The 71846-nt window shown below is 43.4% G+C and overlaps 8 protein-coding genes across 8 annotated transcripts; all 8 read left to right on the top strand.

The window, feature by feature from the left end:
• The first annotated feature begins 21207 nt into the window (after positions 1-21207).
• On the top strand, positions 21208-22542 carry LOC127316389 (uncharacterized). Its single transcript, XM_051346783.2, has one exon. The coding sequence runs from the start codon at positions 21683-21685 to the stop codon at positions 22391-22393; it is 711 nt and encodes a 236-aa protein (XP_051202743.1). The 5' UTR covers positions 21208-21682; the 3' UTR covers positions 22394-22542.
• An 872-nt stretch (positions 22543-23414) lies between these two features.
• LOC127316393 (uncharacterized) lies at positions 23415-24210 on the top strand. The gene has a single exon (XM_051346785.2). It carries the CDS (start codon positions 23454-23456, stop codon positions 24141-24143), a length of 690 nt encoding a protein of 229 aa, XP_051202745.1. The 5' UTR covers positions 23415-23453; the 3' UTR covers positions 24144-24210.
• A 6548-nt stretch (positions 24211-30758) lies between these two features.
• Positions 30759-31668, top strand: LOC127316390 (uncharacterized). The gene has a single exon (XM_071823498.1). It carries the CDS (start codon positions 30818-30820, stop codon positions 31508-31510), a length of 693 nt encoding a protein of 230 aa, XP_071679599.1. The 5' UTR covers positions 30759-30817; the 3' UTR covers positions 31511-31668.
• A 981-nt stretch (positions 31669-32649) lies between these two features.
• On the top strand, positions 32650-33300 carry LOC127316391 (uncharacterized). The gene has a single exon (XM_051346784.2). It carries the CDS (start codon positions 32650-32652, stop codon positions 33298-33300), a length of 651 nt encoding a protein of 216 aa, XP_051202744.2.
• Positions 33301-46913: 13613 nt separating this feature from the next.
• On the top strand, positions 46914-48248 carry LOC127312683 (uncharacterized). Its single transcript, XM_051343219.2, has one exon. The coding sequence runs from the start codon at positions 47389-47391 to the stop codon at positions 48097-48099; it is 711 nt and encodes a 236-aa protein (XP_051199179.1). The 5' UTR covers positions 46914-47388; the 3' UTR covers positions 48100-48248.
• An 878-nt stretch (positions 48249-49126) lies between these two features.
• Positions 49127-49969, top strand: LOC127312681 (uncharacterized). Its single transcript, XM_051343217.2, has one exon. The coding sequence runs from the start codon at positions 49160-49162 to the stop codon at positions 49847-49849; it is 690 nt and encodes a 229-aa protein (XP_051199177.1). The 5' UTR covers positions 49127-49159; the 3' UTR covers positions 49850-49969.
• Positions 49970-55657: 5688 nt separating this feature from the next.
• Positions 55658-56567, top strand: LOC127312680 (uncharacterized). Its single transcript, XM_051343216.2, has one exon. The coding sequence runs from the start codon at positions 55717-55719 to the stop codon at positions 56407-56409; it is 693 nt and encodes a 230-aa protein (XP_051199176.1). The 5' UTR covers positions 55658-55716; the 3' UTR covers positions 56410-56567.
• Positions 56568-57548: 981 nt separating this feature from the next.
• On the top strand, positions 57549-58241 carry LOC127312679 (uncharacterized). The gene has a single exon (XM_051343215.2). It carries the CDS (start codon positions 57549-57551, stop codon positions 58239-58241), a length of 693 nt encoding a protein of 230 aa, XP_051199175.1.
• The last annotated feature ends 13605 nt before the right edge of the window (positions 58242-71846 follow it).

Raw genomic sequence — 71846 nt, forward strand, 5'->3', positions numbered from 1 at the left:
TGGGTTTATTCTTTATTCAAATTTTGCTCTGCTGAATGTTTAGTAAAATTTGAATAGTTTGAATTCTGCCAAACCAAATCTAGCAAACCTTATACCGTTGGAAAGCCCATGAATTTATCTAACCAATGCCACTGGCCCCATCTCCATTTTCATTGTAGATTTAATTTGACAAAAAAGACAAGACAGAGACTTTTGCACATTCAAACTTTATTTAAAATTCAACCAGAATAGATTTTGAAGTAATTCCAATTCTAATAAATCACAAATGATGTCCTCTAATTGATCATGCAATAACATAGCCCTGTTGTTTGTATGATCATGGACTAGATCAAATAAAATGGCTATGTAGTCATTTCTAGAGCATTTTAAAGTGGAATTCAAACCCAACCCTAATATGAGAATTACCCCTCATTTAAATTTTGATCCTAAGTACTAATAACCAGGGGGAATGACTTAGGCTAATGAACCCTTGAGAATTATTACTTAGAGATTTTAATTCATTCAAATGTTAAGTTTTAAAACTATGTGAGGTGTAGCACTTCAATTAAATTGAACTCACATATAATAGATATGAAATGTTGACTTTGGGTCAACCTATATTTCATACCTTATTATTATATGAAGAGATTAAATCTTAATAAGAGGTAATGAAAAGAAATGAATTCTTTTAAAGACCTACATACCAAATTTAAGTTTTAGGAATAATGAGAGGAAATTATTTTTCTTTCAAATAAAGACAAATCCAATAATCCACCATGCCATGTTTGATTGATGATAGGACTAGTGTGTGAACTATTTTGAGTGCCTCTAGTTTAGTATGTGAGCTTGGTTTAGTATTTATACCTCGTATTCGTATATAGACGCTAGTAACGAGGAATACCAAGAGGAGGAGGGCTACTCTCAGGAAGAAGAAGAGAACTTCGATAACTACCCAGCTCAAGGCAAGCTAACCCTTGCTGAAAACAAGTGCTTAGCTCTACAAGAGCAAAGGCATCTTTACCCTTTACTTTTATATATTACCTATCCCATGTTTTTACTTACATTTGCTTTTGCTTATTTATTTCAAAGTACTTTTTGATTTATGATTCACTTGTCTGGAATAGAAAAAGAGCATCAAAATTTGCCTAAGCAAATAAAGCTAGATAGCACCCCCTCATGACTAGTTGCTATTGCTAAGAACTAAAATTGACTACTCTAGATGGGAACATTTGTGAAATGAACTGAAGTGAAAGATTTTTGAAGGTGAATATGACCTTGAGGAGATGGTGATTTTTGATAAAATAGATGATTGAGTTTGAATGCGATACCCTTCCAATTATACAAGTACCCCCACAATACCTGATTATGGGTAGGGCTTAACTAGAAACTTGTGTATTTTAGTATGGGTTCCCTCTGAACAAACATCATAGGGGTTACGCTGCGGCTGCCTCCGTTAAGTGTGGACTGATGTTGAAACGAGGTGAATATACGGCCCAAGCCCTGTGCAGTTCCCGGGTTGACTGCGGTTTCCACCGGGAGGCCAAGCTCATGGGGAGAGGTGCTCATACTAGCATATATAAGTAAAAGGTTTCGATTGATGATCCGCGTACTGTGTTACGATGATTCGGGGTTATCCTCGACGGATGAAATCAAAAGTTGTGGCACAAGAGTACAACCTCTGCAGAGTGTTAAACCTATTCGAATAGCCGTGTCCACGGTTACGGACGATTGGAAAGGCCATACTATCTCCGTTATCATTAAAATGTTTTGATTCTAGAAATGAAGGGTGGATTGAAAGGTGACATTATGGTGAACCATAATGAGTTGTGGAAATGACACTAATGTTCCCACTTGAGATAGTCTAGCACATGATATAGGCTTTTACCAAAGATTTATGAAACTAAAACTTGGCTTTATGCAAATAAACCTAGAGCTTAGCACTCCCTTACCCTTAATGAGTATTTATCTTGGAGTTAGTTTGCGAGTACTTTAAAAGTACTCATGGCTTTGCCCTGGCTATTCAAATGCCAGACTTTGAAGGAGAGCAACAGTATCAGGATGACGGACAACAGGACGTCTACGATAACTAGGATCGTCTTCTAACGTCAAGCGTTGCCTGTGGAATAGATCGTCCCCTACTACTTCGCTTCCGCTACTATTTGTGATGTTGAACAATATATTCGTGTAATATTGGATCATGTGATCTATGGTTGTAAGACAATATGTGTTGTAATAAATGATGACTCTATGCTACTTACTATTATGTCTCGCAAAAACATTATTCCTGGGATTGCGATGTATGGCATAATAGGCATCTGGACTTAAAAATCCGGGTGTTGACAAGTTGGTATCAGAGCCATTGTTTGACCTTAGGAGACCCTAGTTAGAATGGACGCTCAAAAACTTAGTTTCAAATTCCATGATTTGACTAGTTATGAAAACCCTATTCACCTTCTTACCTTGAAGAGTCTATTATAAACTTTAAATTCATGCCCTTCTTCTAAGAGAATTAAAATTTGGAACACTTGCACTTATCTAACTTAATCATCTCATCTCTCTACAGATGGATCACGTCGTGGACGCGCAGCCCTTTCTCCAGACTGAGTTCTATCAGTTGGGGAACGGTGGAGAGATCATCTTCGAGAGGGACCTCTTCTCCCTCTCAGAGTTCCTCGGGCGCCCACCACCGGAAGTCTTTGGCGGAATGGTTAATGACCAGCCCGGTGGTCAACTTCAGTGGGTGATCATGGTGGACCTTCGTGGGAGGTTCACGCTCCCAATGAGCGCAAGGATCCAGTTCTCCTTCAGGGAGAACAACTGGGCGGATGGTCTCGCAAGGGGACTTCAGGAAGGACTCGCACGTCTGTGCGGGCAAAACTTCATGGACTTCACCGACAGTCGCTTTGTGCACTATGCAAGGCACAACTCCCTCGGAGTGCCAATGAACCTGCCGTCACACCCACAGCTTCGCCACCATGTTGATCATCTTGACTTCATGTTGAGCGAGACCCGCATCGACCTCGACAACTCCCGCGAATACGCCAACCACACTCACATCCAGTTGGCGCAGCAGGCGGAGACCATCAAGGTCATCGCCGGAGAACGCAGGGCACTCCGCCATGCCAACCAGAAGAAGGATCACGCCATCAACCGCCTGAAGGCCAGGATCGCCACTCTGAAGGCGACCATCGCTGCCCAAGCTGAGCAGATCCAGGAGCTGGAAGGCGAAGGTGAAGGGGAGAACATCCAGGGGGACGGCTACTCCTACGTCAGCAACGACGACGACTACGAGGAGGAGGAAGATGACGACCTGGAGTTCCACCCTTACGAGGATGGCCACGAGCACCTCGATGCCGGGGTAGACAATGTCTACCCTATCAACGTTGATGGCGAGTAGTTCCGTCTGAGCACTTGCGTCCCGTGTTACGTATCGGTCCTTTGTACCGCCCCATGTATCGTAGTTTGTTGAAAGGGTTCTTAAAACCCTCCTGAACATTTGGCTTGTAATATGTGCTACCTCCATGACTATGTTTGTGTGTGTGTAATATTATTATTAATATGAATCAAGTTAAGTTGATATTATATCCCAAAATGAGCCATAGACATTTTCCTCGTATCTCATGATCCCTATCACTGTTCAGATGGCACCCCCAACTCGCAACATGACTCAGGAGGCAATGATGCAGATGTTGCAACAGATGTTAGCTGATAGAGAAGTTGAGAGAGCTGAACGGCAAGCCAACCTAGCTGCACTCCAACAACTTGCTCAGGGCAATCAAGGCCACGGAAACCACGACCACCCGGGGTCAAAGCTGAAAAACTTCCAGAACACTAACCCACCTGTGTTCAGCAAGACAGAGGAACCCCTCGATGCTGATGATTGGCTCCAGACTATGGAGAACAATCTCGAGGTTGCCGGAGTGGAGGACAACGAGAAGGTGTTGTTCGCCACCCACTATCTGGCTGGACCTGCACGTGCCTGGTGGACAAGTACCCGCGCCTTACATGCGGGGAACATGATGACTTGGGAAGACTTCAAACTCAAGTTTAGTAAGTATCATGTGCCCCCGGGTTTGATTAAGAAGATGAGGGATGAGTTCAGGGAACTGAAGCAAGGCAGAATGACCGTGGTGGAATACCGCGACAAGTTCCTCACTTTGTCAAGGTACGCCCCGGATGAGACGGACACCGTCGAGAAGAGGAAGGAGAGGTTTCTGAATGGACTGCATGATGAGATGCAGACGGTGCTGATCAACATTCCCTTTGCTGATCTAGAAGCCCTTGTTGACTCCGCCATTTAGATGGAGGGGAAGATACACCAAGCCAATGAGAACCGCAAGCGCCGTATGATGAACCAGAGTGGGCCCAGCAACAACCACAAGTATCGCCCCAACTCAGGTGGAGGGTTCGCCCCAAGAAACAACAAGCCCCCGATGCAGAATCCACGTCCGAGTTATCAGAACCGGAGTGGAGGAAACCCCAGGTCAGGAGGACACAACAACTACAACAACAACAACAGCAACTTCAACCGCGCTCCACCTCGCGCCCCCAACAGCAACTCCAACACTGCTCCAAGGACTGGGAGCAACGCTGTTCCCATCACCCCCAAGGACAAGTCAACCTACAACTGCTACGAGTGCGGAGTAGCTGGGCACTTCTCTTATGAGTGCCCCAAGAAGCTCGCCAAGACTGCCGCCAACACCTCAGGCCCTGCGCAGCAGCAGCGTCGTGTCACCACCAACAAGAAGTTCGCCCCCAACAACCCGAACAACCGCAACGGCCGCCTCTACCACATGAATGCAGAAGAAGCTCAGGAAGCCCCAGATGTTGTGCTGGGTATGTTCTCTGTTAACTCAATACCCGCAAGAGTGCTGTTTGATTCTGGAGCATCGCATTCATTCATTACCGAAGATTTTGCATGCACTAGTAAGAATCAACCCATCAGTTTGAAGCATGTCATGATAGTTCAAATACCTGGATCAACAACTAAAGCTAGAAAAATTTGCCAAGATGTGCCAATCAGAATACATGAAATAGAATTCTATGCAAATTTGATTGTTCTGGGAGCCAAAGGTTTGGAAGTAGTACTGGGAATGGACTGGATGGCGAAACATCATGGACTGATTGATTGTGCCAAGAAGGCCATCACCATGACTAGTAGCACCGGAATAATAGTCGAACACATCTCTGAAAAGATGCCCCGAAAATTCACCTGTAACCAAAGCCTAGCCAAACCCACCTTGGATCAGATCAGGGTCGTTTGTCGATATCCTGATGTGTTCCCAGATGATCTACCCGGTATGCCCCCAGATCGGGATATCGAGTTTATCATCGAGTTAATCCCTGGAACCGGACCTATAGCCCAGAGAGCCTACAGCATGAACCCGGCAGAATTAGTAGAACTGAAGAAGCAACTGGATGATATGCTATTCAAAGGTCTGATTCAACCAAGTGCGTCACCCTGGAGATCGCCAGTTTTGTTTGTGGATAAAAAGGACGGTGCCACTCGTTTGGTTACGGACTATCGTAAGCTTAACGATGTCACCATTAAGAACAAGTATCCATTGCCCAAGATAGAAGATCTGTTTGACCAGCTGACCGGAGCCCGAGTATTCTCAAAGATTGATCTGAGGACAGGATACCATCAGTTGAAGATTCGTGCCACCGACATTACCACCAGATATGGATTGTATGAGTACAATGTCATGTCATTTGGATTGACCAATGCCCCCACTTACTTCATGAATCTCATGAATAAGATCTTTATGAACTTCCTGGACAAGTTTGTCGTTGTCTTCATCGACGACATACTGATATACTCCAAGTCCGAGGAAGAACATGAGCAACATTTGGAAGTGGTCCTAGATACCCTTCGGGAACATCAGTTGTATGCCAAGTTCAGCAAGTGTGAATTCTGGTTGAAAGAAGTAGGATTCTTGGGTCACATCTTGTCAGCCGGAGGAATTGCCGTTGACCCCGTAAAAATCAAGACTGTTGAAGAATGGAAAGCCCCAACTACCCAGACTGAAGTCCGTGCATTTCTCGGATTGGCGGGATATTACCGCCGATTCGTTGAAGGATTCTCGAGCATAGCAAGACCGATGACCCAATTGTTGAAGAAGGACCGGAAGTTCGAATGGACCGATAAGTGTGAAGAGAGCTTTCAACAGCTCAAGTTAAGACTGACAACAGCCCCAATACTGGTTATGCCGGATATTACCAAGCCCTTCGATGTGTACTGTGACGCCTCCAAGATTGGTCTTGGATGTGTGCTGATGCAAGAAGGCAAAGTGATATCTTACCTATCCAGACAACTGAAGCAGCATGAACAGAACTACCCAACCCATGACTTAGAGCTAGCAGCGGTGGTGTTAGCACTGAAAGTATGGCGTCATTACCTCATGGGTAATCAATGCGAGGTTTACTCAGATCACAAGAGCCTGAAGTATATCTTCACGCAGAAGGAGCTGAATATGAGACAGCGCAGATGGATAGAGTTAATCAAGGATTACGACATGGAAATCCACTATCACCCCGGCAAGGCCAATGTGGTAGCGGATGCTCTGAGTAGACTGCCGTGTCAGTTGAACTCCATGTTGGCAATTGAGCAACCCAGCCTGTTTGAAGAGTTTGAGCAGTTTAGGCTTGAACTGGTTAGCGAAGGATACCTCGCCAGCATTGAACTCCAACCCACCCTGATTAGTCAGATCAAAGAAGCTCAGAAAGGAAATGCTAGCATTGACGGAATCAAGAACCAAATAGCCGCCGGAAAAGCACCAAGATTCACCGTAGATGAAGAAGGAGTGCTATGGTATAACAAGCGCCTTTGCGTGCCATCGGACTCAGAATTGAAGCAAGTTATCCTGAAAGAAGCTCACGACACCCTATACTCCATTCACCCCGGAGGAACCAAGATGTACCAGGATTTGAAGGAACAATTCTGGTGGCATGGAATGAAGAGAGAAATTGGAAGCTACATCGCCAAGTGTGACATCTGTCAAAGAGTCAAAGCAGAACACCAATGCCCCGCCGGACTGTTGCAACCCCTACAGATTCCCGAATGGAAGTGGGATTCCGTAGGAATGGACTTCATCACCGGACTGCCCAAGTCTAGTAAAGGAAATGATTCCATCTGGGTAGTGGTCGACAGACTGACCAAAGTCGCCCACTTCATCCCCGTCAAGACCACCTATCAAGGACCGAGACTCGCAGAGCTATATATCTCAAGGATAGTCAGCCTGCACGGAACCCCGAAGTCGATAGTATCCGACAGAGGATCCCAATTCACCTCCAGATTCTGGCAGAAAGTACATGAAGGACTCGGAACTCGTCTGAATTTCAGCACAGCCTATCATCCGCAGACAGATGGACAGACTGAAAGAGTCAACCAGATACTAAAAGATATGTTGAGAGCATGTGTGCTAGAGTATGGATCTAAGTGGGAAGACTGCTTGCCGTACGCAGAATTCTCATACAACAATAGCTACCAAGCCAGCTTGCAGATGGCCCCCTTCGAAGCACTGTACGGAAGGAAGTGCCGTACCCCTCTGAATTGGTCGGAAGTAGGAGAGAGTCAAATCTTTGGGCCAGATATTCTCCGAGAAGCCGAAGAGAAGGTTCACAAGATCCGCGAGTACCTCAAGACAGCCCAATCAAGACAGAAGAGCTACGCTGACAAAAGACGCCGAGAGATGACCTTCGAGATCGGAGATTTCGTATATCTCAAAGTGTCCCCCCTTAAAGGAATGCAGAGATTTCAGCTTAGAGGAAAGCTCGCACCCCGATATGTCGGACCCTTCAAGGTCCTGAGTCGCCGAGGAGAAGTATCCTATCAGCTGGAGTTACCGGAAGAAATGTCAGCGGTGCACAATGTGTTTCACATCTCGCTACTCCGGAAGTGTTTAGAAGTACCTGAGAAGACCGAGGTTTTCAAGAACATCGACCATCGAGCTGTGGATATCAACTCAGATCTGACATACCGCGAAGTACCTATTCGCATCCTGGAAGAAGCTTTTAGAACCACCCTTACCCGAAGTATCAAGTTTCTGAAGATCCAATGGAGTAATCACACCGAAGAAGAAGCAACTTGGGAGAGAGAAGACTTTATGAGGACTGAGTACCCAGATCTCTTTAGTACCTAGTTTTCTCAGATCTCGGGACGAGATCTTTTGTAAGGGGGAAGGGTTTGTAACATCCCAAGTTTCAACAATAATAAACAAGAGAGAGATAATTTCCCCAAACCCAAAGTTTGCAACTAACAAAAACTTTTTCTATACATATAGTGCCACATATAGATATATGCATTTGAGTGATATTCTTTTGTGCAATTGCCATGATGAGTGTTAGTATGTGTAAACCTTGCTATGTGAATCCTAAGCAAGATCACTAAACCCTAAATTGAGGGGAATTAGAGAAAATGGGAAAAACCCATTTCCCACTCACATACACCTTATGCAAAATTTCAAATCCTCAACCAAGGCCAAGATTGCTTGCTCCCTTGCTTCTAAAATACTTCAAAGTGATAAACTAACACAATTGCACCCTTGAACCAAGAATCAAATGCAAAGAAATCAAAAATCCTACATACATGTGATATTGGTCACTTTACCCAAAAATATTTTCTTCACCTCTTTACCCCCCTGTTTTTCTATTTTCTTGAAATAAACTTGGTCAACCAAAGCCATGTCATCCAAGACCATGTCAAGGTGAGCAACTTTGATGTTGACCATCATGGCTAGAGTTGACTAGGTTGACCAGGATAAAAGTGACAAGAGGGGATGCTGAATTAAAGAGAAGATTATGTCACTTTTGACATTTTGCAAAACAACTCCAAATTGAGTGCCACCACCACCAATACTTCACATTAATTATATAAATGAGATTCACCAAAAAGAATTTCAAAATTCAAAAGAAAAGTTCATGCGGCCATATGATCGAACACCTTGCAGGCAGCTTTTCCAAATTGAGACACACCCTTTTACACACTGGTTTCTTCCCTAAACCCCTTTAATTCTTGATCATCACACTCTCTTACAACCCCTGCTTCACCCTAGTACCTGCCCTGGTCGATTAAAGTGAGAGGAGGAAGAAGAAAAACCCTAAAACTATGCCGTGCCATGTACCCCGGCCACCTTTGGGCATCCCTCTCTCTGGCCTCCCTCTCAACCTTTCCTCTTGTCTTTGAGCATCTCTGGAGCACAAGGATCACGCCCGTACCGCTCGATCGATCGCCAACGCACCCCATTGGCCGGAACGCCCACGTCCAGAACCTTGCCAGCACGCGCCCGTGCGCGCGGTGAGCGTGCACTGGCCTCGCCAGGACGCCGTGCACTCGATCGCTACCGTCCTCCTCCTGCATCCCTATCACTGCGTCGAGCATCGCCTCTGCACCCTCTACACGCTAGACGAACGCCCATGCCTGCCCTGCACCGTCGCCGTCGTCCTCGTCGACTTTCGGCCGCACGCCCCGTGACAGACATTGCAAGCGCTCGAGCTCTCCCATCACCCTTTTCTCTGTCTCGATACAGGTTGAGCATCTCCAGTACACCGGCTAGCCGTAGCAGTCCTTGCCTTGCCCCTTCGAGCACCCCAAGCACCGCGCCATGGCCGTTCCTTCTCAACCCTCCGCGGCCAACCCTCGACACTATAAATAGGGGCGATCGGCTCCTCCCTTCTGCACACAATCCACTCCCCTCACCTCACTGAGTCTCCTCCACCCCTCAATTTCACAAGACCTCGCCGGAGCAGAAGCAATCGGGAGCTGAGGTCCGCCGGAGCCCGCGGAAGCTCTGCTTCGATTGGCGCTTCCCCGAGCGCCGCCGCTGCTCCCAAGCTCTTCCCCATCTACTACACCTTCACCGCGCATACTGCCTGAGACCTGCACCGGCCTGGTAGGCTCTCCCACCCCCTAGGCTCGCCGCCAGTGAGCCCGTCGCTCGCCGGAGACGACGATGCTCCAGCACCGTCGGATCATGTTCTAATCCTACGGCCTAACGCGCGCGTACCGCTTCGCTGAGTTAAGAGGCGCCGACAGGTGGCCCCCACCTTGTCAGCGCGGCCCGAGCGCGCCAGACGCGTGTTGGGCTGCGAAGTGCTGTTAAAATTCGTTTCGGCCCAGTAACGCTTCCCGCCTAGCCCACAAATTCAAATCTGGGTTTATTCTTTATTCAAATTTTGCTCTGCTGAATGTTTAGTAAAATTTGAATAGTTTGAATTCTGCCAAACCAAATCTAGCAAACCTTATACCGTTGGAAAGCCCATGAATTTATCTAACCAATGCCACTGGCCCCATCTCCATTTTCATTGTAGATTTAATTTGACAAAAAAGACAAGACAGAGACTTTTGCACATTCAAACTTTATTTAAAATTCAACCAGAATAGATTTTGAAGTAATTCCAATTCTAATAAATCACAAATGATGTCCTCTAATTGATCATGCAATAACATAGCCCTGTTGTTTGTATGATCATGGACTAGATCAAATAAAATGGCTATGTAGTCATTTCTAGAGCATTTTAAAGTGGAATTCAAACCCAACCCTAATATGAGAATTACCCCTCATTTAAATTTTGATCCTAAGTACTAATAACCAGGGGGAATGACTTAGGCTAATGAACCCTTGAGAATTATTACTTAGAGATTTTAATTCATTCAAATGTTAAGTTTTAAAACTATGTGAGGTGTAGCACTTCAATTAAATTGAACTCACATATAATAGATATGAAATGTTGACTTTGGGTCAACCTATATTTCATACCTTATTATTATATGAAGAGATTAAATCTTAATAAGAGGTAATGAAAAGAAATGAATTCTTTTAAAGACCTACATACCAAATTTAAGTTTTAGGAATAATGAGAGGAAATTATTTTTCTTTCAAATAAAGACAAATCCAATAATCCACCATGCCATGTTTGATTGATGATAGGACTAGTGTGTGAACTATTTTGAGTGCCTCTAGTTTAGTATGTGAGCTTGGTTTAGTATTTATACCTCGTATTCGTATATAGATGCTAGTAACGAGGAATACCAAGAGGAGGAGGGCTACTCTCAGGAAGAAGAAGAGAACTTCGATAACTACCCAGCTCAAGGCAAGCTAACCCTTGCTGAAAACAAGTGCTTAGCTCTACAAGAGCAAAGGCATCTTTACCCTTTACTTTTATATATTACCTATCCCATGTTTTTACTTACATTTGCTTTTGCTTATTTATTTCAAAGTACTTTTTGATTTATGATTCACTTGTCTGGAATAGAACAAGAGCATCAAAATTTGCCTAAGCAAATAAAGCTAGATAGCACCCCCTCATGACTAGTTGCTATTGCTAAGAACTAAAATTGACTACTCTAGATGGGAACATTTGTGAAATGAACTGAAGTGAAAGATTTTTGAAGGTGAATATGACCTTGAGGAGATGGTGATTTTTGATAAAATAGATGATTGAGTTTGAATGCGATACCCTTCCAATTATACAAGTACCCCCACAATACCTGATTATGGGTAGGGCTTAACTAGAAACTTGTGTATTTTAGTATGGGTTCCCTCTGAACAAACATCATAGGGGTTACGCTGCGGCTGCCTCCGTTAAGTGTGGACTGATGTTGAAACGAGGTGAATATACGGCCCAAGCCCTGTGCAGTTCCCGGGTTGACTGCGGTTTCCACCGGGAGGCCAAGCTCATGGGGAGAGGTGCTCATACTAGCATATATAAGTAAAAGGTTTCGATTGATGATCCGCGTACTGTGTTACGATGATTCGGGGTTATCCTCGACGGATGAAATCAAAAGTTGTGGCACAAGAGTACAACCTCTGCAGAGTGTTAAACCTATTCGAATAGCCGTGTCCACGGTTACGGACGATTGGAAAGGCCATACTATCTCCGTTATCATTAAAATGTTTTGATTCTAGAAATGAAGGGTGGATTGAAAGGTGACATTATGGTGAACCATAATGAGTTGTGGAAATGACACTAATGTTCCCACTTGAGATAGTCTAGCACATGATATAGGCTTTTACCAAAGATTTATGAAACTAAAACTTGGCTTTATGCAAATAAACCTAGAGCTTAGCACTCCCTTACCCTTAATGAGTATTTATCTTGGAGTTAGTTTGCGAGTACTTTAAAAGTACTCATGGCTTTGCCCTGGCTATTCAAATGCCAGACTTTGAAGGAGAGCAACAGTATCAGGATGACGGACAACAGGACGTCTACGATAACTAGGATCGTCTTCTAACGTCAAGCGTTGCCTGTGGAATAGATCGTCCCCTACTACTTCGCTTCCGCTACTATTTGTGATGTTGAACAATATATTCGTGTAATATTGGATCATGTGATCTATGGTTGTAAGACAATATGTGTTGTAATAAATGATGACTCTATGCTACTTACTATTATGTCTCGCAAAAACATTATTCCTGGGATTGCGATGTATGGCATAATAGGCATCTGGACTTAAAAATCCGGGTGTTGACATTTTTGATGGATTAGGTGCGGCTCTCCTCTATGGGTGACCAGTACCGGCCCTTCCCTTTTCTCCCATGACCCTCCCCTGCTTTCCACTCCCCTGCAATGACTATTGACCTGCTGCTCACCCTGTCGCCTATGTGCTGAAGTGCAATTATGCTGCTAGCTTTGTTGTCGACGCAAGCACCGCAGCTCTGCTCTGCAGCTCTCCCTGGCCATTGGCCAATGCTATCCATCAGCTTTAGGCTGGTGCCAACGCAGGCTATAGCGCGGGCGATACCACCCGCAGCAAGGCGGTAGCGGGGCGGTAGGTGGGCGAGACGGTAGCGGCGGGCGGTGGTTCCACCGCCCGGCGGTAGGGCGGTACCGCCCGCCTATAGCCCGCGTTGGAGGCGAGAGCGGGGCGAGAGGGAGGCGATAGCCCCTTCGCTAGTGGGGGCGGTACCACCCGCAGCAAGGCGGTAGGTGGGCGGTAGGTGGGCGAGACGGTAGCGGCGGGCGGTGGTTCCACCGCCCGGCGGTAGGGGCGGTACCGCCCGCCTATAGCCCGCGTTGGAGGCGAGAGCGGGGCGAGAGGGAGGCGATAGCCCCTTCGCTAGTGGGGGCGGTAGGGAGGCGGTAGGGAGGAGAGAGAAGTGAGAGCTAGCACTATAGCCCGTGCACTGGCACCGTGGGGTGAGAGTGAGGTGAGAGTGGGGTGATAGTGAGGATAAAAGCTGACATGGCGAGGCTATAACGGGTGATGCATTGGCACCAGCCTAGTGGAAGCTTGTGTTCTATACATCTACAAGTCAAAGCCTTGCAGTATTAGTTTCCCTGATGGTGCATACAATTTCTTCATTCTGATATGTGTTAAAGATCCAAAATCCGCCCGTTGTTGAAGTTGAATCACTGAATTGTTATTAGGCTGGGAAAGGTGAAAAGCTGACATGAATGGCGTATAAGGTTTTGGGCTTGAGAAGGAATAGGATCCTGACCTTGATACGGTACGAGGGCCGGCACAGAAGACTGCTGCAGTAGGATGGCGCCACAACTAGCGAAGGGGTGAGACATGGCAGGCATTGGAACATCGATAAACCGATGAAGGGGAAGTGTGGTGACTGGTGAGGCAACCAAGGTGTATCTCGGTCAGTCCGGTGGTAGTTTGGAAGATACCCCTTCACTGGCTGCGGCATGGCAAATACAAGAGTGGTGTCGACGACTCAGAGGAATGGCAAAATATTCAGAGGAATGGCTAATGCAGGTGGTGTTGTATTCACTGAATCAGACAAACCAGATGGGGATTTGAACATGGACAGGAGGCCTGTAAGCATTTGATTTCAATCGCTCTTCCATTTAGCTCTCCTTTCTTCAGTTAATTGAGTATAATCTTGAGCTGTTGGTACTGGTAGTTGTTGTAGGTTTGATGATTCTGTTTGTGGTGTTGATATGGTGTGTCTCTGTTCTCTTTGGGACCCGTTCCAATGTAGCATGATACTGAGATGAAATAGAAGTGAAGTGCACTTCGTTATCCTAATTTTTATATTGTGTTTTTGTGAGCTGCATCATTATGAACTTCAGATTTGGAGAAATGGCAATAATGAGTCGTAATTAAATGTCCTAAATTTTTTTTGCTAGAAGCAGAGAATAAATTAATATGTTAGCTTTGTCTTTTTTTATTCTAGAAATAGAAAAATATGGGAGATGCATGTTCTTTTTTGTCATATCTTGGGTTGTCGAGCCAAAGATCGTGATGTTAGCTTCACCTTAGTGATTAGGTGCTTGCAGGTTTTCATGGTTGATTTCTTCGTGAATATGGTACTTTGATCTTTCTGTGATGGCGCTTATCCTTTTTAATAACAACTATTTCTTTCCCTAAGAAATCTTCTTCTTTGACCTATCAACAGGAGTGTTTGAATTCAGTTAAATTGGTTTGCAGGGCATTTAAATCATCAGCTATCTCATTAGGTATCCAAAATCAATTGGGGAGAATAATTAGTTTGTTTGTTAAAACCATAGTTCTACTATTCCTAAATTTGCTACAGTAATATCTACTGTTTTCCTGCATATATTTTGTGATAGCAAAGGGGCAGTATTTTTATAAACTGTTTATTTGTTACAATTATATATGATCCCCCTCAAGGACATTTATTGCATCAGGTGCAAGTGTTCAGTTGAAACATTATTTGACATTGATGAAGAACACATTAGATCTTAAAGTTCTGTTTCTACAAGTTGTAGAACCAGAAACCTTGCTGAAAAGCAAGTCATGGTATCAGGACTTTGTCATGAAATGGGTGAATTGCCCCACGGTTCTTCAGGCTAGCCAAATGTATGATTGTTGTTATTGTCTGTAGTTATTTGTCGAAGAGCTTGACCTAAATATCAGTGAAGTTGATCTTAGGGAAGCGTTCTCCTAGTATGAGTTCATACCATTTTTTCAGGTATCAATAATTAGGCCATACATTTCATACTTTTTAGTTCTTTTCCACATAGATTTTTTTGGTTAAATTGCATCTGTCAACATGATGAAATAATGTTGTGAACATTTTTCCCCTACCCATGCTTTCACGTTTGTGATTTTCAGAAAATCCCTCGTGATAATTTCAGACCTTTGCTAATTGAAATTATCCAAATTATGTTCAACACGTGAATGGGAATGATGTTGTTCAGTTTTAATTCCAGATATTTCTTTTCTATTTTAATGTAGATTAACTGGCCAGCTCTCTAGACAATATTGTCGATCGACGAAGTGTTAAACATGGTGGCCTCCTTACGATGTGAAAATATCCACCAGTACTTCAAAATTAATTGCCACAAATAAGTTCAGTCAATAAGCTCTAGCGTGTTGATAAATAGAAACATCCACCACTACTTCCAAATTAACTGCCACAGGTAAATTTAGTCAGTTAGCTCTAGCATGTTGATATATAGACGGAAAATAATCAGCTTTTCTAGCGAGAACTGCCAAGAGACAGTAAGGTTTACTCTGAAAATACAGTACACACATGGGCATTCTTGCCTGTTCTTTTTATTTGATTTTGAGTGATCGTAGTGTAATGCTTAAGAGCATATTTCATCTTCCTTTCTATCTTGATATTTTCTATGTAGACTGACCCTTTTCTGAACTATGCGTCTTTACTGTAATTTATATATTTTTCTGTTTTCGCATCGCTATTGACCTCAAGTTCATTATCATGACCCATCATACATGTATGATAGATATCACCATTTAGGATTTTTCTTTGTGAATGCGCCACATTAAATTTTTCATAATGTTGGCTGCATGTGAACTAAATCAGATTATATTTTCTTTTGTTACTCTGTGTTTCCTTTATTAGTCTTAGAAGATTTAAAATGAAGTTGTGATATTATTATTGATGCATAGATACAAGCTGCCATATTTATGGAGAATGCACGTATTGTATAACACAACTTCATATATATATGGTACCACTGATTTGCGCTGCACACTGAAGTTTCACAGTATATTTTTATACAAAGAATTTCGATGAAATACCTATCTTCGAATTGGTGTTTGATGCTTTTCCAAAATGTCAAAAGGCCACTCATTGTTCCTCTGGTGCGCAACTCCAGTTAGAATGTCTACATTTCTCTTCCTACAACTGGATTCCTTTCATCTAGGCATCCGCAGTCACATCTTCTACTTCAAGTTGGGACTTGATAGCAGAAGTTGTGTTGCTTTTTAATGAAAAAAATGTCTTTTCAGATGCTCAGTTATTTGAGATAAGGGAAACAACTAGGATGACCAAAACCCAGCGATGATTTACATTTCTTTGTGATTTAGACACTGGCAACACTTCTAGGTCCACTCCCTCTTCAATCGCTTGCTCGAGTCCATGCCCTACAACCTCAAGTACCTCGGCTCCATGTGGTGAACAGGCACCTCTAGATAACCCTCCCGCGTGCTTTAGTATGACTTTAACGTGTTGAATTGATGAGTGTAGAATTTTAGTTAGTATAGTTGTTAGCATTGATATGATTGAGGTTGCATGTTTATGTAGTTCTGATGTTGGAAGGCATGTATAGCAGATTTGTAGTGATCATCCTTAAATTTTTCGTTATCTGTTATTGTTTGGTTTTGATTGTAAGGTACTGTTAACCTCAAATAGAGTACTTGGTGTGGTGGTGAATTGATATGAAATGTAGTTAAGTTTCCACGTTGAAGAATAGAGATAATTTATCTGATGTAAAATTCTATTGCCACTGGTATATTGCTCTCTGCTAAAATTATGCCCCTCCACTTCCTACTTCCTAAGCTTGGAACAAATGTCCTACCAAAACAAATACAGCTTGATGATTATGTGCAGTAATTAGATGCAGAGAGCGTGATGATAAAAACTCATTCCTTGATTAGGTATTAATGATATGTTCAAATGCTTCAATATTAATCTTCAGATTTCTAATAATAGGTGCTGCTGCACATGCATGCATTTTTGTAGTATTTTAATTAAGTGTTCTTTCTCATCTAAATTATCACCGGCGTTGTATTGTGTAATACTTGCTTCCTCCTTACACTTCTAAAATTTCTGTATGATAATAGTATTCGACATATCCTACGTTGGAGATATTTTCACATCTTCGAAGTGGATTCCATGAAAATTTGCTTAGTTAGGCCATTATTCATGCATTAAAGTTCAGCTGTGGCAATTTTAAGCAATTGATGTGTTGCTACCTTAAGTATTTTTTTAGTTTGGTTGGTTGGGTCAATCTGACCCATTCGATAATATTTGCAAAAAATAAAAACCATCTTACAGATTGTTTGTCATTAATCACGTGGTTTCATAATACTTGCTTGTGCCCTACACTTCTACACTTTTTATCTAATAATAATATTTTTAAAAATGATTATTTCCATAATATACTCATGCTTTTATGGTGTTTGAAGGTGACAATGTACTCATATGGCAGTGCTGCCTCTTTCCTCGAAATGATCAGGGTGAGCGAAGGTGGGGCGAAGTGGAGATTATGTATGCTCCATCCTCCAGTTGTCATTGTCATAGTAGGCTCAGAGCTTGGATCTGAATGTTGTTTTTTTTTGTCCATGTGTCTTATCTCACTTCGTCAGTCCCACGGGACTACTCGGGGTAAGAACGTGAAACATATTCATTTGATTTATGTCTATTGCCTTCATGTTGTTGTTCTGATCTCTTTCTGGTAATGTAATTTTGATTCTTTTTTATTTCGTTTCAACATACATGGTCCCAAGAATATTCTTAGTTGTTGTACAATAACACAACATGTCCAAATAATTGTATCTCTCTTGAAAAAGGGTTGCAAGCTGGCCCTTTCCCTTAGCTCCCTAGTGTATGTGTATATGTAATTTGCCGAACTATCTCTTCCATCTTCGAAGGAGTGAGTACAAATGACTACGAGACCTTTTGTCGAGCGGGAGGAGCGATGTGTGTGTGCTTCTTTGTTCCATGGCAAGTGTCTCTGGCCCTCTTGGTGCGAGCATGGTTCCTTGATGTGATCGGTCAGAGTATGACCTTTGAGCGATATACTTCTCGTTGGTTCATTCTTTGCACCTTGAGCTTTTACTTCTTTCTTGCCGCACGATTAGCGATTTCTGGGATGTCCGATAGACAAGCGCGTGGGTTTGTTAGCTTCCTGGGAGCAATCCCGCAAATCACGTGGAGTATTGGATTTCCAATAACTGCTACCGTGAATTACGTCATGTATGCTAACCTCTTTCATTATCCCCGATCTGCTGCGTGTGCTTCCTATTTCCTTGCTACCACAAACCTTTCGTGAGTCCATGTGTGCTTCCGTTATTTGCACTTCACCTAAAGTGCTTTAGTAGTGTATCTGACATGATTACGGTATTTTTGCCACTACATGCGTGTATATGTGCTACCTAGTCCTCCACAAAATGCAGATATATGTGTGCTTCCTTCTTCCTACTACCACAAAAGTTCTCATACGACTTGCTTCAACTTTTACTAAACTATATTTCTTAGTACCTCTACATGCTCTTCTGTGTTTGCTCATTTTCGAAATTCAAATTAGTGCTTCATTAGTGAATATGTCATGCTTCCACCTTCAATGCACTCTACCAACTTATATGCTTCCCTCAGTTTTGCTTCCATCTCATCATATTCCAATTCTCAAATACTACATAGGTCATGTTTCAACCTTGAATACACTATGTTTCCTAGTACGATCATATATGCTTCCTTCTAAATCCATACACAAATTTGCTTCCATTTAATATTCCAATACTCATTGAAAATTTTACAAAATGATCTGACGAAATTATTCAGAATGCTTCAAATCATGGAAGCATTTCACATTGTTAAGTTACACGTATCCTATGTTGAACACTGTCTGGGAACTAGCAATGGCCGATGCCATCCTCTTCCTTAATTTGATGCATGTGTTGCCATCCAACGAGGAAATACCTAGGCCAACCCCGTGCTCTAGCTCAACTTATGCTTGTCGCCACAATCTTCTTTTGCCTCACATATCTTGCTCGGTCTTCCTGATGGCAACCACCTCCAACCGGCTTCACATGTCCCAGCCACTGGTATTCATGGAGGCCCCAACAACGCTTCGACACAGTGGGATGGCATTGTATGCCAGCACATATTCTGATCTAGAAAGAGGCGACGAAGAGAATGGGTGAACTGTGTATTGAACAAAGTTACTCACAAATAACATGGTGAAAAAGAATGGAAGCATTAATCATATTTGCCTTTGAAAAGCATATGAACCTTGATAAATCCTGTGACTACTGATGCAATAATGTTATACGGCTGAAACAAATGTATGTTAATTTGGAAGGGCATAACAAATAGAAGCATCGAATGTATGGTAATGCAGTAGAACGAGGCATATGCAGAAGCAGAAAAATATGTAAAAGTAAAATATAACAAAGGTTGTCTGCTAATTTCTGTCTATGTACGCAACTGCATCGTGAGTGTAGAATGCTTCTGAAGCATGGTTATCATGAAGCATGACAAAAGAAACCACCTGTTCTGTTAACTAGCATGGGACAGATTGGGACCTAGGCCAATGTGGACAGATCGATTGGGAGGCCAGTTGCAATTACCTACAGCCAGAGTAGTACTTGAATAGATCGAGAGGGTGGTTGGAGCTCGTTGAAGCAGGCTCCGGCCGGCGCTCCATCCATCAAAGCCGCTACCGACCCTAGAGTGCCGGCCGCCGACATGTGTACGGGCGTACGAGTCGATCTAGGAGGAAGCGGCGCAGTTACCGCCGGCAGATGCAGGGATGCAGCACGGCGGGGGAAGCTGATGCGCGGTTGGGCGAGGAGAATTGCGGTGGCGGCGGGATTAGGGGATGGTGTGGCAGGTTCTCAATTAGTGGAAGGCAAATCCGTGGAAATCTGGACCTGTTCGATGTTTTTTTCGATAAAGGGAATATATTATTATCGAGAGATACCAATTACACCCAGCCTCTGCAACAACGCACCACCCTAATGACACTACGGATGCACACAGCCAAAAAAAAGAAAAAGAAAACTAAGAAATAAAAGTCCCGCTATAGTATCACGGATCTAACAACAGCAATACATCCACCACCATGACAACACCTGAATTGCAGACTCTCCAAAAAACGACGCCTCCAAGAAGGGAACAGTGCTCCAAGAAGGGACCTGTTCGATGTAAACAAAATGGACGGTGTCTGACGGGTCCGTTGATTTGTTTCCTATCGGACCCCGATAGGTAGTGTTTACCGAAACATGTGAGTCTCGGGCATTTCACTGGTAGAACCATGGCAATGCGGGGACCCAATAGGGATTGAATCGCTCTATGGGCATTTGGCGAAGGGTTAGTGAAATGAGCAGCAGGTAGCACCCGACGCTCTACCCTGGATAAGGCCGGACCTTCTTAATGTTTCCATTGGTTGTGCCCGTGAGGGGATGGCACCATATTCCAAGGCAGCAGCATTGTTGTTGATATAGCTAGCAACGGAGTGATCACCTTAAACGTGGAGCAACTAAGGATAGGATAATGTTTTCTTAGCCTACTTTACAAAACTTTTTTAAAAAAATGCTCACTTACTATGGACAAGCATTTAGCATGACTCAAACTAGCACTAAACATCAGCACAATTATGTAGCCAGAAACACGCTTTGAATTTTGTTTCCGTGGTTCCATCGGAAACTGCCATGCTATTCACCTGGGAAATGCCCCAGGAAATCAAAACGCGACAAAATATTGAATTGATAAGATCAAACAGGTGTGCCAAATGATGAACAGCCAGATTGCATGACTAGTACACGCACATACCAACAATCTTGACAAGGTAGCCAGCCATCTAAACCTATACCACCTCGATGTCGATGCCGATTCTTGTTGTCAATAGTTGGAACATAATGTGATAAGCTCAGCCAGATGCACGTAATGCACTACAAAATTGTAAAACACGTGGATTATTTCGAGAGGAACAGGCCAGCTAATAGTTCTGAAGTCCACTCCTCCTATCACAAGTAGGTACAACAAAGAAACAATAAGGTTGCTTCCTACTTTTAATTTTATAAGTTCCTAATACAACCAGTTTGGATCCATGAACAAACATCATCCTCGTGCAGGCGACTTTGCCAGTTTGCCGGCAATAATGGACACACAACAGCCTCATAAACTCGGTTCAAGATGATTCTGCAGCGAGGGGAAACACAACAGCATCAATTTTTTCAGAACAATTCAGTAACAAGGTTCTGCTTATCTACTTTGTGTCACTATCCAAACAAGCACATTATCCTTGTCCAGTGGATCTGTTTTTTCCTTGCTCACTGCCACCTAAACATGCTAGCTCTAAACATCAAGGTTTGACATTGTAATTGGAATAGCTTTGCACCAACGGTACAAGAAAAACAAAAATACATAAATAAAGTTATGCATGTGCTTACCCAGTTATGCCAGGATTCATCTTTATAATAAACCACCATGATGATTCTTGTTGGTAATATCTGGAACATGACATCATGACAACTCGCCAGGAAGATAGCCAGCGCACCAGTGTTACACACTAAATGAGACCACTTTAATAATTAAATCACTATGCTGCTCCCAGATCAAGAACCTTGATTGGCAGCATATGGAAAACAAAGTTTCCACGATTCCTTTTGTCTACCATCGAAACCGATGTGGCCTCATATACATCTTCTGTATATATAGGTCTCGAGAGAAGGCTACACATAGACATCAAACCAACAAGCAACAATTTCCCTTTCATTAGTTCTAGCCCAACACAGAGATTAGTTTCAGAAACAGATATGTCTTTTGCTCTAAGATCGATAAGCTTGCCATCTAGGCATCACACCAGAGAGGCGGAAGTACAAGAAGATCTGGACAGCCTAGAGACAAGCATCTCATCATCCATTACCATCAAGACGATGTGTGATGGTTTGAGGAGGCTTGGTGACATCTACTGTGATGTTGAGGAGATCATCCAGTTGCCAAGCAACCAGGTTTGCTCCTCACAGCACAGGAAGATGCTGGATGGAGAGATGGAATGTTCTCTCCAGCTGCTGGATCTCTGCAACACCATGCAACAGATCTTCGTCGAGCTGAAGGCCATCATCCAAGAACTGCAATTGGCTCTAAGAAAAGGAGAAGACGCAACTATCCAAGCCAGGATCCTGTCTTATATCCAATTGCTGAAGAAGGCTGGAAAACATTTCAAGAAATCTACCACAAAGAAGACGTCTGACAAGATGGACTGCGGGATGGTCAGTCTACTGACCAAGGCCAGGGAGATGGCTCTCTCTCTACATGAGTCCACAGTGCACCTCTTGTCAAAAAAAATCGAAGCACCTAAACAGTCCCTTATTTCCAAGGCATTTCACAAGAAGAAAGTTGTTGTTTGCGAGGAGCAATTGCAGGACTTAGAGTGCAGTATGGGAGATCTTGAGAGTGGAGCAGGACATCTGTTCCGGAGATTGATTCAGAGCAGAGTTTCTCTCCTAAACATTCTTAGCTCATAGATCTCCAAGAGCCTTGTCACTCACAATATCCTGTGATTAGCATCCGATTTTTAGAGGACTAGCTGATCTCATATTTTGCCTGATATGTATATATAATACAGATGTACAGAAAATTACAGATGCAATTCCAAAATTTTGATATATTTCAAGCTCGCAAATAGTTTTGTGATGTCATAATTCTTTTTTCTTTTGCAACTGTCAGTATACTTTGGTTGATATCCTTATTTGGTGGATCTTGCTTGGTGTACATGAAACATGCCAATCAAAAGTCACTATGATTGTGCAACTGCAATTCCATTTTCTTGTGTAGAACTGAATGCATATGTAAAATAATCAAGCTACTACAAAAAAAAATCCACTCTAAAAATTAATATCTGGGTGTCGAAGGTATTTACAATAATTTTATATCATTTGTCGCGTGAGATCATTGATATGAAATTCCTTCATTTTTTTGAAATGGTTTAGCATGAACTGAAGCTGTTACTCAAGGTGCCAAACTTTTTGTTGGATGCAGCGCATCTTTGTTTTCATCAGCTAAACAAGCTAGCTCCAAACTACAAGGTTTGCTCGCAGTTACCACAGAATTCAACCTGAGAGCTGGATATCTAGGAGAGTCTAGGGTAACACATGTGTCACAGATAGATTTTTTTGTTAGCAAGCCATTATATGGCTGCTTGAGCATGCAAATATGTCAAGGTCTGAAAGTCCACTGTCCACCACTGAACTCCACGTCTACAAACAGAACCAACTATACTATTGATTCTTGTTGCCAATTGATGGAACATGGGAATGTGATTGCTCATCTCGAGGAAAGTGGACGCAACAAATACTGTACTTAACACGAGGCATCTTCGGTGTTATAATTGTCCCGCAGCTGTTAGATCTTAATCCTTGGCAGACAGCATCTTGGAGATGAACTGGCATGATTCTTTAGGTGTACCAATTAAGTACCAGTGCTTCCACACTTCTCTATAAATAGGCCTCAGCGGCCCAGTAGACACATCAAACTAAAAGTTCCTCTCTTCAACCAAAATTACAGAGAAAAGCTTCCAGATCAGAAATGGCTTTCCACCTAAGATCGATAAGTTTGCCTTCAAGGCCTCAGGCCAACGAGGCCGAAGTCGAGCAAGAGTTACTGAGCATAGAGGCAAGTATCTCTTCCTCCACCACTATCAGCACCATGTGTGATGATCTGAGGAGGCTTGGAGACATCTACAATGGTGTTGAAGATATTATTGGCCTCCCAAGCAACCACGTTGGGAAGATGCTAGATGGAGAGATGGAGCGCTCTCTTGAGCTGTTGGATCTCTGCAGCAGCATGCAAGAGATCTTCATGGAGATGAAGGCCATCATCCAAGAGCTGCAAGTGGCTCTAAGAAAAGGAGATGATGCAACTACTCAAGCAAAGATCATGTCTTATACTCGTTTGGCGAAGAAGGCCAAGAAACATTTCAAGAAGACCACGAAGAAGGCTACATCGGAGGGTGGCAGGATGGTCATGCTATTGACAAAGGCTAGAGAGATTTCTGTATCTCTACTGGAGTCCACAATCCATCTTTTGTCGAAGCAAATCGAAATGCCTAAAAAGTCTCTCGTCTCCAAGGCATTTCACAAGAAGAAGGCAGTTGTTCGCGAGGAGGAATTACAGGAGTTAGAGTGCAGTATCGGCGATATTGAGAGCGGAGCAGGACATCTATTCAGGAAACTGGTTCAGAATAGAGTTTCTCTCCTAAACATTCTTAGCTCATAGATACTCCACGTCTGACACCCTGTGATTGGCATCCGCCTTTTTGAGGAATAGCTGATCTTCATGCATTTTTCCAATATGTATACAACACAAATGTACAGAAATTATAGAAAGAGAAACCAAAGTTTTGATCCATTTTGAGCATTTCATGTTTTTTTTTTGAAGCTTTCACCGGGGGGGAGAGGATCCCCACCTGAATATATTACTTGCCAAAGAATTCAAAGGTTACATGTGGATAGGTGGGCTCGCCACAGATCGGCGTCCACTCTATTTCCCGCTTGCTTAAAGCGGTGGGACCAAAGCGTGAAGTCAGAAATAATGTTTCTAACCGTCGAGAGAGGAGAGTGGTCTATATCTCGGAATACCTTGGCGTTCCTTGTGTCCCAGATCTTCCAAAGTATGGTTAGGGCAACGGAGCTCCATACTGATCGAGGTAAGTTATTAGGGAGCGTTGTGTCCCAGATATCTGTGAGTTCTGCTGAAGTTGGTATGATTTTGAGCTGTCTCCAAATTGCTGCTGAGGATGGGCAGTGGAAGAATAAGTGCGCTCGGTCTTCCACTTGTGCTTGGCATCTTGGGCATGCTGCGGAGTCGATGATGTGTTTGTGCAACAGGTTGGCCCTAGTGTTGAGTCTGTTTAGGTGGAGGAGCCACCCAAACACCTTCACCTTCCTGGGAACTCTTGATTTCCAAATTGGAGAGACATCTGGGTCTTCGAGTTGGGACTGGAGGTGGAGGTATGCGCCCTTGGTGGAGAAGGGGGAGCCATCTAGCAGAGATCTCGTGTCCTGCGCCTCTGACAGCGTAACATCCTGCAACAGATTAGAGAGAGAGACAAGTTGCTCTGACGCAGCATTAGTAAGTCTACAACGCAGGCCGTTAGAGATTCCAAGTTGCAAAATATCACACACCAATGCATGGGTTTGGGTATGGTGGGAGTATAGAGCTGGGAATGCAGTGGCTAGGGGTTCTGGTAGAGCATTTCATGTTTGAATATGTGCTTTATGATATTCCGATATCAATGGTCCGTGGATGTTGCTGTGTGTCCAGTAAACATGCCAGGTCGAAGCCACAAGGGCTAACTTGCAGTTAGCATAATAAACTGATATATATATATATATATATATATATATATATATATATATATATATATAAAATAATCCAGAGTGGTGCCAGTTGTACCACCACCACATGGATGTGCAGTCTGGCACTACAATTAAATATTTCTAGTTTCAGAATGCATACACAAATTTACTGAAATTTACAATCTTCAGCATGCATATCACGCTGGAATTTTACAGTGCATAGTATTACTAATTCAGGAGCACAAAAAATGCCACAACCATGTACCCTAGTTTTTCTTAGATAATGAACCATGTATCCTAGTACATCACCATGTTTTGCTCGTTCTTAAGGATTATGCAATTCAAACATTAATTTTAGAACAGTAAAGATAGTGCAAAGTTCCCCAAGTGGAATGTTTCGCACATTTTTCATATCATTCTCAAATCTCAGTACACTGCAACAAAGTGATTCTGTATATTTATGACTAGTAGAAAAAACAAGAGCTGCGCCCAGAACAAAAAACAGAAATGTAGAGGAAGATCAGGGAGTACATACAGACCTCGTGAAGACACAAAGAGAGCATGATGGACGCCGTCGGTGACCTTTTTTCGAGAAAACGCAAAGGACCTTTGTGTCTCATTTCATTGAAAAGGTAGAATGTTTACAATCCTCCTAGGAGGCAGCATACAATGAACACACTCAGCTACTCAGTGTACATCCCAGGTCGCCGGCAGCGCTACCCTAAGTCCCATAGCACCCGCCTTAGCCCAGAGGGATGCTTCTTCCTTGACTTTGGACATCAGGTCGCGCACAGACGGCCGTGCTCCCTAAGAAACACACTCGTTACGGTGCTTCCAAATCATCCATGGCAGGAGCAGCGCTGCTGATCCTAGCCCTTTGCGGAGAGGTTTGGGCGTCATTTGCTTCGCTTCCACCAGCCAAGTGAAGATAGAATCATCAGTGTCCCGTGGCGTACGGCACGACAAACGCAACCAAGCCAGAGCCTCGAGCCAAACTTGCTTGGCAAAGGGGCAGTGGATGAGTAGGTGCTGCATGGTCTCGGGTTCCTGATCGCATAATAGGCAGCGGGGGTGGTGTTGCAGGCCACGACGCGCCAGCCGGTCGGCACTCCAGCACCGATTCTGGGACGCTAACCAGTTGAAAAACTTGACCCGTGGTGGCGCCCAAACTTTCCAAATGTGCTTCCACACCGGGCAGAGGGTGGAACCCTGGAACGTGGCGAGGTAAGCGGAGCTGGCAGAGTAGTTGCCGTTCGCCGTCCACTTCCAGAGCAGCTGGTCTAGGGCGTCGTGGAGCTGTGTGCCGTCAATGGCTTGCCAGAGTAAAAGGTACTGCCCAATCTCATGGAGCCCGAGCGTGCTAAGGCATGGTCCTGCAGACCGTCCGCCACCGTCCTCAGCTTCCTTCTTCGCTTGGGGATGCAAGGATACAACAGCGGCGCGATCTCGCCGATGGACCGTCCATTGAGCCATCTGTCCTCCCAGAACAAGGCCTTGCATCCGTCCCCGATCTGCATCGTGGTGGATGCGAAGAACAGGGCGCGCTCATCTGCGGTGAACTGTAGGTCCAGATCATGCCAGGCGTGGCGAGGATCGGTGCGACTGAGCCATAGCCAACGCAAGCGCAGGGAGAGGCCCGTACGCTCCAGGTCGCGCACGCCCAGGCCCCCAAGGGAGATCGGCCTCGCAACCCGCTGCCAATTCACGTGACAATGGCCACCCTTGGCATCAGCACGCCCAGCCCAAAGGAAGCCACGCTGGATTTTGACGATCAGCTTGATGGTTTTTTTGTCAGGGGCTATCACCAGCAGTTGGTGGATCGGGATGGCGCCTAGAACAGATTTGACCATAGCCAGGCAGCCAGCCTTGTCCATGAGCCCTGCCTTCCAGGTGGGGAGCTTCGCCGCGACCCTGTCGACCATGGGCTGTAATTGCGCAGCAGTGGGTTTCCTCACGGTTAGGGGTATGCCAAGGTAAGTGATTGGCAGCTCGACGATCGGGCAGCTCAGCTGCTGGACGGCTGCCTGGACATCCTCGGGAACGCATCGAATCAGAGTCGCGGTGCTCTTGGTGTAATTGACGCGGAGGCCGGAGGCGCGGCCGAACAGGTTCAGCGTTTCCTTGACAGCCACAACCTCCTCAGGTGTGGGGTGGCAAAAGAGGATCACGTCGTCAGCATATAGCGAGATCGTGGGCATCTCTTTCCGCAGGTGTAGTTGCCCCAGGACGCGAAGCTCAACGGCGCGCTTGAATAGCTTCCCCAAAGTATCAACTGCGAGGACGAAGAGCTGCGGCGAAAGGGGGTCGCCCTGCCTTAGCCCTCTTCTGTGCCAAATAGCTGGGCCGGGCGCGCCATTGATGAGCACCCGCGTACTCGCGGAGGACAGCAGGATGGCTAGCCACTCGAGGAAGCGATTGCCGAAACCATACTGGCGTAGAGCCTCAAAGAGGAACGGCCAGGCGATGGAGTCGAACGCCCGTGCTAGGTCGAGTTTGAGGAGGATGCGCTGCGCGCCCAGCTGGTGTAGGAGCCTAGCCGATTGCCGGACAAGGACGAAGTTGTCGTGGAGGCTTCGGCCGCCGATGAATGCATTCTGGACCGGGCTGACAATGCCATCAAGCTTCAGCGCGAGACGCAGGGACAACACCTTGGCAAAAAGCTTGGCCATGAGGTGGATCAGGCTTATCGGGGCTTATCGGCCTGAAGTCGCGCAAGGTGGACGCGCCGGCATGTTTTGGCAGCAGGGTGAGGAACGCTTGGTTCAGCTTGGAGAAACCGCGGCCTCGTAGCTCGTATAGCTGTTGGAACATGTCGACGACATCATGCTTTACCAGAGGCCAGCATGCGCGCAGGAATTCGGCAGTGAAGCCGTCCGGGCCTGGCGCCTTCCTAGCGGGCATGCGCCGTACTGCCTGCCATATCTCCTCCTCGCTGAACGGTGCATCAAGGTCAAGCAGGTCCTCGTGGCGCGTGATCAGGTCATCGAAGTTGAGCGTGCAGTCACGCGGCTCCTCCGTGCCCAGCAGCCCCTCGTAATGGAGGAAGGCGGCTTCCGCGATCTCTGCAGGGTCCGTGAGCGTGCGTCCGCCAGCCGATAGGCTGTGGATCGTGTTCTTCTGCTTGCGGTAGGAGCATTGTCGATGAAAGAACGAAGTGTTGGCGTCGCCGTCCTTGAGGGAGGCGACGCGAGCTCGCTGCCTAGCCATGGTCCGTTCGAGCGATGCAAGGCCCAGGTACTTCCGCTTGATGTCCTTGACGGCAGGCTCCACGGCGCCGCCACTTCTGTTTCTTCATTTACCCCTTGTCGTTTTTCCCTCTGCATTCTGTGGCAAGAGTCCACCATTCAGGATCACCCCATAACCCGCTCAAAACAAGGCAAAAAACTAGCCTAGCTCATGAATAAAAATAGCATTGACATTCTGGGCCCAGCGACTCAGACCAGATTAGTTCATGACTTGGCCAACAGTAACAAGATACACGTTAAAAATCAATATAATACAATCCAATTCCTATAAATTAATTCATGTACTAAAACTTAAATATTTAGATGGTATTTATTCATCTTCACAATTTTCATATTTATTTCAAAATTGTTGCAAGCAGCTATGGCACATCGAAAAGTTCAGTTAAAGAATCTGCATAGCACATGGCTTCTGTTGAGATCTCAACATGCATCACATTATGATATTCAGGTCAGATACCAAATGTTTCAGAAGCATAAACAATGCCAGCGATGATGCATGAACGGATCAAATTAGTCAAATTCTGTCACCCATACTTGAGACACAACTGCAGAAGAAAAACATTAAATAACAAAGTACCAGCCTGTCTTGTGCATGAACACAAGATTCTTCTTGTCTGCCAACTCAGATTGAGATTGCTGGGCCCTTATAAGTAGTGAGAAGCCAAAGAAAGGATAGAATGGTGGATGGCACTGATACGTCAAGAGTTTTTCTGATCCTCATCGTTTCTTCTCTTCCAGCTCCATACAGACGGAAGGTGGAAAGAAAAGCACTGGGCTTGCTAGACTGAAAGTATCACACTTGCTTCCATCTACGGTCTCTGAGTTTGCCTCCGTATTCTATTGATCTCACAGATAGTATCGGAGCAGGCGAATAGCTGCAGGTATTGAGTGTTGTCTAGCTGCTTTACCTCTTTAGTGGGACACCAGAAAGCAATGTTGAAGATGACTGTAAACTGTTTGTTCGAGTAAGGATTCGGTCCTTCCTGCATCCACTCTGTGAAGAAGCCACAAGAATAGCTGAAGGAAGTTAAGAAGGCAAATACTTTTGAATCTAGTTAGAAGGAATATAAAATAGAACGGCCAGATTACTTACATGAGAGAGCAAGACAACCGTCTCGCTACTTAAGCAAATATTGCAGCTTCTACCCAAGCAAATTGCGATGATAAGCATCAGACTAGAGTTGGATATTAAACACATGGAGATCGACAGAGTCTGATCAGAAAATAGATCCAGAACACGTGTTCCAATTCTGAATATATAGTCTCAGCTGCTTCTTTTTTTGCCAAGGATACTATCAGCTTCTAGATACACTTCTAAGTATCTATGTGATTGGAGTCCACCTTTGAAAGGAATCACTAATCAATCATTCAAATAGATTTCAGTGTCCAAAGAAGATAAAATGTACATCAGTGAACATACAATTTTGCCTAACCATCATATGTTTCCAGAATATTTCACTTGGTGATTTCTCGATTGGGAGGTGCGTTCTTCTATGCGTCACTTTTCAAGCATATAGTTGATCTGGCTGGCCATAGAAAAGCAATAGAACAGAGAAGGAGAGCAATTTACTTATTTCAAACTTCGCAAAAAATAAAGAACACCGTGTTTGAGAATCAGCTGGTGTGGATATCAAGCAACAAGATTTCATAAATAAACATGATGATAAAATGTCATCACCAGGGACAAACACATCAAAAACTCGTTTCTGCAATTGTTTTGACATAAAATGGTGATGCTTTCCACATGGAGGGTGGTTCAATCTGAAAAGTGGGGATAAAATTATGAACCAACAACAAGCCCCTGAATACATGATCCTGGGTAGTGGATCTTGTCTTCCATCTCCTAAGCATGCCAGCTCCAAAAGACGAGGATTCAATTCGTAATTAGCAATACTATCACTCAAACAGCATATCTTATAGAATTGAAAACAGGGACTAGCCAGTATGACAGCTCACAGAAAATACCAAGTTCACATGATCGCATGAGCATGCAATTTCACCACGATACATGGCCGGACAATACCATACTACTAGTTCTTGCTGCCAATTTATGACAATAATATGTTGGCTCATAAAGAGGACAACAGACTGAATAAAAAATATGACCTAAACAAGAGACGACTTTGCAAACGCTATGCATCTGCCAGATCTCCCTCCATGGCAGACAGCATCTGAAAAATTAAATGGTATGATTCTTTGTGTCCAATAATCAAATGCTCCTGCTTGTATGCCTCTTCTGTATAAATAGGCCTCAGAGAAATGGTCGACACATACAACCATAGGCCACTCTTCTCCTCCTCCTCCTCCACTCTTCAACCGCAATACAGATAAAAACGTCAAGTCTGAAATGGCTTTCCACTTAAGATCGATAAGTTTGCCTTCAAGGCCTCGGGCCAGCGAGGCCGAAGTCGAGCAAGAGATGCTGAGCCTAGAGGCAAGCATCTCTTCCTCAACCAATATCACCATGATGTGTGATGGTCTGAGAAGGCTTGGAGACATCTACAATGGTGTTCAAGAGATACTTGGCCTGCCAAGGAACCAAGTCGCAAAGATGTTGGCTGGAGAGATGGAATGCTCTCTTGAGCTGCTGGATCTTTGCAGCACCATGCAAGAGATCTTCGTGGAGATGAAGGCCATCATTCAAGAGTTGCAAGTGGCTCTAAGAAAAGGAGATGGTGCAGCTGCTCAAGCCAAGATCCAGTCTTATTCTCATTTGGCGAAGAAGGCCAAGAAACATTTCCTGAAGACCACGAAGAAGGCTACTTCTGCAGGTTGCAGGATGGTCACACTATTAACCAAGGCTAGAGAGATATCTGTATCTCTGCTGGAGTCCTCAGTCCATCTCTTGTCGAAGGAAATCGATATGCCTAAACAGTCACTTCTCTCCAAAGCATTTCACAAGAAGAAGGCAGTTTTCTGCGAGGAGGAGCAATTGCAGGCGTTAGAGTACAGTATTGGAGATCTTGAGAATGGGACAGGACATCTGTTCAGGAAATTAGTCCAGATCAGGGTTTCTCTCCTGAACATTCTTAGCTCATAGATACTCCACAACACTCTTGGCACACTGTGATTGGCATCCGCCTTTTTGAGGACTAGCTGATCTTGATACAATTTTCCGAAGATGTAATTATGTATATAGTATAAATGTAAAGGAAGTTAAAATAGAGAGAGAAAAAAAGTTTTGATCCACTTGCCCCATTCCACGCTTCAAGATGTGTTATTTCATCTAAGTATATGCTTACTTGCAATATCCTTGTATCATGGATCTTGTTGGGCATACAGTAAACATGGCAGGTCGAAGTCACAAGGGCTAAGCCCATTATAAGCAGAATAAATCAATTTAATACCAAGATTCCCCACCACCACCTCCTCCACCACATGGATTGGCAGTCTGGGAGTGCAGTTGAATATTTCTAGTTTCAGAATGCATATTTAATTTGTTTAAATAAAATGAATTTATACAATCTACATCCATATCACCCAAGCATGTCACAATTTACAATATTATGAATCCAGATACCCAAATAAAGCCACAACCATGTACCCTAGTACCACACAAAAAATTTCCCTTTCTTAGTTATCAAGATGGGACCACAAATTTTCTCGTTTTCGTATCATCATTGATACACTAATGAAACCCGATTGATTGATGATAGGTGAGAAGCCAGCATGACATGGTCACAGCTAAATGCTGGATTAGCAATCAGTTATATACTACCTCTGTCCCGTATTAATCAACGCGGGCACTTCACTTTCTATGTGCAAACAATGAACTAACTTCGCGTCGATTAAAAAAGAACGGAGGGAGTAATATCAAGAGCATGCAATCATGCCAAGTTCCACCAGCAGACTACCACACTGCTAATTCTTGCTTCCAATTGCAGGAACATAATATTGTGTTGGCTCATCCCGAGGACAGCGGACACGCTAAAATATGTAGTAAACAGGAGATGACTTTGCTGTTGTAATCGCTAGCCTTATGCCAGATCTCCATCCATGGCAGACAGCATCTGGAAAATTAAATGGCACGATTCTTAGTGTCTACCAAACAGATAGTCTTGCTTGTATGATTCTTCGGTATAAATAGGCCTCAGAGGAGAGGTAGACACGTCAAACAGAAGTGCTTTGTCCTCCTCCTCTCTTCAACCACAATACAGAGAAAAAGCTTCGAGATCAGAAATGGCTTTCCACCTAAGATCGATAAGTTTGCCTTCAAGGCCTCATGCCAACGAGGCTGAACTCGAGCAAGAGCTGCTAAGCCTAGGGGCAAGCTTCTCTTCCTCCACCACCATTAGCACGATGTGTGATGGTCTGAGGAGGCTAGGAGACATCTACAGTAGTGTTGAAGAGATTGTTAGCCTGCCAAGCAACCAAGTCGTGAAGATGTTGGCTGGAGAGATGGAATGCTCTCTTGAGCTGCTGGATCTCTGCAGCACCATGCAAGAGATCTTCGTGGAGATGAAAGCCATTATTCAAGAGTTACAAGTGGCTTTACGAAAAGGTGATGATGCAGCTGCTCAAGCCAAGATCCAGTCTTATTCTCGTTTGGTGAAGAAGGCCAAGAAACATTTCAAGAAGACCGCGAAGAAGGCTACTTCTGTGGGTTGCAGGACAGTCATGCTACTGACCAAGGCTAGAGAGATATCTGTATCTCTCATGGAGTCCTCAGTCCATCTCTTGTCGAAGGAAATCGAGATGCCTAAACAATCACTAGTCTCTAAAGCATTTTATAAGAAGAAGGCAGTTGTTTGCGAGGAGGAGCAATTGCAGGCGATAGAGTGCAGTATTGGAGATCTTGAGAATGGGGCAGGACATCTGCTCAGAAATTAGTCCGGATCAGGGTTTCTGTCCTAAACATTCTTAGCTCATAGATACTCCACACCACTCTTGGCACACTATGATTGGCATCCGCCTTTTTGAGGACTAGCTGATCTTGGTACAATTTTCCCAAGATGTAATTATGTATACAATATAAATGCACAGGAAGTTTTAGAGAGATACCAAAGTTTTGATACATTTTCCCATTGCATGCTTCAAGGTGTGTTATTTGATCTAAGTATATACTTAGTTGCAATATCCTTGGTTTGTGGATCTTGTTGGGCATACACATACACTAACCATGACAGGTTGAAGTCATAAAGGCCAAGCCTATTGTTAGTAAAGAAAATCCATTTAACTACCAAGATTTACTAATCAATATTGGCAAATGATGATTTTGCCAACTAAGTTTGTACATCACGCCTTCTTAAGCTCATAATTTTATACCAGGTCTACAAGGCAAGCTTGCAATTAGGACAACATATTAGCTGGACAGATTTTCTCCACAATCACACAGCCATATGCATCCATGTTATGAAAAATGAGCTCTCCGTTAAGAAAACACAATGAAAGAGATAAAAGATTCAGTTTGTTCGTTGGCCCAGTTGTGGTGGTTGTAAAACAATTTGACAAATTTCTGCAAACCTCGTGTGGTCCTAATGTTAATGTACAAAGCATCCATATCAGTTGAGCACAGTGTATTACAGCGCGGTGTGCAGACCAGATGAATTTTAATGTGAGCAAGGGAATTTCAAATCAACTAATAAGATGCGAAGGACCCATAATTTTGCACTGGCTAACACGATCGCTCATCAGCGCAGGTAGGTCACAAGGCAATTGCAGCACATAGAGAAATAAGAGCTAGCTAGATGCGTACCACGGTCGGACTATGAAGGTCTCTCGAGCTCTTCCGGCGGCCGTGGCGTCCAGACCTACGGGGGGCCCACGCGCCGGCGCGGTTTTTCCGTCTCCGCTTTTCCTTGCCCTCACCGGCGGCAGAGGAAGTGGAGAAGCTAGTAGCCCCCTTGGGCTTCCATTTGGCCCGGTAAGCTTGGCCCATAAAGTCATCTGAAACATTCGTTTATTTCTCAACTGGAATTTCCTTTTTCTCAAAAAAAAACCGAAATTTCCTTGTACTTGGTTTTATAATTTTCAATTGCTTTTATATTCTCAAGTTTATCGTACTGAAAGAGGAAGGAGGCGGTGGAGTGGAGGAGGAGGCTGCGGCCACAAAGACCTTTGTGATCCCTTTGTTTCTTAATTAATATAATAAAAAATTGGGAAAATTTGCTACAGGACACCGTTTGCCAAAACACACCGCTAGATTGTGTCTTTGCCAGGTACCATTACAATTATGTGGTACATTTGCCAGAACACACCACCTGGCCGAAAATGGAAAGTTTTGCAAATGCAAAACTTTCCATTTTCGGCCAGGTGGTGTTGCAAAACTTTCCGTTTTCGGCCAGGTGGTGTGTTCTGGCAAATGTGCCATGAAATTGTAATGATACATGGAAAAGACACAATCGAGTTGTGTGTTTTGACAAACGCCAGAAAATAACGGTGTCCTGTACCAAATTTTCCCAAAAAAATTATACGCCCTATTTTAATTTTGTTCACTTTCTCTTTCTCATGTTTTTCTATGAAACGCAGTAGAGATGCAAATGCGTACATACACTTACTCCTATTTTTATTTTGTTCACTGTTTCTTCCCCACGGGTTGATTTGTTTATCGAAGAACGCGAACAGCAGGAGACGATGCAATAGTATTTTCCGCTCATTTCCCCACGTATATGCCCTAGCCTGAAAAATCATCAATACCATTTGATGATTCAGGTTCTTCCTTCAAACACAATGTTCTCGTGCAAAGAAATACAATATATTTTCCACTCTAGTGAAGAACTTGGGTAATCATTAGACATAAGATTATACTGTATTGATTAAGCTGTTCATATGTCGTAGTGTCAAAGCTTTGAGGGGAAATTTCAGTGTGTAAGATGATTGCTTCTATTTTTACTTTTTTTTGGTGTTTCATGCCAATATCATGCCATGTAAGATGATTTATCAGTTCACCGCGTCATGCCGTGCTGGAATTTGGCCTTGGATCTTATCTCATGTCCTAACACAAATTTTGAAATTCTCTTGGCACATGTGAAAATAGCAAAGAGTGGGACTAAAGTCATTGCTAGTTGAGAGAGAGTTGGAGTGGTATATAAGGTGGACTGTTCTAGTTCTTGTAAGTGAGTGAGAAGAGAGAGCCTTCGCGCACTTCTCCTCCTCCGCCGCTCGCCTCGTCCCGACATGGGTTGCGGGAATCTCGCCGAGCCGAGCTTTATCTTTTTGTTGTTCATAAAATTAATCGTGTGATTAATTACGAGTCATTAACGGGTGTGTTAACTTTGTTTCGGTTTTTCTGGATCGTGGTTGTGCCGACTCGGACGTGAGCTGCGCCTAATATTGTCAGAATCGTGATTTTGAATCCGATCGGAACCTCTATAGTAGAATCGCAAATCGAGCATCTTAACTTTTAGAATCGTAAAATGTTAGATTCTACTTAGCAGAATCATTAAATCGTTCCACTCAATTTGGATCGTAAAGTTGTAGAATCGTATAGTAGAATCATGATTCTGACAACCATGCATGCGCCCCACGACTTTCCTGAACCACACTATATAACCCTAGGCTGTACGAGAAACCATATGCGACCGCCTCTTTCCAATACATTGCGCCATCGCCTTCTTCTTCCTCATCCCGTCCTTCACCGTGCACCGAGCTCCGGGACAGTAGGCCTCCGGACCCCTGCCTCTCGTAGACCTGTATGGGTGAGGGGCAATCAGGTTTTTGGGGAGCGCATACGCGCGACTACTGGCAACAACACATCGTCCAACGACGAATTCCCGAACGACGACTTCTTCTCAGACATCGACAACCTCTTTGGCAACCTCAACATGGGCGACAACAACCAAGATCATGTTGCTGCCAACATCGTTGTTGCTTCTGCGGCCAACGCTGGACGGTATGCAGTTTTTACCTCCTCGTTTCAGATCTTACTAGAGTTTCTAGTACTGCTGTTTGGAGTAGGTGCAATAGATTTATCTTGTCTAGATGCTATATGTTCATCTACTCTGTTAATCTGCATGGTCAGTTCATTTGTCGTTTTTTCGGATTATTTCATATGGTAATTTGCTTATATATTCAACATGCCGAAACGAAATGCAGACAGGCGCTCGCCACGTGCATCTTGGCGTAGTTTAGACTATGCATGGGCATGACACTATATTTAAACATTATGCTATTTAGTAGGAGCACTAAAAAAATGATTGTATAAGCAAGAGTATATAACCTAACCTAAGAATAACTATTTGTCAAAACAAAAACCTCCATCCCACGATGGGAGGGAACGCTAGCCTCTCCTTACTAGGCCCCCTCCTCGTTGCCTCCAGACGGCGCCGTCGGGCCAAGCCCCGGTTGTGGCAGCGATGGCCCCTCCCCCCCCCCCCCTCGCGCTGAGGTGATGGCACAGATTGTTGCGACCGTGCTGGGAGGCGTGCTCACTGAGGGGTGATACGTCTCCGACGTATCGATAATTTCTTATGTTCCATGCCACATTATTGATGATACCTACATGTTTTATGCATACTTTATGTCATTATTATGCGTTTTCTGGAACTAACCTATTGACGAGATGCCGAAGGGCCGATTCTTGTCATTGCTGTTTTTGGTTTCAGAAATCCTAGTAAGGAAATATTCTCGGAATTGGACGAAATCAACGCCCAGCATCTTAGAATCACACGAAGCTTCCAGAACACCCGAGAGCCGCCAAAGGAGAGCCACAGGCCCACCAGATGATAGGGTGGCGCGGCCCAGGCCTTGGCCGCGCCCCCCTAGCGTGTCATCGCCTCGTCGACCTTCTGACGCTGCCTCTTCGCCTATATAAAGGTCCCTGACCTAAATCTTCGAGACGAAAAAGCCACGGTACGAGAAACCTTCCAGAGCCGCCGCCATCGCGAAGCCAAGATCTGGGGGACAGAACTCTCTGTTCCGGCACGCCGCCGGGACAGGGAAGTGCCCCCGGAAGGCTCCTCCATCGACACCACCGCCATCTTCATCACCGCTGCTGTCTCCCATGAGGAGGGAGTAGTTCTCCATCGAGGCTAAGGGGCTGTACCGGTAGCTATGTGGTTAATCTCTCTCCTATGTACTTCAATACAATAATCTCATGAGCTGCCTTACATGATTGAGATTCATATGATGATGCTTGTAATCTAGATGTCATTATGCTAGTCAAGTGGATTTTACTTATGTGATCTCCGAAGACTCCTTGTCCCACGTGTGTAAAGGTGACAGTGTGTGCACCGTGTGGGTCTCTTAGGCTATATTTCACAGAATACTTATTCACTGTTATGAATAGCATAGTGAAGTGCTTATTTATATCCCTTTATGATTGCAATGTGTTTTGTATCACAATTTATCTGTGTGCTACTCTAGTGATGTTATTAAAGTAGTCTATTCCTCCTGCACGGTGTAATGGTGACAGTGTGTGCATCGTGTAGTACTTGGCGTAGGCTATGATTGTGATCTCTTGTAGATTATGAAGTTAACTATTGCTATGATAGTATTGATGTGATCTATGCCTCCTTTCGTAGCGTGAAAGTGACAGTGTGCATGCTATGTTAGTACTTGGTTTGGTTATGTTGATCTGTTGTGCACTCTAAGGTTATTTAAATATGAACATCGAATATTGTGGAGCTTGTTAATTCCGGCATTGAGGGTTCGTGTAATCCTACACAGTTAGTGGTGTTCATCATCCAACAAGAGAGTGTAGAGTATAGCATTTATTTATTCTGTTATGTGATCAATGTTGAGAGTGTCCACTAGTGAAAGTATGATCCCTAGGCCTTGTTTCTAATACTGCTATCGCTGCTTGTTTACTGTTCTACTGCATCTGTACTGTCTGCAATATTACCACCATCAACCACACGCCAGTCCTGGACAGCAAAGCACTTTTCTGGTGCCATTGCTACTGCTCATATTTATTCATATCACCTGTATTTCACTATCTCTTCGCCGAACTAGTGCACCTATTAGGTGTGTTGGGGACACAAGAGACTTCTTGCTTTGTGGTTGCAGGGTTGCATGAGAGGGATATCTTTGACCTCTTCCTCCCTGAGTTCGATAAACCTTGGGTGATCCACTTAAGGGAAACTTGCTGCTGTTCTACAAACCTCTTCTCTTGGAGGCCCAACACTGTCTACAAGAATAGAAGCACCCGTAGACATCAAGCACTTTTCTGGCGCCGTTGCCGGGGAGGAAAGGTAAAAGGTACTCACACTCCGGATCTCGGCTACTAAGCTATTTTCGTCGTTGTAAGTACTCGAAGCTATTTCCTTTAGATCCTGCAATTGCATCTTTTTGTTTCTTGTTTACACTAGTTAGGCATAATGGAAAACAACAAAAATATGAGAGATCTTTATGAACTTTATCTTGAATTAGGACATGATGTGTTTGAAGAGAGAATTAAAAAACCCATGGAACTTTATATGCATGCTAATGGGAATGTTATTAATATGAATGCTTTGAACACTATTGTTGCTAATGCTATGGAAAATTCTAAGCTTGGGGAAGCTGGTTTTGATGAGCATGATATTTTTAGTCCCCCAAGCATTGAGGAGGAAATTTACTGAATTGTTGAAGTTGAATCACTAAATTGTTATTAGGCTGGGAAAGGTGAAAAGCTGACATGAATGGCGTATAAGGTTTTGGGCTTGAGAAGGAATAGGATCCTGACCTTGATACGGTACGAGGGCCGGCACAGAAGACTGCTGCAGCAGGATGGCGCCACAACTAGCGAAGGGGTGAGACATGGCAGGCATTGGAACATCGATAAACCGATGAAGGGGAAGTGTGGTGACTGGTGAGGCAACCAAGGTGTATCTCGGTCAGTCCGGTGGTAGTTTGGAAGATACACCTTCACTGGCTGCGGCATGGAAAATACAAGAGTGGTGTCGACGACTCAGAGGAATGGCAAAATATTCAGAGGAATGGCTAATGCAGGTGGTGTTGTATTCACTGAATCAGACAAACCAGATGGGGATTTGAACATGGACAGGAGGCCTGTAAGCATTTGATTTCAATCGCTCTTCCATTTAGCTCTCCTTTCTTCAGTTAATTGAGTATAATCTTGAGCTGGTGGTACTGGTAGTTGTTGTAGGTTTGATGATTCTGTTTGTGGTGTTGATATGGTGTGTCTCTGTTCTCTTTGGGACCCGTTCCAATGTAGCATGATACTGAGATGAAATAGAAGTGAAGTGCAGTTCGTTATCCTAATTTTTATATTGTGTTTTTGTGAGCTGCATCATTATGAACTTCAGATTTGGAGAAATGGCAATAATGAGTCGTAATTAAATGTCCTAAATTTTTTTTGCTAGAAGCAGAGAATAAATTAATATGTTAGCTTTGTCTTTTTTTATTCTAGAAATAGAAAAATATGGGAGATGCATGTTCTTTTTTATCATATCTTGGGTTGTCGAGCCAAAGATCGTGATGTTAGCTTCACCTTAGTGATTAGGTGCTTGCAGGTTTTCATGGTTGATTTCTTCGTGAATATGGTACTTTGATCTTTCTGTGATGGCGCTTATCCTTTTTAATAACAACTATTTCTTTCCCTAAGAAATCTTCTTCTTTGACCTATCAACAGGAGTGTTTGAATTCAGTTAAATTGGTTTGCAGGGCATTTAAATCATCAGCTATCTCATTAGGTATCCAAAATCAATTGGGGAGAATAATTAGTTTGTTTGTTAAAACCATAGTTCTACTATTCCTAAATTTTGCTACAGTAATATCTACTGTTTTCCTGCATATATTTTGTGATAGCAAAGGGGCAGTATTTTTATAAACTGTTTATTTGTTACAATTATATATGATCCCCCTCAAGGACATTTATTGCATCAGGTGCAAGTGTTCAGTTGAAACATTATTTGACATTGATGAAGAACACATTAGATCTTAAAGTTCTGTTTCTACAAGTTGTAGAACCAGAAACCTTGCTGAAAAGCAAGTCATGGTATCAGGACTTTGTCATGAAATGGGTGAATTGCCCCACGGTTCTTCAGGCTAGCCAAATGTATGATTGTTGTTATTGTCTGTAGTTATTTGTCGAAGAGCTTGACCTAAATATCAGTGAAGTTGATCTTAGGGAAGCGTTCTCCTAGTATGAGTTCATACCATTTTTTCAGGTATCAATAATTAGGCCATACATTTCATACTTTTTAGTTCTTTTCCACATAGATTTTTTTGGTTAAATTGCATCTGTCAACATGATGAAATAATGTTGTGAACATTTTTCCCCTACCCATGCTTTCACGTTTGTGATTTTCAGAAAATCCCTCGTGATAATTTCAGACCTTTGCTAATTGAAATTATCCAAATTATGTTCAACACGTGAATGGGAATGATGTTGTTCAGTTTTAATTCCAGATATTTCTTTTCTATTTTAATGTAGATTAACTGGCCAGCTCTCTAGACAATATTGTCGATCGACGAAGTGTTAAACATGGTGGCCTCCTTACGATGTGAAAATATCCACCAGTACTTCAAAATTAATTGCCACAAATAAGTTCAGTCAATAAGCTCTAGCGTGTTGATAAATAGAAACATCCACCACTACTTCCAAATTAACTGCCACAGGTAAATTTAGTCAGTTAGCTCTAGCATGTTGATATATAGACGGAAAATAATCAGCTTTTCTGGGCGCGAGAACTGCCAAGAGACAGTAAGGTTTACTCTGAAAATACAGTACACACATGGGCATTCTTGCCTGTTCTTTTTATTTGATTTTGAGTGATCGTAGTGTAATGCTTAAGAGCATATTTCATCTTCCTTTCTATCTTGATATTTTCTACGTAGACTGACCCTTTTCTGAACTATGCGTCTTTACTGTAATTTATATATTTTTCTGTTTTCGCATCGCTATTGACCTCAAGTTCATTATCATGACCCATCATACATGTATGATAGATATCACCATTTAGGATTTTTCTTTGTGAATGCGCCACATTAAATTTTTCATAATGTTGGCTGCATGTGAACTAAATCAGATTATATTTTCTTTTGTTACTCTGTGTTTCCTTTATTAGTCTTAGAAGATTTAAAATGAAGTTGTGATATTATTATTGATGCATAGATACAAGCTGCCATATTTATGGAGAATGCACGTATTGTATAACACAACTTCATATATATATGGTACCACTGATTTGCGCTGCACACTGAAGTTTCACAGTATATTTTTATACAAAGAATTTCGATGAAATACCTATCTTCGAATTGGTGTTTGATGCTTTTTCAAAATGTCAAAAGGCCACTCATTGTTCCTCTGGTGCGCAACTCCAGTTAGAATGTCTACATTTCTCTTCCTACAACTGGATTCCTTTCATCTAGGCATCCGCAGTCACATCTTCTACTTCAAGTTGGGACTTGATAGCAGAAGTTGTCTTGCTTTTTAATGAAAAAAATGTCTTTTCAGATGCTCAGTTATTTGAGATAAGGGAAACAACTAGGATGACCAAAACCCAGCGATGATTTACATTTCTTTGTGATTTAGACACTGGCAACACTTCTAGGTCCACTCCCTCTTCAATCGCTCGCTCGAGTCCATGCCCTACAACCTCAAGTACCTCGGCTCCATGTGGTGAACAGGCACCTCTAGATAACCCTCCCGCGTGCTTTAGTATGACTTTAACGTGTTGAATTGATGAGTGTAGAATTTTAGTTAGTATAGTTGTTAGCATTGATATGATTGAGGTTGCATGTTTATGTAGTTCTGATGTTGGAAGGCATGTATAGCAGATTTGTAGTGATCATCCTTAAATTTTTCGTTATCTGTTATTGTTTGGTTTTGATTGTAAGGTACTGTTAACCTCAAATAGAGTACTTGGTGTGGTGGTGAATTGATATGAAATGTAGTTAAGTTTCCACGTTGAAGAATAGAGATAATTTATCTGATGTAAAATTCTATTGCCACTGGTATATTGCTCTCTGCTAAAATTATGCCCCTCCACTTCCTACTTCCTAAGCTTGGAACAAATGTCCTACCAAAACAAATACAGCTTGATGATTATGTGCAGTAATTAGATGCAGAGAGCGTGATGATAAAAACTCATTCCTTGATTAGGTATTAATGATATGTTCAAATGCTTCAATATTAATCTTCAGATTTCTAATAATAGGTGCTGCTGCACATGCATGCATTTTTGTAGTATTTTAATTAAGTGTTCTTTCTCATCTAAATTATCACCGGCGTTGTATTGTGTAATACTTGCTTCCTCCTTACACTTCTAAAATTTCTGTATGATAATAGTATTCGACATATCCTACGTTGGAGATATTTTCACATCTTCGAAGTGGATTCCATGAAAATTTGCTTAGTTAGGCCATTATTCATGCATTAAAGTTCAGCTGTGGCAATTTTAAGCAATTGATGTGTTGCTACCTTAAGTATTTTTTTAGTTTGGTTGGTTGGGTCAATCTGACCCATTCGATAATATTTGCAAAAAATAAAAACCATCTTACAGATTGTTTGTCATTAATCACGTGGTTTCATAATACTTGCTTGTGCCCTACACTTCTACACTTTTTATCTAATAATAATATTTTTTTAAATGATTATTTCCATAATATACTCATGCTTTTATGGTGTTTGAAGGTGACAATGTACTCATATGGCAGTGCTGCCTCTTCCCTCGAAATGATCAGGGTGAGCGAAGGTGGGGCGAAGTGGAGATTATGTATGCTCCATCCTCCAGTTGTCATTGTCATAGTAGGCTCAGAGCTTGGATCTGAATGTTGTTTTTTTTGTCCATGTGTCTTATCTCGCTTCGTCAGTCCCACGGGACTACTCGGGGTAAGAACGTGAAACATATTCATTTGATTTATGTCTATTGCCTTCATGTTGTTGTTCTGATCTCTTTCTGGTAATGTAATTTTGATTCTTTTTTATTTCGTTTCAACATACATGGTCCCAAGAATATTCTTAGTTGTTGTACAATAACACAACATGTCCAAATAATTGTATCTCTCTTGAAAAATGGTTGCAAGCTGGCCCTTTCCCTTAGCTCCCTAGTGTATGTGTATATGTCATTTGCCGAACTATCTCTTCCATCTTCGAAGGAGTGAGTACAAATGACTACGAGACCTTTTGTCGAGCGGGAGGAGCGATGTGTGTGCTTCTTTGTTCCATGGCAAGTGTCTCTGGCCCTCTTGGTGCGAGCATGGTTCCTTGATGTGATCGGTCAGAGTATGACCTTTGAGCGATATACTTCTTGTTGGTTCATTCTTTGCACCTTGAGCTTTTACTTCTTTCTTGCCGCACGATTAGCGATTTCTGGGATGTCCGATAGACAAGCGCGTGGGTTTGTTAGCTTCCTGGGAGCAATCCCGCAAATCACGTGGAGTATTGGATTTCCAATAACTGCTACCGTGAATTACGTCATGTATGCTAACCTCTTTCATTATCCCCGATCTGCTGCGTGTGCTTCCTATTTCCTTGCTACCACAAACCTTTCGTGAGTCCATGTGTGCTTCCGTTATTTGCACTTCACCTAAAGTGCTTTAGTAGTGTATCTGACATGATTACGGTATTTTTGCCACTACATGCGTGTATATGTGCTACCTAGTCCTCCACAAAATGCCGATATATGTGTGCTTCCTTCTTCCTACTACCACAAAAGTTCTCATACGACTTGCTTCAACTTTTACTAAACTATATTTCTTAGTACCTCTACATGCTCTTCTGTGTTTGCTCATTTTCGAAATTCAAATTAGTGCTTCATTAGTGAATATGTCATGCTTCCACCTTCAATGCACTCTACCAACTTATATGCTTCCCTCAGTTTTGCTTCCATCTCATCATATTCCAATTCTCAAATACTACATAGGTCATGTTTCAACCTTGAATACACTATGTTTCCTAGTACGATCATATATGCTTCCTTCTAAATCCATACACAAATTTGCTTCCATTTAATATTCCAATACTCATTGAAAATTTTACAAAATGATCTGACGAAATTATTCAGAATGCTTCAAATCATGGAAGCATTTCACATTGTTAAGTTACACGTATCCTATGTTGAACACTGTCTGGGAACTAGCAATGGCCGATGCCATCCTCTTCCTTAATTTGATGCATGTGTTGCCATCCAACGAGGAAATACCTAGGCCAACCCCGTGCTCTAGCTCAACTTATGCTTGTCGCCACAATCTTCTTTTGCCTCACATATCTTGCTCGGTCTTCCTGATGGCAACCACCTCCAACCGGCTTCACATGTCCCAGCCACTGGTATTCATGGAGGCCCCAACAACGCTTCGACACAGTGGGATGGCATTGTATGCCAGCACATATTCTGATCTAGAAAGAGGCGCATTTAAGAGAATGGGTGAACTGTGTATTGAACAAAGTTACTCACAAATAACATGGTGAAAAAGAATGGAAGCATTAATCATATTTGCCTTTGAAAAGCATATGAACCTTGATAAATCCTGTGACTACTGATGCAATAATGTAATACGGCTGAAACAAATGTATGTTAATTTGGAAGGGCATAACAAATAGAAGCATCGAATGTATGGTAATGCAGTAGAACGAGGCATATGCAGAAGCAGAAAAATATGTAAAAGTAAAATATAACAAAGGTTGTCTGCTAATTTCTGTCTATGTACGCAACTGCATCGTGAGTGTAGAATGCTTCTGAAGCATGGTCATCATGAAGCATGACAAAAGAAACCACCTGTTCTGTTAACTAGCATGGGACAGATTGGGACCTAGGCCAATGTGGACAGATCGATTGGGAGGCCAGTTGCAATTACCTACAGCCAGAGTAGTACTTGAATAGATCGAGAGGGTGGTTGGAGCTCGTTGAAGCAGGCTCCGGCCGGCGCTCCATCCATCAAAGCCGCTACCGACCCTAGAGTGCCGGCCGCCGACATGTGTACGGGCGTACGAGTCGATCTAGGAGGAAGCGGCGCAGTTACCGCCGGCAGATGCAGGGATGCAGCACGGCGGGGGAAGCTGATGCGCGGTTGGGCGAGGAGAATTGCGGTGGCGGCGGGATTAGGGGATGGTGTGGCAGGTTCTCAATTAGTGGAAGGCAAATCCGTGGAAATCTGGACCTGTTCGATGTTTTTTTCGATAAAGGGAATATATTAATATCGAGAGATACCAATTACACCCAGCCTCTGCAACAACGCACCACCCTAATGACACTACGGATGCACACAGCCAAAAAAAAGGAAAAGAAAACTAAGAAATAAAAGTCCCGCTACAGTATCACGGATCTAACAACAGCAATACATCCACCACCATGACAACACCTGAATTGCAGACTCTCCAAAAAACGACGCCTCCAAGAAGGGAACAGTGCTCCCCCGCAAAAAAAAAAAAAAAAAAAAAAGAAGGGAACAGTGCTCCAAGAAGGGACCTGTTCGATGTAAACAAAATGGACGGTGTCTGACGGGTCCGTTGATTTGTTTCCTATCGGACCCCGATAGGTAGTGTTTACCGAAACATGTGAGTCTCGGGCATTTCACTGGTAGGCGACAGCATGGCAATGCGGGGACCCAATAGGGATTGAATCGCTCTATGGGCATTTGGCGAAGGGTTAGTGAAATGAGCAGCAGGTAGCACCCGACGCTCTACCCTGGATAAGGCCGGACCTTCTTAATGTTTCCATTGGTTGTGCCCGTGAGGGGATGGCACCATATTCCAAGGCAGCAGCATTGTTGTTGATATAGCTAGCAACGGAGTGATCACCTTAAACGTGGAGCAACTAAGGATAGGATAATGTTTTCTTAGCCTACTTTACAAAACTTTTTAAAAAAAATGCTCACTTACTATGGGCAAGCATTTAGCATGACTCAAACTAGCACTAAACATCAGCACAATTATGTAGCCAGAAACACGCTTTGAATTTTGTTTCCGTGGTTCCATCGGAAACTGCCATGCTATTCACCTGGGAAATGCCCCAGGAAATCAAAACGCGACAAAATATTGAATTGATAAGATCAAACAGGTGTGCCAAATGATGAACAACCAGATTGCATGACTAGTACACGCACATACCAACAATCTTGACAAGGTAGCCAGCCATCTAAACCTATACCACCTCGATGTCGATGCCGATTCTTGTTGTCAATAGTTGGAACATAATGTGATAAGCTCAGCCAGATGCACGTAATGCACTACAAAATTGTAAAACACGTGGATTATTTCGAGAGGAACAGGCCAGCTAATAGTTCTGAAGTCCACTCCTCCTATCACAAGTAGGTACAACAAAGAAACAATAAGGTTGCTTCCTACTTTTAATTTTATAAGTTCCTAATACAACCAGTTTGGATCCATGAACAAACATCATCCTCGTGCAGGCGACTTTGCCAGTTTGCCGGCAATAATGGACACACAACAGCCTCATAAACTCGGTTCAAGATGATTCTGCAGCGAGGGGAAACACAACAGCATCAATTTTTTCAGAACAATTCAGTAACAAGGTTCTGCTTATCTACTTTGTGTCACTATCCAAACAAGCACATTATCCTTGTCCAGTGGATCTGTTTTTTCCTTGCTCACTGCCACCTAAACATGCTAGCTCTAAACATCAAGGTTTGACATTGTAATTGGAATAGCTTTGCACCAACGGTACAAGAAAAACAAAAATACATAAATAAAGTTATGCATGTGCTTACCCAGTTATGCCAGGATTCATCTTTATAATAAACCACCATGATGATTCTTGTTGGTAATATCTGGAACATGACATCATGACAACTCGCCAGGAAGATAGCCAGCGCACCAGTGTTACACACTAAATGAGACCACTTTAATAATTAAATCACTATGCTGCTCCCAGATCAAGAACCTTGATTGGCAGCATATGGAAAACAAAGTTTCCACGATTCCTTTTGTCTACCATCGAAACCGATGTGGCCTCATATACATCTTCTGTATATATAGGTCTCGAGAGAAGGCTACACATAGACATCAAACCAACAAGCAACAATTTCCCTTTCATTAGTTCTAGCCCAACACAGAGATTAGTTTCAGAAACAGATATGTCTTTTGCTCTAAGATCGATAAGCTTGCCATCTAGGCATCACACCAGAGAGGCGGAAGTACAAGAAGATCTGGACAGCCTAGAGACAAGCATCTCATCATCCATTACCATCAAGACGATGTGTGATGGTTTGAGGAGGCTTGGTGACATCTACTGTGATGTTGAGGAGATCATCCAGTTGCCAAGCAACCAGGTTTGCTCCTCACAGCACAGGAAGATGCTGGATGGAGAGATGGAATGTTCTCTCCAGCTGCTGGATCTCTGCAACACCATGCAACAGATCTTCGTCGAGCTGAAGGCCATCATCCAAGAACTGCAATTGGCTCTAAGAAAAGGAGAAGACGCAACTATCCAAGCCAGGATCCTGTCTTATATCCAATTGCTGAAGAAGGCTGGAAAACATTTCAAGAAATCTACCACAAAGAAGACGTCTGACAAGATGGACTGCGGGATGGTCAGTCTACTGACCAAGGCCAGGGAGATGGCTCTCTCTCTACATGAGTCCACAGTGCACCTCTTGTCAAAAAAAATCGAAGCACCTAAACAGTCCCTTATTTCCAAGGCATTTCACAAGAAGAAAGTTGTTGTTTGCGAGGAGCAATTGCAGGACTTAGAGTGCAGTATGGGAGATCTTGAGAGTGGAGCAGGACATCTGTTCCGGAGATTGATTCAGAGCAGAGTTTCTCTCCTAAACATTCTTAGCTCATAGATCTCCAAGAGCCTTGTCACTCACAATATCCTGTGATTAGCATCCGATTTTTAGAGGACTAGCTGATCTCATATTTTGCCTGATATGTATATATAATACAGATGTACAGAAAATTACAGATGCAATTCCAAAATTTTGATATATTTCAAGCTCGCAAATAGTTTTGTGATGTCATAATTCTTTTTTCTTTTGCAACTGTCAGTATACTTTGGTTGATATCCTTATTTGGTGGATCTTGCTTGGTGTACATGAAACATGCCAATCAAAAGTCACTATGATTGTGCAACTGCAATTCCATTTTCTTGTGTAGAACTGAATGCATATGTAAAATAATCAAGCTACTACAAAAAAAAATCCACTCTAAAAATTAATATCTGGGTGCCGAAGGTATTTACAATAATTTTATATCATTTGTCGCGTGAGATCATTGATATGAAATTCCTTCATTTTTTTGAAATGGTTTAGCATGAACTGAAGCTGTTACTCAAGGTGCCAAACTTTTTGTTGGATGCAGCGCATCTTTGTTTTCATCAGCTAAACAAGCTAGCTCCAAACTACAAGGTTTGCTCGCAGTTACCACAGAATTCAACCTGAGAGCTGGACAGCTAGGAGAGTCTAGGGTAACACATGTGTCACAGATAGATTTTTTTGTTAGCAAGCCATTATATGGCTGCTTGAGCATGCAAATATGTCAAGGTCTGAAAGTCCACTGTCCACCACTGAACTCCACGTCTACAAACAGAACCAACTATACTATTGATTCTTGTTGCCAATTGATGGAACATGGGAATGTGATTGCTCATCTCGAGGAAAGTGGACGCAACAAATACTGTACTTAACACGAGGCATCTTCGGTGTTATAATTGTCCCGCAGCTGTTAGATCTTAATCCTTGGCAGACAGCATCTTGGAGATGAACTGGCATGATTCTTTAGGTGTACCAATTAAGTACCAGTGCTTCCACACTTCTCTATAAATAGGCCTCAGCGGCCCAGTAGACACATCAAACTAAAAGTTCCTCTCTTCAACCAAAATTACAGAGAAAAGCTTCCAGATCAGAAATGGCTTTCCACCTAAGATCGATAAGTTTGCCTTCAAGGCCTCAGGCCAACGAGGCCGAAGTCGAGCAAGAGTTACTGAGCATAGAGGCAAGTATCTCTTCCTCCACCACTATCAGCACCATGTGTGATGATCCGAGGAGGCTTGGAGACATCTACAATGGTGTTGAAGATATTATTGGCCTCCCAAGCAACCACGTTGGGAAGATGCTAGATGGAGAGATGGAGCGCTCTCTTGAGCTGTTGGATCTCTGCAGCAGCATGCAAGAGATCTTCATGGAGATGAAGGCCATCATCCAAGAGCTGCAAGTGGCTCTAAGAAAAGGAGATGATGCAACTACTCAAGCAAAGATCATGTCTTATACTCGTTTGGCGAAGAAGGCCAAGAAACATTTCAAGAAGACCACGAAGAAGGCTACATCGGAGGGTGGCAGGATGGTCATGCTATTGACAAAGGCTAGAGAGATTTCTGTATCTCTACTGGAGTCCACAATCCATCTTTTGTCGAAGCAAATCGAAATGCCTAAAAAGTATCTTGTCTCCAAGGCATTTCACAAGAAGAAGGCAGTTGTTCGCGAGGAGGAATTACAGGAGTTAGAGTGCAGTATCGGCGATATTGAGAGCGGAGCAGGACATCTATTCAGGAAACTGGTTCAGAATAGAGTTTCTCTCCTAAACATTCTTAGCTCATAGATACTCCACGTCTGACACCCTGTGATTGGCATCCGCCTTTTTGAGGAATAGCTGATCTTCATGCATTTTTCCAATATGTATACAGCACAAATGTACAGAAATTATAGAAAGAGAAACCAAAGTTTTGATCCATTTTGAGCATTTCATGTTTGAATATGTGCTTTATGATATTCCGATATCAATGGTCCGTGGATGTTGCTGTGTGTCAAGTAAACATGCCAGGTCGAAGCCACAAGGGCTAACTTGCAGTTAGCATAATAAACTGATATATATATATATATATATATATATATATATATATATATATATATATATATATATATATATATATATATATATATATATATATATATATATATATATAATAATCCAGAGTGGTGCCAGTTGTACCACCACCACATGGATGTGCAGTCTGGCACTACAATTAAATATTTCTAGTTTCAGAATGCATACACAAATTTACTGAAATTTACAATCTTCAGCATGCATATCACGCTGGAATTTTACAGTGCATAGTATTACTAATTCAGGAGCACAAAAAATGCCACAACCATGTACCCTAGTTTTTCTTAGATAATGAACCATGTATCCTAGTACATCACCATGTTTTGCTCGTTCTTAAGGATTATGCAATTCAAACATTAATTTTAGAACAGTAAAGATAGTGCAAAGTTCCCCAAGTGGAATGTTTCGCACATTTTTCATATCATTCTCAAATCTCAGTACACTGCAACAAAGTGATTCTGTATATTTATGACTAGTAGAAAAAACAAGAGCTGCGCCCAGAACAAAAAACAGAAATGTAGAGGAAGATCAGGGAGTACAGACAGACCTCGTGAAGACACAAAGAGAGCATGCTGGACGCCGTCGGTGACCTTTTTTCGAGAAAACGCAAAGGACCTTTGCGTCTCATTTCATTGAAAAGGTAGAATGCTTACAATCCTCCTAGGAGGCAGCATACAATGAACACACTCAGCTACTCAGTGTACATCCCAGGTCGCCGGCAGCGCTACCCTAAGTCCCATAGCACCCGCCTTAGCCCAGAGGGATGCTTCTTCCTTGACTTTGGACATCAGGTCGCGCACAGACGGCCGTGCTCCCTAAAAAACACACTCGTTACGGTGCTTCCAAATCATCCATGGCAGGAGCAGCGCTGCTGATCCTAGCCCTTTGCGGAGAGGTTTGGGCGTCGTTTGCTTCGCTTCCACCAGCCAAGTGAAGATAGAATCATCAGTGTCCCGTGGCGTACGGCACGACAAACGCAACCAAGCCAGAGCCTCGAGCCAAACTTGCTTGGCAAAGGGGCAGTGGATGAGTAGGTGCTGCATGGTCTCGGGTTCCTGATCGCATAATAGGCAGCGGGGGTGGTGTTGCAGGCCACGACGCGCCAGCCGGTCGGCAGTCCAGCACCGATTCTGGGACGCTAACCAGTTGAAAAACTTGACCCGTGGTGGCGCCCAAGCTTTCCAAATGTGCTTCCACATCGGGCAGAGGGTGGAACCCTGGAACGTGGCGAGGTAAGCGGAGCTGGCAGAGTAGTTGCCGTTCGCCGTCCACTTCCAGAGCAGCTAGTCTGGGGCGTCGTGGAGCTGTGTGCCGTCAATGGCTTGCCAGAGTAAAAGGTACTGCCCAATCTCATGGAGCCCGAGCGTGCCAAGGCATGGTCCTGCAGACCGTCCGCCACCGTCCTCAGCTTCCTTCTTCGCTTGGGGATGCAAGGATACAACAGCGGCGCGATCTCGCCGATGGACCGTCCATTGAGCCATCTGTCCTCCCAGAACAAGGCCTTGCATCCGTCCCCGATCTGCATCGTGGTGGATGCGAAGAACAGGGCGCGCTCATCTGCGGTGAACTGTAGGTCCAAATCATGCCAGGCGCGGCGAGGATCGGTGCGACTGAGCCATAGCCAACGCAAGCGCAGGGAGAGGCCCGTGCGCTCCAGGTCGCGCACGCCCAGGCCCCCAAGGGAGATCGGCCTCGCAACCCGCTGCCAATTCACGTGACAATGGCCACCCTTGGCATCGGCACGCCCAGCCCAGAGGAAGCCACGCTGGATTTTGACGATCAGCTTGATGGTTTTTTTGTCAGGGGCTATCACCAGCAGTTGGTGGATCGGGATGGCGCCTAGAACAGATTTGACCATAGCCAGGCAGCCAGCCTTGTCCATGAGCCCTGCCTTCCAGGTGGGGACCTTCGCCGCGACCCTGTCGACCACAGGCTGTAATTGCGCAGCAGTGGGTTTCCTCACGGTTAGGGGTATGCCAAGGTAAGTGATTGGCAGCTCGACGATCGGGCAGCTCAGCTGCTGGACGGCTGCCTGGACATCCTCGGGAACGCAACGAATCAGAGTCGCGGTGCTCTTGGTGTAATTGACGCGGAGGCCGGAGGCGCGGCTGAACAGGTTCAGCGTTTCCTTGACAGCCACAACCTCCTCAGGTGTGGGGTGGCAAAAGAGGATCACGTCGTCATCATATAGCGAGATCGTGGGCATCTCTTTCCGCGGGTGTAGCTGCCCCAGGACGCGAAGCTCGACGGCGCGCTTGAATAACTTCCCCAAGGTATCAACTGCGAGGACGAAGAGCTGCGGTGAAAGGGGGTCGCCCTGCCTAAGCCCTCTTCTGTGCCAAATAGCTGGGCCGGGCGCGCCATTGATGAGCACCCGCGTACTCGCGGAGGACAGCAGGATGGCTAGCCACTCGAGGAAGCGATTGCCGAAGCCATACTGGCGTAGAGCCTCAAAGAGGAACGGCCAGGCGATGGAGTCGAACGCCCGTGCCAGGTCGAGTTTGAGGAGGATGCGCGGCGCGCCCAGCTGGTGTAGGAGCCTAGCCGATTGCCGGACAAGGACGAAGTTGTCGTGGAGGCTTCGGCCGCCGATGAATGCATTCTGGACCGGGCTGACAATGCCATCAAGCTTCAGCGCGAGACGCAGGGACAACACCTTGGCAAATAGCTTGGCCAAGAGGTGGATCAGGCTTATCGGCCTGAAGTCGCGCAAGGTGGACGCGCCGGCATGTTTTGGCAGCAGGGTGAGGAACGCTTGGTTCAGCTTGGAGAAACCGCGGCCTCGTAGCTCGTATAGTTGTTGGAACATGTCGACGACATCGTGCTTAACCAGAGGCCAGCATGCGCGCAGGAATTCGGCAGTGAAGCCGTCCGGGCCTGGCGCCTTCCTTGCGGGCATGCGCCGTACTGCCTGCCATATCTCCTCGCTGAACGGTGCATCAAGGTCAAGCAGGTCCTCGTGGCGCGTGATGAGGTCGTCGAAGTTGAGCGTGCAGTCGCGCGGCTCCTCCGTGCCCAGCAGCCCCTCGTAATGGAGGAAGGCGGCTTCCGCGATCTCTGCAGGGTCCGTGAGCGTGCGTCCGTCAGCCGATAGGCTGTGGATCGTGTTCTTTTGCTTGCGGTAGGAGCATTGTCGATGAAAGAACGAAGTGTTGGCGTCGCCGTCCTTGAGCGAGGCGACGCGAGCTCGCTGCCTAGCCATGGTCCGTTCGAGCGATGCAAGGCCCAGGTACTTCCGCTTGATGTCCTTGACGGCAGGCTCCACGGCGCTGCCACTTCTGTTTCTTCATTTACCCCTTGTCGTTTTTCCCTCTGCATTCTGTGGCAAGAGTCCACCATTCAGGATCACCCCATAACCCGCTCAAAACAAGGCAAAAACTAGCCAAGCTCATGAATAAAAATAGCATTGACATTCTGGGCCCAGCGACTCAGACCAGATTAGTTCATGACTTGGCCAACAGTAACAAGATACACGTTAAAAATCAATATAATACAATCCAATTCCTATAAATTAATTCATGTACTAAAACTTAAATATTTAGATGGTATTTATTCATCTTCACAATTTTCATATTTATTTCAAAATTGTTGCAAGCAGCTATGGCACATCGAAAAGTTCAGTTAAAGAATCTGCATAGCACATGGCTTCTGTTGAGATCTCAACATGCATCACATTATGATATTCAGGTCAGATACCAAATGTTTCAGAAGCATAAACAATGCCAGCGATGATGCATGAACGGATCAAATTAGTCAAATTCTGTCACCCATACTTGAGACACAACTGCAGAAGAAAAACATTAAATAACAAAGTACCAGCCTGTCTTGTGCATGAACACAAGATTCTTCTTGTCTGCCAACTCAGATTGAGATTGCTGGGCCCTTATAAGTAGTGAGAAGCCAAAGAAAGGATAGAATGGTGGATGGCACTGATACGTCAAGAGTTTTTCTGATCCTCATCGTTTCTTCTCTTCCAGCTCCATACAGACGGAAGGTGGAAAGAAAAGCACTGGGCTTGCTAGACTGAAAGTATCACACTTGCTTCCATCTACGGTCTCTGAGTTTGCCTCCGTATTCTATTGATCTCACAGATAGTATCGGAGCAGGCGAATAGCTGCAGGTATTGAGTGTTGTCTAGCTGCTTTACCTCTTTAGTGGGACACCAGAAAGCAATGTTGAAGATGACTGTAAACTGTTTGTTCGAGTAAGGATTCGGTCCTTCCTGCATCCACTCTGTGAAGAAGCCACAAGAATAGCTGAAGGAAGTTAAGAAGGCAAATACTTTTGAATCTAGTTAGAAGGAATATAAAATAGAACGGCCAGATTACTTACATGAGAGAGCAAGACAACCGTCTCGCTACTTAAGCAAATATTGCAGCTTCTACCCAAGCAAATTGCGATGATAAGCATCAGACTAGAGTTGGATATTAAACACATGGAGATCGACAGAGTCTGATCAGAAAATAGATCCAGAACACGTGTTCCAATTCTGAATAGTCTCAGCTGCTTCTTTTTTTGCCAAGGATACTATCAGCTTCTAGATACATTTCTAAGTATCTATGTGATTGGAGTCCACCTTTGAAAGGAATCACTAATCAATCATTCAAATAGATTTCAGTGTCCAAAGAAGATAAAATGTACATCAGTGAACATACAATTTTGCCTAACCATCATATGTTTCCAGAATATTTCACTTGGTGATTTCTCGATTGGGAGGTGCGTTCTTCTATGCGTCACTTTTCAAGCATATAGTTGATCTGGCTGGCCATAGAAAAGCAATAGAACAGAGAAGGAGAGCAATTTACTTATTTCAAACTTCGCAAAAAATAAAGAACACCGTGTTTGAGAATCAGCTGGTGTGGATATCAAGCAACAAGATTTCATAAATAAACATGATGATAAAATGTCATCACCAGGGACAAACACATCAAAAACTCGTTTCTGCAATTGTTTTGACATAAAATGGTGATGCTTTCCACATGGAGGGTGGTTCAATCTGAAAAGTGGGGATAAAATTATGAACCAACAACAAGCCCCTGAATATATGATCCTGGGTAGTGGATCTTGTCTTCCATCTCCTAAGCATGCCAGCTCCAAAAGACGAGGATTCAATTCGTAATTAGCAATACTATCACTCAAACAACATATCTTATAGAATTGAAAACAGGGACTAGCCAGTATGACAGCTCACAGAAAATACCAAGTTCACATGATCGCATGAGCATGCAATTTCACCACGATACATGGCCGGACAATACCATACTACTAGTTCTTGCTGCCAATTTATGACAATAATATGTTGGCTCATAAAGAGGACAACAGACTGAATAAAAAATATGACCTAAACAAGAGACGACTTTGCAAACGCTATGCATCTGCCAGATCTCCCTCCATGGCAGACAGCATCTGAAAAATTAAATGGTATGATTCTTTGTGTCCAATAATCAAATGCTCCTGCTTGTATGCCTCTTCTGTATAAATAGGCCTCAGAGAAATGGTCGACACATACAACCATAGGCCACTCTTCTCCTCCTCCTCCTCCACTCTTCAACCGCAATACAGATAAAAACGTCAAGTCTGAAATGGCTTTCCACTTAAGATCGATAAGTTTGCCTTCAAGGCCTCGGGCCAGCGAGGCCGAAGTCGAGCAAGAGATGCTGAGCCTAGAGGCAAGCATCTCTTCCTCAACCAATATCACCATGATGTGTGATGGTCTGAGAAGGCTTGGAGACATCTACAATGGTGTTCAAGAGATACTTGGCCTGCCAAGGAACCAAGTCGCAAAGATGTTGGCTGGAGAGATGGAATGCTCTCTTGAGCTGCTGGATCTTTGCAGCACCATGCAAGAGATCTTCGTGGAGATGAAGGCCATCATTCAAGAGTTGCAAGTGGCTCTAAGAAAAGGAGATGGTGCAGCTGCTCAAGCCAAGATCCAGTCTTATTCTCATTTGGCGAAGAAGGCCAAGAAACATTTCCTGAAGACCACGAAGAAGGCTACTTCTGCAGGTTGCAGGATGGTCACACTATTAACCAAGGCTAGAGAGATATCTGTATCTCTGCTGGAGTCCTCAGTCCATCTCTTGTCGAAGGAAATCGATATGCCTAAACAGTCACTTCTCTCCAAAGCATTTCACAAGAAGAAGGCAGTTTTCTGCGAGGAGGAGCAATTGCAGGCGTTAGAGTACAGTATTGGAGATCTTGAGAATGGGACAGGACATCTGTTCAGGAAATTAGTCCAGATCAGGGTTTCTCTCCTGAACATTCTTAGCTCATAGATACTCCACAACACTCTTGGCACACTGTGATTGGCATCCGCCTTTTTGAGGACTAGCTGATCTTGATACAATTTTCCGAAGATGTAATTATGTATATAGTATAAATGTAAAGGAAGTTAAAATAGAGAGAGAAAAAAAGTTTTGATCCACTTGCCCCATTCCACGCTTCAAGATGTGTTATTTCATCTAAGTATATGCTTACTTGCAAGATCCTTGTATCATGGATCTTGTTGGGCATACAGTAAACATGGCAGGTCGAAGTCACAAGGGCTAAGCCCATTATAAGCAGAATAAATCAATTTAATACCAAGATTCCCCACCACCACCTCCTCCACCACATGGATTGGCAGTCTGGGAGTGCAGTTGAATATTTCTAGTTTCAGAATGCATATTTAATTTGTTTAAATAAAATGAATTTATACAATCTACATCCATATCACCCAAGCATGTCACAATTTACAATATTATGAATCCAGATACCCAAATAAAGCCACAACCATGTACCCTAGTACCACACAAAAAATTTCCCTTTCTTAGTTATCAAGATGGGACCACAAATTTTCTCGTTTTCGTATCATCATTGATACACTAATGAAACCCGATTGATTGATGATAGGTGAGAAGCCAGCATGACATGGTCACAGCTAAATGCTGGATTAGCAATCAGTTATATACTACCTCTGTCCCGTATTAATCAACGCGGGCACTTCACTTTCTATGTGCAAACAATGAACTAACTTCGCGTCGATTAAAAAAGAACGGAGGGAGTAATATCAAGAGCATGCAATCATGCCAAGTTCCACCAGCAGACTACCACACTGCTAATTCTTGCTTCCAATTGCAGGAACATAATATTGTGTTGGCTCATCCCGAGGACAGCGGACACGCTAAAATATGTAGTAAACAGGAGATGACTTTGCTGTTGTAATCGCTAGCCTTATGCCAGATCTCCATCCATGGCAGACAGCATCTGGAAAATTAAATGGCACGATTCTTAGTGTCTACCAAACAGATAGTCTTGCTTGTATGATTCTTCGGTATAAATAGGCCTCAGAGGAGAGGTAGACACGTCAAACAGAAGTGCTTTGTCCTCCTCCTCTCTTCAACCACAATACAGAGAAAAAGCTTCGAGATCAGAAATGGCTTTCCACCTAAGATCGATAAGTTTGCCTTCAAGGCCTCATGCCAACGAGGCTGAACTCGAGCAAGAGCTGCTAAGCCTAGGGGCAAGCTTCTCTTCCTCCACCACCATTAGCACGATGTGTGATGGTCTGAGGAGGCTAGGAGACATCTACAGTAGTGTTGAAGAGATTGTTAGCCTGCCAAGCAACCAAGTCGTGAAGATGTTGGCTGGAGAGATGGAATGCTCTCTTGAGCTGCTGGATCTCTGCAGCACCATGCAAGAGATCTTCGTGGAGATGAAAGCCATTATTCAAGAGTTACAAGTGGCTTTACGAAAAGGTGATGATGCAGCTGCTCAAGCCAAGATCCAGTCTTATTCTCGTTTGGTGAAGAAGGCCAAGAAACATTTCAAGAAGACCGCGAAGAAGGCTACTTCTGTGGGTTGCAGGACAGTCATGCTACTGACCAAGGCTAGAGAGATATCTGCATCTCTCATGGAGTCCTCAGTCCATCTCTTGTCGAAGGAAATCGAGATGCCTAAACAATCACTAGTCTCTAAAGCATTTTATAAGAAGAAGGCAGTTGTTTGCGAGGAGGAGCAATTGCAGGCGATAGAGTGCAGTATTGGAGATCTTGAGAATGGGGCAGGACATCTGTTCAGGAAATTAGTCCGGATCAGGGTTTCTGTCCTAAACATTCTTAGCTCATAGATACTCCACACCACTCTTGGCACACTATGATTGGCATCCGCCTTTTTGAGGACTAGCTGATCTTGGTACAATTTTCCCAAGATGTAATTATGTATACAATATAAATGCACAGGAAGTTTTAGAGAGATACCAAAGTTTTGATACATTTTCCCATTGCATGCTTCAAGGTGTGTTATTTGATCTAAGTATATACTTAGTTGCAATATCCTTGGTTTGTGGATCTTGTTGGGCATACACATACACTAACCATGACAGGTTGAAGTCATAAAGGCCAAGCCTATTGTTAGTAAAGAAAATCCATTTAACTACCAAGATTTACTAATCAATATTGGCAAATGATGATTTTGCCAACTAAGTTTGTACATCACGCCTTCTTAAGCTCATAATTTTATACCAGGTCTACAAGGCAAGCTTGCAATTAGGACAACATATTAGCTGGACAGATTTTCTCCACAATCACACAGCCATATGCATCCATGTTATGAAAAATGAGCTCTCCGTTAAGAAAACACAATGAAAGAGATAAAAGATTCAGTTTGTTCGTTGGCCCAGTTGTGGTGGTTGTAAAACAATTTGACAAATTTCTGCAAACCTCGTGTGGTCCTAATGTTAATGTACAAAGCATCCATATCAGTTGAGCACAGTGTATTACAGCGCGGTGTGCAGACCAGATGAATTTTAATGTGAGCAAGGGAATTTCAAATCAACTAATAAGATGCGAAGGACCCATAATTTTGCACTGGCTAACACGATCGCTCATCAGCGCAGGTAGGTCACAAGGCAATTGCAGCACATAGAAAAATAAGAGCTAGCTAGATGCGTACCACGGTCGGACTATGAAGGTCTCTCGAGCTCTTCCGGCGGCCGTGGCGTCCAGACCTACGGGGGGCCCACGCGCCGGCGCGGTTTTTCCGTCTCCGCTTTTCCTTGCCCTCACCGACGGCGGAGGAAGTGGAGAAGCTAGTAGCCCCCTTGGGCTTCCATTTGGCCCGGTAAGCTTGGCCCATAAAGTCATCTGAAACATTCGTTTATTTCTCAACTGGAATTTCCTTTTTCTCAAAAAAAAACCGAAATTTCCTTGTACTTGGTTTTATAATTTTCAATTGCTTTTATATTCTCAAGTTTATCGTACTGAAAGAGGAAGGAGGCGGTGGAGTGGAGGAGGAGGCTGCGGCCACAAAGACCTTTGTGATCCCTTTGTTTCTTAATTAATATAATAAAAAATTGGGAAAATTTGCTACAGGACACCGTTTGCCAAAACACACCGCTAGATTGTGTCTTTGCCAGGTACCATTACAATTATGTGGTACATTTGCCAGAACACACCACCTGGCCGAAAACGGAAAGTTTTGCAAATGCGGCCAGGTGGTGTTGCAAAACTTTCCGTTTTCGGCCAGGTGGTGTGTTCTGGCAAATGTGCCATGAAATTGTAATGATATATGGAAAAGACACAATCGAGTTGTGTGTTTTGACAAACGCCAGAAAATAACGGTGTCCTGTACCAAATTTTCCCAAAAAAATTATACGCCCTATTTTAATTTTGTTCACTTTCTCTTTCTCATGTTTTTCTATGAAACGCAGTAGAGATGCAAATGCGTACATACACTTACTCCTATTTTTATTTTGTTCACTGTTTCTTCCCCACGGGTTGATTTGTTTATCGAAGAACGCGAACAGCAGGAGACGATGCAATAGTATTTTCCGCTCATTTCCCCACGTATATGCCCTAGCCTGAAAAATCATCAATACCATTTGATGATTCAGGTTCTTCCTTCAAACACAATGTTCTCGTGCAAAGAAATACAATATATTTTCCACTCTAGTGAAGAACTTGGGTAATCATTAGACATAAGATTATACTGTATTGATTAAGCTGTTCATATGTCGTAGTGTCAAAGCTTTGAGGGGAAATTTCAGTGTGTAAGATGATTGCTTCTATTTTTACTTTTTTTTGGTGTTTCATGCCAATATCATGCCATGTAAGATGATTTATCAGTTCACCGCGTCATGCCGTGCTGGAATTTGGCCTTGGATCTTATCTCATGTCCTAACACAAATTTTGAAATTCTCTTGGCACATGTGAAAATAGCAAAGAGTGGGACTAAAGTCATTGCTAGTTGAGAGAGAGTTGGAGTGGTATATAAGGTGGACTGTTCTAGTTCTTGTAAGTGAGTGAGAAGAGAGAGCCTTCGCGCACTTCTCCTCCTCCGCCGCTCGCCTCGTCCCGACATGGGTTGCGGGAATCTCGCCGAGCCGAGCTTTATCTTTTTGTTGTTCATAAAATTAATCGTGTGATTAATTACGAGTCATTAACGGGTGTGTTAACTTTGTTTCGGTTTTTCTGGATCGTGGTTGTGCCGACTCGGACGTGAGCTGCGCCTAATATTGTCAGAATCGTGATTTTGAATCCGATCGGAACCTCTATAGTAGGATCGCAAATCGAGCATCTTAACTTTTAGAATCGTAAAATGTTAGATTCTACTTAGCAGAATCATTAAATCGTTCCACTCAATTTGGATCGTAAAGTTGTAGAATCGTATAGTAGAATCATGATTCTGACAACCATGCATGCGCCCCACGACTTTCCTGAACCACACTATATAACCCTAGGCTGTACGAGAAACCATATGCGACCGCCTCTTTCCAATACTTTGCGCCATCGCCTTCGTCTTCCTCATCCCGTCCTTCACCGTGCACCGAGCTCCGGGACAGTAGGCCTCCGGACCCCTGCCTCTCGTAGACCTGTATGGGTGAGGGGCAATCAGGTTTTTGGGGAGCGCATACGCGCGACTACTGGCAACAACACATCGTCCAACGACGAATTCCCGAACGACGACTTCTTCTCAGACATCGACAACCTCTTCGGCAACCTCAACATGGGCGACAACAACCAAGATCATGTTGCTGCCAACATCGTTGTTGCTTCTGCGGCCAACGCTGGACGGTATGCAGTTTTTACCTCCTCGTTTCAGATCTTACTAGAGTTTCTAGTACTGCTGTTTGGAGTAGGTGCAATAGATTTATCTTGTCTAGATGCTATATGTTCATCTACTCTGTTAATCTGCATGGTCAGTTCATTTGTCGTTTTTTCGGATTATTTCATATGGTAATTTGCTTATATATTCAACATGCCGAAACGAAATGCAGACAGGCGCTCGCCACGTGCATCTTGGCGTAGTTTAGACTATGCATGGGCATGACACTATATTTAAACATTATGCTATTTAGTAGGAGCACTAAAAAAATGATTGTATAAGCAAGAGTATATAACCTAACCTAAGAATAACTATTTGTCAAAACAAAAACCTCCATCCCACGATGGGAGGGAACGCTAGCCTCTCCTTACTAGGCCCCCTCCTCGTTGCCTCCAGACGGCGCCGTCGGGCCAAGCCCCGGTTGTGGCAGCGATGGCCCCTCCCCCCCCCCCCTCGCGCTGAGGTGATGGCACAGATTGTTGCGACCGTGCTGGGAGGCGTGCTCACTGAGGGGTGATACGTCTCCGACGTATCGATAATTTCTTATGTTCCATGCCACATTATTGATGATACCTACATGTTTTATGCATACTTTATGTCATTATTATGCGTTTTCTGGAACTAACCTATTGATGAGATGCCGAAGGGCCAGTTGCTGTTTTCTGCTGTTTTTGGTTTCAGAAATCATAGTAAGGAAATATTCTCGGAATTGGACGAAATCAACGCCCAGCATCTTAGAATCACACGAAGCTTCCAGAACACCCGAGAGCCGCCAAAGGAGAGCCACAGGCCCACCAGATGATAGGGTGGCGCGGCCCAGGCCTTGGCCGCGCCCCCCTAGCGTGTTATCGCCTCGTCGACCTTCTGACGCCGCCTCTTCGCCTATATAAAGGTCCCTGACCTAAATCTTCGAGACGAAAAAGCCACGGTACGAGAAACCTTCCAGAGCCGCCGCCATCGCGAAGCCAAGATCTGGGGGATAGAACTCTCTGTTCCGGCACGCCGCCGGGACGGGGAAGTGCCCCCGGAAGGCTCCTCCATCGACACCACCGCCATCTTCATCACCGCTGCTGTCTCCCATGAGGAGGGAGTAGTTCTCCATCGAGGCTAAGGGGCTGTACCGGTAGCTATGTGGTTAATCTCTCTCCTATGTACTTCAATACAATAATCTCATGAGCTGCCTTACATGATTGAGATTCATATGATGATGCTTGTAATCTAGATGTCATTATGCTAGTCAAGTGGATTTTACTTATGTGATCTCCGGAGACTCCTTGTCCCACGTGTGTAAAGGTGACAGTGTGTGCACCGTATGGGTCTCTTAGGCTATATTTCACAGAATACTTATTCACTGTTATGAATAGCATAGTGAAGTGCTTATTTATATCGCTTTATGATTGCAATGTGTTTTGTATCACAATTTATCTGTGTGCTACTCTAGTGATGTTATTAAAGTAGTCTATTCCTCCTGCACGGTGTAATGGTGACAGTGTGTGCATCGTGTAGTACTTGGCGTAGGCTATGATTGTGATCTCTTGTAGATTATGAAGTTAACTATTGCTATGATAGTATTGATGTGATCTATGCCTCCTTTCGTAGCGTGAAGGTGACAGTGTGCATGCTATGTTAGTACTTGGTTTGGTTATGTTGATCTGTTGTGCACTCTAAGGTTATTTAAATATGAACATCGAATATTGTGGAGCTTGTTAACTCCGGCATTGAGGGTTCGTGTAATCCTACACAGTTAGTGGTGTTCATCATCCAACAAGAGAGTGTAGAGTATAGCATTTATTTATTATGTTATGTGATCAATGTTGAGAGTGTCCACTAGTGAAAGTATGATCCCTAGGCCTTGTTTCCAATACTGCTATCGCTGCTTGTTTACTGTTCTACTGCATCTGTACTGTCTGCAATATTACCACCATCAACCACACGCCAGTCCTGGACAGCAAAGCACTTTTCTGGTGCCATTGCTACTGCTCATATTTATTCATACCACCTGTATTTCACTATCTCTTCGCCGAACTAGTGCACCTATTAGGTGTGTTGGGGACACAAGAGACTTCTTGCTTTGTGGTTGCAGGGTTGCATGAGAGGGATATCTTTGACCTCTTCCTCCCTGAGTTCGATAAACCTTGGGTGATCCACTTAAGGGAAACTTGCTGCTGTTCTACAAACCTCTGCTCTTGGAGGCCCAACACTGTCTACAAGAATAGAAGCACCCGTAGACATCAAGCACTTTTCTGGCGCCGTTGCCGGGGAGGAAAGGTAAAAGGTACTCACACTCCGGATCTCGGCTACTAAGCTATTTTCTCCGTTGTAAGTACTCAAAGCTATTTCCTTTAGATCCTGCAATTGCATCTTTTTGTTTCTTGTTTACACTAGTTAGGCATAATGGAAAACAACAAAAATATGAGAGATCTTTATGAACTTTATCTTGAATTAGGACATGATGTGTTTGAAGAGAGAATTAAAAAACCCATGGAACTTTATATGCATGCTAATGGGAATGTTATTAATATGAATGCTTTGAACACTATTGTTGCTAATGCTATGGAAAATTCTAAGCTTGGGGAAGCTGGTTTTGATGAGCATGATATTTTTAGTCCCCCAAGCATTGAGGAGGAAATTTACTTTGATGATACTTTACCTCCTATTTATGATGATTATAATGATAGTAGCCTTTTGGTACCGCCTGTTATGGAGGATAAATTTGATTATGATTACAATATGCCTCCTATATTTGATAATGAGAATAATAATGATAGCTACTTTGTTGAATTTGCTCCCGCTATTACTAATAAAATTGATTATGCTTATGTGGAGAGTAATAATTTTATGCATGAGACACATGATAAGAATGCTTTATGTGATAGTTATATTGTTGAGTTTGCTCATGATGCTACTGGACATTATTATGAGAGAGGAAAATATGGTTGTAGAAATTTTCATGTTACTAAAACACCTCTCTATGTGCTGAAATTTTTGAAGCTACACTTGTTCTATCTTCCTATGCTTGTCACTTTACTCTTCATGAACTTGTTTATTTACAAGATTCCTTTTCATAGGAAGCATGTTAGACTTAAATGTGTTTTGAATTTGCCTCTTGATGCTCTCTTTTGCTTCAACTCTTATTTCTTGCGAGTGCATCACTAAAACTGCTGAGCCCATCTTAATGGCTATAAAGAAAGAACTTCTTGGGAGATAACCCATGTGTTTATTTTACTACAGTAATTTTGTTTTATATTTGTGTCTTGGAAGTTGTTACTACTGTAGCAACCTCTCCTTATCTTACTTTGTTGTATTGTTGTGCCAAGTAAAGTCTTTGATAGCAAGGTTCATACTAGATTTGGATTACTGCGCAGAAACAGATTTCTCGCTGTCACGAATCTGGGCCTAATTCTCTGTAGGTAACTCAGAAAATTATGCCAATTTACGTGAGTGATCCTCAGATATGTACGCAACTTTCATTCAATTTTAGCATTTTCATTTGAGCAAGTCTGGTGCCTCTTTAAAATTCGTCTTTACGGACTGTTCTGCTTTGACAGATTCTGCCTTTTATTTCGCATTGACTCTTTTGCTATGTTGGATGGATTTCTTTGTTCCATTGACTTCCAGTAGCTTTGAGCAATGTCCAGAAGTGTTAAGAATGATTGTGTCACCTCTGAACATGTGAGTTTTTGATTATGCACTAACCCTCTAATGAGTTTGTTTCGAGTTTGGTGTGAAGGAAGTTTTCAAGGGTCAAGAGAGGAGGATGATATACTACGATCAAGAAGAGTGAAAAGTCTAAGCTTGGGGATGCCCCGGTGGTTCATCCCTACACATTTCAAGAAGACTCAAGCATCTAAGCTTGGGGATGCCCAAGGCATCCCCTTCTTCATCGACAAATTATCAGGTTCCTCCCTTGAAACTATATTTTTATTCGGTCACATTTTATGTGCTTTACTTGGAGCATCTGTTTGTTTTTGTTTTTGTTTGAATAAATGCTTGTGTGGGAGAGAGACACGCTCTGCTGGTTCATATGAACACATGTGTTCTTAGCTTTTAATGTTCATGGCGAAGGTTGAAACTGCTTCGTTAATTGTTATATGGTTGGAATCGGAAAATGATACATGTAGTAATTGGTAAAATGTCTTGGATAATGGGATACTTGGCAATTGTTGTGCTCATGTCTAAGCTCTTGCATCATATACTTTGCACCTATTAATGAAGAAATACATAGAGCTTGCTAAAATTTGGTTTGCATAATTGGTCTCTCTAAAGTCTAGATAATTTCTAGTAAGGTGTTTGAACAACAAGGAAGACAATGTATAGTCTTATAATGCTTGCAATATGTTCTTATGTGAGTTTTGCTGTACCAGTTCATACTTGTGTTTGCTTCAAACAACCTTGCTAGCCCTAGCCTTGTATTGAGAGGGATTACTTCTCATGCATCCAAATCCTTGAGCCAAAAACTATGCCACTTGTGTCCACCATACCTACCTACTACATGGTATTTCTCCGCCATTCCAAAGTAAATTGCTCGAGTGCTATCTTTAAACACTTAAAAATTTATCACCTCTGATTTGTGTCAATGTTTTATAGCTCATGAGGAAGTATGTGGTGTTTATCTTTCAATCTTGTTGGGCAACTTTCACCAATGGACTAGTGGCTTCATCCGCTTATCCAATAATTTTGCAAAAAGAGCTGGCAATGGGATTCCTAGTCCCAAATTAATTAACCTAAATAGACACTCCTCCATGGTATGTGATTGTTGGCAGGCACCCGAAGGATTCGGTTAGCCATGGCTTGAGAAAGCAAAGGTGGGGAGGAGTGTCATCATAATAAAACTAAAATAAAAAGGCACTCCTTCATGGTATGAGATTGTTGGCAGGCACCCGAGGATTCGGTTAGCCATGGTTTGTGAAAGAAAGGTTGGAAGGAGTGCCACCCAAAAATAAAAATAATTCATGGGAGCCGCTCTTTGAAGGTTTGTCTGGCAAGGGGGTTAGAGTGCCCACTACCATTCGTTGACAACAACAAACACCTCTCAAAACTTTTCTTTTATGCTCTCTTTATGTTTTCAAAACCAAAGCTCTAGCACAAATATAGCAATCAATGCTTCCCTCTGCGAAGGCCATTTTTCTACTTTTATGTTGAGTCAGCTTACCCATTCTTCTCTATCTTAGAAGCAAACACTTGTGTTAACTGTGCATTGATTTTTACATACTTGCTTATTGCACTTGTTATATTGCTTTGCATTGACAACTATCCATGAGATATACATGTTACAAGTTGAAAGCAACCGCTGAAACTTAATCTTCCTTTGTGTTGTTTCAATACCTTTACTTTGAATCTATTGCTTTATGAGTTAACTCTTATGCAAGACTTATTGATGTTGTCTTGAAAGTACTATTCATGAAAAGTCTTTGCTATATGATTCATTTGTTTACTCATGTCATTACCATTGTTTTGATCGCTGCATTCATTACGTATGCTTACAATAGTATGATCAAGATTATGATGGCATGTCACTCCAGAAATTATCTTTGTTAGCGTTTACCTGCTCGGGACGAGCAGAAACTAAGCTTGGGGTGCTGATACGTCTCCGACGTATCAATAATTTCTTATGTTCCATGCCACATTATTGATGATACCTACATGTTTTATGCATACTTTATGTCATTATTATGCGTTTTCCGGAAGTATTGACGAGATGGATATCAACAAGGACTTGACATACCGCGAAGTGCCGATTTGCATCCTGGAGGAAGCTTACCGAACCACCCGCACCCGAAGCATCAAGTTTCTGAAGATACAATGGAGCAATCATACCGAGGATGAAGCCACATGGGAACGCGAAGACTTCATGAAGAAGGAGTACCCAGATCTCTTTAGTACCTAACTTTCTTTTCGATCTCGGGACGAGATCTTTTGTAAGGGGGAAGGATTTGTAACATCCCAAATTTCAATAAAAAGAAAGTTAGAGAATTCCAGAGAGCAAAATTTCAAACCAACAAAAACTTTTTAAATTGCATATAGTGCCATGCATAGGACTTGTGCATTTGATTGATATGCCATGATGATTGTTATTAGGTGTATAAGCTAAACCCTAAAACCCTAAGGTGATCATGAGAAGATCACAAACCAACTAAATCACAAAGAGGAAGAAAATCAAATAAATGCAAAACCCTAAAAACCCTCACATATGCTCCATGGCATTTTTATAAATTTTGACCCTAGACCAATTTGGTCTTCACCATTAGTTGAATAATGTTACTAAACACTTATTACAACTTTTGGAATCAAAGAATCACAATTCAAATGATTTTCAAATGCCAAAATTGCTCACATATGATAATGGTCAAAACTGACAATTATAGTCTGATCACTACTTTGAGCCATTGCAATTCAATTTTCTCGAACCAAACCTTGCTAACTCTTTGCACCACATCCAAGTCAACATCAAGGTGAACACTTTTAGTAAAGATCACCATGCCAAATTCTTTCTTGATCATTAGCTATGCTCAATCAAAGTTGCAACTTTTTAACATATGCAACAATCTCCCACTTATCAATTTTTGCAAAACTTTGAATTCAACAATTCCACCACCACCTCTCATCATCTCTGGTCATTTAGAACTCAACCAAACCGACACATTTCAAATTGGGCAACCATTTGAATTAAACCAAATTTGGACAAAAGTAAAAAATGGCATCTATGGAACTATTTGACACTATTTGAAATAGTGATCTACCTAGCTCTAATCTACTCCAAACCTACTCTAAATGGTTCCCCTGTCCCCTCTCTCACTTAATACCACATAGTAACCTAGGGAGGCAAACCCTAGCATGCATGACATGGCCATGCCGGCCATGTCGAGCCACCCCTCTCCCCCTCACTCTCCACCTCTGGCCCTGGTGTCCAACCGCTCCACCTCACCCTTCTACCTCGCCTAGCAATGGCCTTGTCGCCGTAGACGCCGTGAGCTCGCCGGAGACAGCGCGCCCAGAACGCGCCAGCATGCCGCTCGCGTCGCGACCATGCGCGCCATGGACGCACACTGGACACGCGCCGACCCACGCCCTCTCGCTCGCCCTGGACCCCCTGTGAACGAGTTGAGTGCCTGCTTGCCACCGCGACACCGCCAGACACGCTCGGAACCAAGACCCGTGACCACCGGCGCCGGAGACGACGACCTGCTTCCGTGAACGCCGCAGCAGACATGGAAGCGAGGCGACCAAACCAGACGTCGCCCGACCACGCTGTCGCCGCCAAACGCATCGCCAGGAACCGCAGAACAGCGCCACGCCCTCGCCTAGCTCGCTAGCTCGCCGGAGACGCCGCGAGCATGTCGACCACCTCACTGCCCCGCAGCACCCTCTCGCGCCTATAAATAGAGACCTCCCTGGACCGAACCAAGCACACCATCACGATCACCACTCACCACCGCTTCGCCCAGCACCATTAGCTACCTCAATCGTCGCCGGAGCAAGGCCAATCGGAAGCTCACCGCCGCGGAAGCTCTGCAGCAATCGCCGGCGATCCCGACCACCTCAGGCGACGCCACTGCTACCAGGAGACTCGCCGTCGTCCACAACTTCGTCGAGCATAATGCCAACCCTAGCTGGAGCTCCGGTTAGCCCTCCGACCCCCTACCTGAGCCGCCGGCGAACTCCCTCTCTCGCCGGCGAGACGATGAACCTGAGCCGTTAGATCCTGATCTAATCCTACGCTCCACGTTGAAACATACCGTTTCGGGTTTTATAACTCGCTGACGAGTGGAGCCCCCTTGTCAGGCAGCCCACGCGGGCACAGACGCGTGGTGGTCTGGCCTTGGGCCGTTTTATTCGAATCTGGCCCAGTTAGTTTTCCCGCCGGCCTTTTTAATTCAAACTGCATTTAAACATATCCAAATAATTTCAATACTGCCCAAACTTTGAAATTAAATAGTTTCAAATTGGCTTAACCAAATTCAATGAATTTTATATGGTTGGAAAGCTATGGAAATTATCTACACAATGCCACTGGTCCCATGACCAGATTAGTTGTAGAATTAATTTGATAAAAAGAAGAAGGCAGGGACTTTTCCCTATTCAAACAATTATTAAAAATCAACCAAAATATATATTAAGTTAATTCCAACTCTAATAGCTCACATTTGACTTACACTAATTGTTTATGCAATAAAATGGTGTGGTCACTTTGCATGATCATGCCCTAGTTTAATTAATGGATAATATGGCTAGTTTAACTAGTTGATATTGTCCAAAACTATTAAGTAATTCATCTGAAGTCTTATACTTCATTTAAACTTTGTCTCAAATGAATTCATGTGATGTTTGGACCCCTGGTCCAAACTATCTTATATGCATTACTTAGAGATTTAAATCATATGTAGTATTATTAAATGATATGAGGTGATCTACCTCATTTAAATCATTTTCTCAAATGATAATGATGAATGTTGACTTAGGTCAATATAAGTTCATATATGATTGTTTGAGAAATTAAATCTTAATAAGATTTCAATGAGAGGAAATTATTTCTCAAGACCCCTATGGAAACTATCATTTACATATTAAATGAAAAGGAGTAAACTCTCCTCAAGCAACACAACCCATGCACCCTAATTAGATTATTTGTGTGCATAGAATAGTTTGTGTGTTTATATGTGATACATGGAATAGCCATTGAATTAGTAAGTAATTATACTCGTATTCAAATTTAGACGCTAGCACCGGAGAGTACACCGAAGAAGAAGGTTGCTACCAGGAGGAAGAGGAGGAGAATTTTGAGAACTACCAAGGAAAGCTAATATTCTTGCAAAGTGCAAAGCCCATTGGGGCAAGGCACCATGAATCTTACCTTTTCTTACATAAGTCTATCCCAAGTTTGTACCTTACAAGTTTTCTACTTGTTTTCTCAAGAGTTTGCTTTTATAGTTAACTTTGGTCAAAATAAATAAGTTTACTAGAGTAGTAAAGTGAGTCTCCATCAAGCAAAGCAAGATAGCACCCCTCATGATTTAGAGCTAGTGCTAATGAATAAAACTTGACTACTCTAGATGGGAACAATGTGAATTGAAATGAATTTGAAACCTTGGAATGATGAAGCATTCCATTGAATGATTTTTGAAGGTGAATATGACCAAGAGAAGATGGTGATTTTTGATAAACATGATGTTGGTTTGAATGCGATACCTTTCCAATTAGTAAGTACCCCCACAATACCTGATTATGGGTAGGGCTTAACTGGAAGTTTATGCATCTTAGTATGGGTTCCCTCTGAACACACGTCATTGGGGTTACGCTTGAGGCTGCCTCCGTTGTTGAGAAATGATGTGAAATTGAGGTGAATTGTACGGCCAAAGCCCTGTGCAGTTCCCAGGTTGACAGTTGGTCTTCACTGGGAGGCCAAGCTCATGGGGAGAGGTGCTCATACTAGGATTTGTAAGTGAAAGGTTATGGTTGATGATCCGCGTACTGTGTTACGATGATTCGGGGTAATCCCGACGGATGAAATCAAATGTTGTGGCACAAGTGTGCAACCTCTGCAGAGTGTAAATCTATTCGAATAGCCGCGTCCACGGTTACGGACGGTTGGAAAGGCCATATAGTTTCCGATGTCATATCTTTGAAAATGATGTTGAAAGAAGATGGTGAAATGACTTGTGGTGAATTGAATTGAAATCACCACTTGAATGGTGGGAATGACACTAATGTTCCCACTTGAGTTAGTTAGCATTTGAATAAGCTTTTCTCAAATACTTATGAACTAAAACTGGCGTTATGCAAATAAACTAGAGCTTAGCAAACCTTACTAGAATGTCTAGCACTTACATTAGTATTAGTTTGCGAGTACTTAAAGTACTCACGGCTTTGTCCCTGGCTATTCAAATGGCCAGACTATGAAGATGAACAAGGAGATGACCAGCAGGACGCCTACGACAACTAGGAGTCTTCCGACGTCAAGCGTTGGCCTATGGACTAGAGAGTCCTTGTATCTTACGCTTCCGCTATGAACTTGTGTTTGTTCGTTGATCAATAGATCAACTATTCGTGTAATATGGATCATGTGATTCCAATTTGTAAGACTTATGGTTTGTAATGAATGATGACTGTGATACTTAACTATTATGCCTCGCAACAGCAATATTCCTGGGATTGCGATGTATGACATAATAGGCATCCGGACTTAAATATCCGGGTGTTGACAAGTTGGTATCAGAGCCATTGTTTGACCTTAGAAGACCTTAGTTAGAATGGGCGTTCTGAAAAACTTAACTTTGAAATCAAATGAAAGAAAATATTTGTGAAAACTTACTTACACTCTGGTCTTTGAGACTTTGCCAAAATTTGATGAATCATGTTCTATCTTATTTGAATCAACTTAAAATTTTGCCACACTTTACACTCTCTAACTTACTCATCCAATTCTCTTTCAGATGGAGCCGAATGAACCCATCAACACCAAGTTTTACCAGCTTGGGAACGGAGGGAGCTTGATCTTCGAGCACGACCTCAACGCCGTCTCTGACTTCCTTGGGCGCCCACACCCCGAGTTCCACGGGGTTCAGCTGGACGACATGCCCGGAAGAGAGTTGCAGTGGGTGATAACTGCCGACTTGAGGGGCAAGATGGAGCC

This window comes from Lolium perenne, chromosome 7 (assembly GCF_019359855.2).
Source record: "Lolium perenne isolate Kyuss_39 chromosome 7, Kyuss_2.0, whole genome shotgun sequence".
Classification (NCBI taxonomy): Eukaryota; Viridiplantae; Streptophyta; class Magnoliopsida; order Poales; family Poaceae; genus Lolium; species Lolium perenne.

What these genes read in the sequence shown, in the direction of transcription:
- LOC127316390 (XM_071823498.1), top strand. Translation starts at nt 30,818, where the DNA reads ATGGCTTTCCACTTAAGATCGATAAGTTTGCCTTCAAGGCCTCGGGCC.
- LOC127312679 (XM_051343215.2), top strand. Translation starts at nt 57,549, where the DNA reads ATGGCTTTCCACCTAAGATCGATAAGTTTGCCTTCAAGGCCTCATGCC.
- LOC127316389 (XM_051346783.2), top strand. Translation starts at nt 21,683, where the DNA reads ATGTCTTTTGCTCTAAGATCGATAAGCTTGCCATCTAGGCATCACACC.
- LOC127312680 (XM_051343216.2), top strand. Translation starts at nt 55,717, where the DNA reads ATGGCTTTCCACTTAAGATCGATAAGTTTGCCTTCAAGGCCTCGGGCC.
- LOC127312681 (XM_051343217.2), top strand. Translation starts at nt 49,160, where the DNA reads ATGGCTTTCCACCTAAGATCGATAAGTTTGCCTTCAAGGCCTCAGGCC.
- LOC127316391 (XM_051346784.2), top strand. Translation starts at nt 32,650, where the DNA reads ATGGCTTTCCACCTAAGATCGATAAGTTTGCCTTCAAGGCCTCATGCC.
- LOC127316393 (XM_051346785.2), top strand. Translation starts at nt 23,454, where the DNA reads ATGGCTTTCCACCTAAGATCGATAAGTTTGCCTTCAAGGCCTCAGGCC.
- LOC127312683 (XM_051343219.2), top strand. Translation starts at nt 47,389, where the DNA reads ATGTCTTTTGCTCTAAGATCGATAAGCTTGCCATCTAGGCATCACACC.